This window comes from Galleria mellonella, unplaced genomic scaffold (genome assembly GCF_026898425.1).
Source record: "Galleria mellonella isolate WM207_F2 unplaced genomic scaffold, CSIRO_AGI_GalMel_v1 utg173, whole genome shotgun sequence".
Classification (NCBI taxonomy): domain Eukaryota; kingdom Metazoa; phylum Arthropoda; class Insecta; order Lepidoptera; family Pyralidae; genus Galleria; species Galleria mellonella.
This window is the reverse complement of record NW_026442016.1, coordinates 4,330,694-4,402,782: the sequence shown is the minus strand read 5'-3', so window position 1 is coordinate 4,402,782 and position 72,089 is coordinate 4,330,694. Positions and strand designations below refer to the sequence as shown.

The 72,089-nt window shown below is 32.1% G+C and overlaps 2 long non-coding RNA genes across 2 annotated transcripts in view; both read right to left on the bottom strand.

The window, feature by feature from the left end:
• Positions 1–2,762, bottom strand: part of LOC116413359 (uncharacterized) — a 9,953-nt gene extending 7,191 nt beyond the window's left edge. The window contains exon 1 of the long non-coding RNA XR_004224071.2: positions 2,674–2,762. This is a non-coding gene — a long non-coding RNA (uncharacterized LOC116413359). The remainder of the gene's footprint in view (positions 1–2,673) is intronic.
• A 14,698-nt stretch (positions 2,763–17,460) lies between these two features.
• Positions 17,461–51,989, bottom strand: LOC116413140 (uncharacterized). Its single transcript, XR_008252675.1, has 6 exons — positions 51,771–51,989; positions 50,036–50,246; positions 42,804–43,009; positions 18,796–18,868; positions 18,460–18,538; positions 17,461–17,637 (listed from the first exon to the last, which is right to left on the bottom strand). It is a non-coding gene; the product is annotated as an uncharacterized LOC116413140 (long non-coding RNA).
• Between the last annotated feature and the right edge of the window lie 20,100 nt (positions 51,990–72,089).

Sequence of the window (72,089 nt, the reverse complement as noted above, 5' to 3'; positions counted from 1 at the left end):
TAATTTCTAAATTATGACAGTGATTCCTCTATTGCAAACTGTAAGAACACCAGGTCTCTCCAGAACAAAGAATTTATGATCGGAACACGCATGTCGAATCTGCTACTATGTTGCAAATGTACATCGAAGCTGCGGTCATAAAGTAATTAAATGATATAACTTTACAAAGTCTCCACGGAAGCCAAGATAACCGTATGTTTTGGATTTTTTTTTTCTATTTTCTTACTCAAAACATATGGGTATCATACGAATGTACTGAAATATTTGTCTGGCTATTTCTGTTGTTACGTCTACTAGATACACACACATTTAAAATACGACTCTACAATGCTTTACCTATGTGGCAACACAAACTCAGAATGAATAGACCGATTAAAAAATAATTTCATTTTGTTTAAAAGCTAGTTTTATCAAGATAATCATTGACTACTTATATTCTTCTTACTTGATTATTTGAACTACACCTTTGTGTGTTATTGGCTCAAAATATTTTAAAAAGTTTTATTGTATTATTGCAAATTTTTAATTAACTCATAGTATAATTGATTACCAAACTTACTTTTCGATTTTTATTATTCAAACATCTAAATAATCTAGTCAGAATTTCTTTATTGAAGACCTTAATAGTCGTATACTTGATTATAGTTATAAATAACAAAACTATATCAAAATTTGGTATTAAAACTACTCTATATCAATTTATTTAATGATGTAAATAAAGTGCTCTTCTATTAAATATTTGAAGCCCTTCAAAGTACAAATTGAGTAAAATATAGGTTAGTTGCATATTAAGACTACGTTAAAATTTACAATGGGATTAATGTTTCCAACTCGATTTTATTTCTGTTATCCCGATATTGTAACATTGATTTATGGCACGGGATAGATTTTTCGCATTTTTCGCACTTCTTACTTTCCGATTACATTTTATTTTCATATATGTAATTATGTTTTATTTACAGACCCGTACTATTTCATTACTTGATATGGACAATGACGCTAAATATTTATTTTATTTTCATTACGAGTATTATTGTTTTAATTAAAAATAGTACTATTTATTAAATTTATTCATATCATTCTATAATCAAACTGAGTACGATATAATAAATGTTCATTCGAAATTGTTTACGCTTTGTTTGTTAGAATGAGCAATCAATATAATCCAATCACGAATCAATTTGTACTTAAACACATCGAAAAAGTATTGTAATCTTCATTAAATACGGTGAAAGCTTCCGACACTCGGTCGTAATCCGTTTCCTCGTTCTAGGTTACCACATTGTTCTTCTGGTGTACATTTGTCAAAGAATTATCATCTATGCTTCAATAAAAACAAAGCTCACTTTGTTACAACGGTTGACCCTGTTAAGGACCTTGTCAATGTAAGCGCAGAAATTATTTACGACACCCCCTCATTTAGGTGTTTCCCATCTTGTTCCACAACATGAATTTCCACGTTAAGCTATCTCTCTCTATCGTCTCGTAATAAATTTTGGGGCGACTGCAAATTAACAATACCGTAGTCATAATTCGCCAGCCTGTTGCGGCGCGTTTATCGGGATGCTTGACGAGATGATACTCATATTCCGCATTGCTCATTTATGATCATTATTTCAAACATTAAATCTTCATCGTGATTAAAACAATATATTACTTTTTTTATATTCTTACAACAGATTTTATTAACATTGATATTATCGTATCTATTCGTAACATTTGTATTGAAGTTTATATTACCATTCAAATGAGTTTAAAAAAATATCTAAACACCTATATAATAATTTTAATAAATATGTGATAGTCAATTTTATTACTACTAAGTTGTTAATCACTAAAGCTTAAAACAACTTTTCTGATAATAGCGATATCGATAAACAAACAGCGTCACAACACTATTCCCGCGATGAAGCATTCGCCACTCAATTCAGGGGTGGCACTGCTCAGACAGCAATAACGTATACCGAATAGGTGTCGACTCTCAGCTAGCGTCTTACTCGGATCAATTCTAATCTCTGTCGTCACGCCCGCCCCGCGGCGTGACACTTCGGCCAAACACGTCAAATGTGCGGGCTGGCGGTAGTTGACGTCACCTAATCATAAGCGAGCTTTTTCTTTGTCCTCAAATTAGGACCAATATGGTTTGTTCACTCAATTAATTTCTTATTGTTTCTTATTGATGCCACATCGTTGTATCGTGAAATGTTATGGCTATTTACTAAACGTTTACAGAAATAAATGGATAGAGACAGATTGGAGTATGGGTATCTCCCTGTCATCACTAAATATTTATTAAAGTATTTTATCTATTTGTATTACTAGTTATGTTTATCCTTTAAGTAGGTAATAACCTACATAAATTTATTAATCAGGGTATTATTATACTCTAATTAATAAATGATATTTCAAAATGTATATTAGCATTGTTTATAAAAATAGAAACTCGATTTTTTATTGAATCTTTTGGTACAGCAGTTTTAATCTGAACCTGAATCTGAAAATATGAATTTTTTTTGTATATAATCAACACTTTATAATAGTTAATCAAAATTTGGTACTTCAGTGGAAAAGTCAATGATACCAATATGTTACCAATATTCAATTCGATTAGGCTGTTGAGCGCGTAAACCCACCAATAAGTAAGTGTAATGCTATAGTCCCTCGGCCTATTACCTGGCAATTTCACAGAACAATCTACGTCGAATCGCGTCGACAGCACACAATGATGTGACACACACGCGCTTTGCAACTGAGAGGGACGGCACTCGCTCCCGCGATTTGTTTACACAGTGTAGCTTTCCCTTTCATCGCATGCGTGTGTGCGTGACCATCTGGCGGGCGGGCGCGGTGGCAGCCCTGAGTTTGTAGTAGTGTCGCCCCCACACCTAAGCGCACCCCGTTTCGGGGTAGTCGGATCCATTGGTGTGTGCGTGACCCAGTCGAATAAATCTAGTGTAATACACACAAACATATTGGTGGCACGGCGTGTCATTTTTACGCTTGTGTTGTCGCTACTTGGGGTTCTTTATGCGGCGCGATGATATTATTATTCTGACGATTACGACATCCTTTATGCTCACAATAAAATAATTAATAAGGGATGAAGTGTATTGTTGCTCGCCAGTTTGTGATCGGTATCAACTACTTTACCTTCATTCAACTTAATGAGGTAGCGATGTGATTTAATAATACAATTACTCTAATAACTGTTCCCTTGTTTAAAATTTAGCTAAATATTTTACTTGTTGATAGCGCAATAAATATTTTAAAATAAAATATGTATAAGAAATAGAAAGGTAAAATTAATAACAAACAAATTATTAATTCATAAATACCTTCCTTCTTACATTAAAAAAATCTGAACCGAGTTAGTAAAAAAAAGTAAGCAAAGTATTTGTAATCAGCCTTATTTCACAGTTAAATTATTATAATTAGCGATAGATTATAAATAAATAAAAGTATTTATATATTATACTTACAATTAAATAATTGGTGTCATTAACAACTGACTGATTCTTAGGTATTGTATAAATACAAAGCTTAAGAGTCAGTACTAAAAATGATATAAAAAAAAAGTTAATAATGAAATTCAACAGGCTTACTTCTGTTTACTGTAGTCTAATATAGAATGCTTGATACATATCTCAACCTATATATCTACATATCATAACCCTGTTAAAAATAAAAAATCTAAAGTATAGCTTACTTTTACTGCGCTACAGTTGGCTTCGATATTATAATTAATACCATAGACAAAAAAGATCCTTAATATCTTCATTAATACGAAACAAATTATAAAGTACAAGAATTGTGACAAGTTTGTTTTATCAGCGACGTTTTGGGTATAAAAGGCGCGAAGAATCCCAATTACTTACTCTGTGACGGAGCAGTTGACAGCGCGTTCAACCCCCGGTTTAACAATTACGCGGCATGGCTCATTGTGGCGCGACCCTACCTCTCCATCCATTGTGGACCACTGTCCCATAACCGTTTAATGTAGATCCCCCTAAATCCTATACCAACCTCTCATAAGTCTAATCTACTAGTGAAATAGACGCGCATGGGAGATCATTTGAGTTTGGACAACACTATACAAATATTATTAACCAGCCTGTTCACAAATATCAATAACGTATTACCAGCTTCGGGCCAGATTTAAAAAGTTAACGATCGAGATTTTTGAATGCCATGGTTTATTTAGTGCTGATTTGAATAGAGGTTATGACGGTGTTAACAAACTATTTAGAGGTAATACATTATCTTAAATAACTTTATTATAAATAATGCTTTGCCTAATATTATATGTCTATGTGTACTTTCCTATATTTTAGACCTTGTGTATACATGTAGAACATTTTTAATTATATGAGTAAGAAAATATGTTAACACAACTCTTTTCTCATATTGTGTTTTTATATTTAAATTGCTTATGTAATTAATTTTTTTTCTAAATTTTTAATGTTCTAAATATTACTATCACTTTTATCTTTCTCTCTTTATCTAAATTTAACCAGAACCATAAAATAAAACAGATATAGTACAATCTTAATTGAAATATTAAGAACAAATTAATTCAATTTCACGTCATAGATTTCGATAGTGTGCTCTTGTCCGTTCATTAGATACCAAATATAATAATTTAATTACAATTAATAATATATTATTATATAGTAAATAATTATTTGTCAACTGTTATTCAATTTATGTAATAAAAACTCTGAATTGAAATTTTTAGCTGCTTCCATCACAATACTAGTTCATATAAATAGATAACAAGTTTTTTTTTTTATACAACTTAGAATGGCAAACAAGCTGACGGTCTACCTGATGGAAAGTGGTAACCATCGCCTATAGACATGAGCAGTACCGTGGACATAACAGAGTATACTGTTTCGCCCATGATATCCCCGATGCGTTGCCATTCCTGAGGACTCAGGTGTTATTCCTCTGTACCCAGTAAATTCACGCCAAATTTAAGTCAAATATTACTCGAGAATATTTAATACCTTATAAAACAATATAATATATTTTGTATGATATAAGTTTGATGTTTGTGCCCAGCCTTTCAAACATAATTAAATAACAAACATCCAAACTTCCACATTTATAACATTAGTAGAATATATTAATTTACATAAAATTTTATAAAATGTAAGTGTTACTCGGTTCTCATTAGATTGTATATTTATGTAGGCAGAAGGCTTACGGAGTGGGTGCTTACTCAACTTTTTAAGAATTTGCCCCACATAAAAGATAATTAGCGTGACTAACAGCCCACTACAATATTATATTACGTGTTATTATCAACTATTAATAATTTAAGAAATAATTTTACCTGAATAAATGTCAAGCTCAATACGTGACAATAATTCTACTTAAATTATTATTATGTATTGATAAACAATTTACTTTAATTCTTCAGGTTGACAATCATCATCATCAGGACGAAATAAATTATTTTATAAATTACTTAGGTTGTCTTTATAATTCCACTATTTCAATATATTAATTAAGCATGATATTTTGTGCCACACCAGCTGGGAAAGTATTGTACTATGCTGTATGAACATTAATGCGCTATAGCAATTAAATTGCTGCAGCACATGCTGAGTGGTGATCACGTTGTAATAACAAATGTAGTTTTTTTTTTTTAAATTGATAATTTATGTAACTTTTTTGTTGTTGGCAATAAATGTTTTCCTTCTTTCTTTCTTAATTTTTACCCTGGTTTTTTGTAATGAATCTAACTTACGAGTATATTATATATATTACATATCGTATGATCCATGATTCACAGCGTACCTTCAAGTATATTACATCACATTAAGAACCGTCACACAATCTAAATGTCTTCTTTCTCTTCCTTGCAGTAGTATACTTGTAACAAGTACAAATAATTTAATTAATTCCATATTTCCACATAACATAATTATTATACAACCAATATTGTGTATATCTATTACTGGTGTGCATATATTACCATGTCTATATAATAAATAAATAAACGTACACATATGTATACTCATTGTCAGATCAGGTGAGATTATGGACAGAGTATAGAGTTTTTGCCTATAGCAAATATTCTTTTTTAGTAACACCGCTAATAATAAATCATAATACATATTTCTATCTTATACAAAATAATCTTACGTTTAAATATCGATTTAACTCAGAAACAAAGTTCATGTGAAGGTTAAAAGGAGTTAATTTCACAGATTCTGTTTAGACTGCGGCTGAATATACGTATTTATATTTTACGACTATGTGTTATGAACTGGCGGTCAACTTTAATACATGTCTAATGTTTACCAGATTTTGTCGAACATCATTTTATGATAGATGAATTGGATGATCATTCATACAAAAACATCCAATATTCACATTACCGTACACTTAATATTATCACGATTTTAATTTTAACAATTCCAATAAATGCTTTAATTTATTTATTATAGGAAAGACCGTGAGTTGAGTCGAATACTTTGTTTAAATACTTGTGTATTGTATTTAACTTTTTGTTATTTAAGAGCATTCATATCGAATTGTAATAATGTCTATAGAATCTGTTAATTTTAAATTTATTATATATTGATATTATCATCATCACATTTGTCGTATTAGTCGTTTACTGTCCACTGCTGAACGTAAGCTCCTCCATAAAAGAAGATTTGCTAGTAGTTGCCACTGTTGGCAGGCTGGTTGGCAATCGCAGATAGGCTTATGATGATATATTAAGAGGGACGCTGCTGCCCATCTCTCATTCATTAAGTTCCCTTAGTCACCTCTTAAGACACCCACACAAAAGGAAAGTGGCACACGGAACACGTCAATTTATTGATATAATAATAATAATAAATTCTTTATCCGGATCACAATTCATTTCGTGTTAATACAAGACTTAGAAAACTATGTTAGTAAAAGACAATGTTTAGTTCACATATCGCTGTCCACCTCCAGCTACACTGGACTCGTAACAATGGATAGCGTTCCAGTACCTCTGAAGTGGACAGTCTCGCTTCTCTGCAATTACCTTTAAGCTTTTGTTGGCACTCCCGCGGATCCTACGTTACGGTATAAAAGTGGCATACTTTGTTTTTGAAGTTTCCTAATACTATATTAACATCAAAATTCAAAATATCGGCGACTAATAGACTAGAGGCAGTAAATTAATTATTTTGCATATTGCCATAGTAAATATGTACATTTGTAAGCGTTTGAATTTTGACATATAGCTTGCAGTATAAATTTTAGAAAATTTTATTCGCAGCTGCCACAAGAAACTAGTTATCCCCATTGCCTCAAAGGTTTTAGAAAATTTATATTCTGTACTCATTTATGTTATAACTGAACCCTATGTAACGTTTCATATTTACAGAACCAGTAGTTTCGGCTAACTTTACAGTGATGAGTTACTCAGATTCTCCATTCATATATTTTATAGAATTAAAAAAGATTATACTCGTAGTTTTTACATCGATCAAAAAGGAGTGTTTCCCATCCCTATCCAAAATCAATATAAAATGTCAATCAATGTAACAGGTATCATTATGAACAATTTCTTCCAGACGATTTCAGGATTTTATATATATATATATATATATATATATATATATATATATATATATATTTACCAGAGGGAGACTTTGTACAAAACTTGATTGCTTGGGTACCTCTGTCCCATTCGTGTTTCAACCGTGAAGCAGCGGTGTTTGCATGGCTATGTTTCGGTTTGAAGGGTGGGATATGCTGTGAATTTACTGGGTACAGAGGAATAACACCTGAGTCCTCAGGAATGGTAACGCATGGGGGGTATCATGAAACAGTATACTCTGTTATGTCCATGGTACTGCTCATGTCTATAGGCGACGGTTACCACTTTCCATCAGGTGGACCGTCAGCTTGTTTGCCATTCTAAGTTGTATAAAAAAAAAATTCTTGATCACTCATAAATACAACTTGTGGCTTTCAATAAACAGCATAAGCCATCCTGCACCCAGTTCAATTGCTGATGTAAGTCTAGCCAAACTTTCTGTTCAGTTTCCGGCATAGGTCCAATTCGGAGTTTGCCCTAGCTTACTATACGGTTATTTAATATACATGATTAAACGTATGTCTAGATACTGATTTTTTTATTCCATCCTTTTATCATTTCGCATGAAACATTTATTTCCAAAAATGGCGTGTTAAGGGTGCCATGTTAAATTGGAAGGACAAAGTTTTCTCTGCAGACTTCAGTTATACTAGAGTAAATACAGATCTAACTAAAGAGACAATATCTCCGGCGTTAAAAGGCCAGCCCGAGTAGATTGTAGGAGGAGGGTCGGGGGCCACCCTCCCTGCGAAATTACTACATTTTGAAGGGAACAACTTTTTATGAGAATAAGCCGCTGCTATGAATCTCGAATTATAAACGAATCGGATGGTGTTCATGCATTATACTGGCTGCTTATATCTAATATAACGTGTCACTTTTCTGTGTCTTATGCATGTGTTTATGTGTGTGCGTGTGTTTGTATCTGTGTGTGTTAATATCCCACTTCTGGGCAAAGGTTTACAGATATAGACGTGATAACAATAAGTTATTACCATGTTAACCAAGGTTTAATATATATAAGGTTTATTTTGAGTTTTTCTTTTCCTACACAAGCTTAAAACATTACATTCTAGTTGTAAATATTCTATCTCCAAATGGATTTTTATTTAATGAATTTCAGGTAATAGAGTTTCATATACATGAGTTAAAGTTTTTAGTTGATGTATTATATTTGTAAAATTATACGATTATAATTGTTAATATAAAATGGAAAATTACGATGATTTTTTTAATCATCTTTTCATATCCATAGTTACAAAGTAATAACAAATGGGAAACTTCGATACCTGAGGGACTCCATAGCTTATGAAAAATAAATTAAAGTAAGTTATAAATCTAAGTAAATATTACGAAATAACATGTATTATTATAAGTAATAACATGTGTATTTTAATGGTATAACTACGGAACTTTCACATTATATTCACATATAAGTATTAATAAAATAATACATTAAATCGTATTATAATTTTAAGTCTAGATTGAACATAAAGGGTAGTATGTTCTTACTTCTAGATATTATTGTAGTAACAGTAATACCAATTAACTTTTATTTACTAACATTTTGAGAAAATGTTAACAAATTAGCTTATTTTATATTTAGTACCTATAAAAACATAGATAAAAAAGAAAATAATTTAATTAAACTGTAATCAATAACCTGAATATGTAATCGTTTTAAACTAATTAATTCATGACATTAAATGACTAAACTATTAATTTAATTAAATCCATTCAATTAATTTATTTGCTCAAATACAAAACAAAGTTTGGAAATGAGTTAATATTGTAATGAGAGAGTATTATCGTCGTAAATGTTCGGGATGGCTCGTGGGGCTTCGGGAATGGTCGGTCTCAGTCAATAAGGTGCATTGGCCGCTCTAAGTTGCTACGAACTAGAGATGCCCATGGATTTGTAAACACATTTTTTCACATAACGGGGTAGTCTGTTAATAATAAGATAATTTATTGCATTTTTTTTTTATATCATTAAGCTCTAATAAACCCAAAATTACCGGGAACCAATTTTATTTCTGTTACCGACGTCATCTTAAAAAGATTAATATTAATATGTATATGTTTAAATAAATAAATCATAAAACTTGTATAACTAAACAGAAATTTCTATCAATTCAAGCAAAATCGGAAAATGCAAAAACAAATACAGAGTGCAAATTTAATAATTAAAACTTATTTATAACTTTTAAGTTAATTTATATTGAACTGAATTTGATACTATAACATAAAATCCTATTTGTTTATTTAACGAATCTTACGTTTTCAAATTAAATAAAGCTGAAGTAGTGTATATTTTGCAAATAATAATTTTATATGTAAAACAAGCTTGTGGCGGTCAAACAGCGCCACAGATGAGAGTCTCTACGGGTCGAAGGGTATGAAGAGGCGGTCGCACAAATCCCGTTAGGGATAATTGTGTCTCTTTTATTTACACCAGTGTCGACCTTACGCTTGCGATGTAATTCCATTTTTAAAATATTTTATATCAATTTATTTAATTTTAAAAATAAGATCGAACATTTATTAATATAATTGTACTTATTATATTAAGTTTTAATGCTTTCTTATAGTGCTTGTGAAAATAGTAGCTTATTTTCTGATGTTGGTCAGTATTAAATCTAATATACAAAGGTATTTAGAAACTATAAATATAATCAACTTTTTACAGATTATGTGTAAATAATATCCATGTCTTTAAATAATACCAATATCCATGTAAATAATATAATTTCTTCAGGGTCGGCAACGCACGCGTAATACCTCTGGTATTGCAGGTGTTCATAGGCTACGATAACCACTTGCCATCAGGTGGGCCGTATGCTTGTTTGCCACCTCAGTGGTATAAAAAAAAAGTCCACCCAAATAAAGCATAGTATATTAAAAGAAATCTATACAGAAAAAAATCGTCATAGTCGTAGAATACTGACGGATCTGATAAGTATTAAAAATATACATATCCGTCAATATTCTACGACTATGACGAAATGTAAGAGAAATAAGAACGATCATAAAAACTATTTTTTCTATAAACGAATTGACAATCTCCATCTTTTTAAATTGATTAATTACATAAGCCTCTGTCTCAAAGACCAACAGAAATGTTAAACTAATTATCTAAAATATCATCATATTCTTTTGTTTAATTAGTCGAAGCAGAGTATTTGCGTAATCGACCTTCACTTTATTGGACGACGTGCTGACGAAATCTATTTGAAAGTACGTACACATCAGCTAGAAATATATCATCAGTTATGAAATCAAGTTAAGAATTATCAGTAACAAGTTAACGCACCGACAAGAGGTAAATTAAATGTGTCAATTGTAACCGAATCTTAGTAGAAATGTTACGTAACAACGTGAGATATCCCTGTGGGCGGTGGGATAGGAATGCTGGAGGAAAGCCGGCGGCCTTGACACCACAATTTGGTGTGCTTACCTGAACAACCACAGGTGAATAAGCCCCCAAACAATGTTCTCTAAAAATTGTAGTAGACCAAGTGTATGTACTGACTTTTGAGATACTATGGCCAATGATACGCCTGTTAACATTATTGAGCTTTCACGCCCATGCGCTGGCGCTTATCAATCGATTGTAATTAAGACACGTTTGTCGCACACTGTTTTAATGAAAGGGATTTTGGTACACTTCTTAAAATTTGTGTAAAAATAGAAATATAAATGTTAAATATAGAGTAAATATTAATTATGTGACTTTTAGATAATGCTCGGCTTATAGCTACAACAAACATTTTTCATTGTATGTACTAATATTACGAAAGTATTGGAGACAATACAGACTATTCACTGAACAATAAAAAATAAGAGTTTACATTTTCGTTTCAACTGAAAAAAGAAAAACAAACAGACGATTAAAAATGATCCACGTGAATGTATTCGCGCAGACAATATTTTAAAACAAAATGTCACACGCTTTCCACGAGCGTCTACACCCTCAACCCCCGTCTGGGGGTCGAGGGGTGAAGTGAGGGGGTTGAGACCGGGGTCCTCACCCCCTTTCAACTGGCAGGGTGTCATTGTGGACTGTGGTGTCGTAACTCCGCGAACTTTTTAATTTACAATTAGGTAGCTTCCCATTTCTGTGCCCTATTTAGCTCTCGTTTTTCCGGTAGCCGCGGTGGTGGTTTGTAATTAAAATTTATTTATCGCGTTACACCGCGAGCCTTAAATCTTTTGAAAGATAATATCTGATAGAGTAACGGCCTTAAATTAATACGAGACCCACGTGTAGATGAGCCGTCGAGTAATTACTATGATATTTTGTAATGAATTGCTACTTGTATGTTTACATTTGTAATCAATGTAACTTATTATTTATTTATTTACTTAACACTTTATTGCACTATTGTATTAATATTACGAGAACTATTGAAACACAGTGTAGTACAAAAGGCAGTCTTATTGCTAAGGAATTTCTTCCAGACAACCTTTGGGTAGAGAGTATAGTAACCTTTTAGTAGTTAATATACGAATACCCAAAACGAACTACGTTCTCAGTTTAGTCTTACTAAAAGATTTGTGCGTTGGGTTTTTACAAATAGATTAACTTTTACTGCTGTTGCTTTTGAATAAAAAGTATATGTATTTATATAGCCACTCTATAATCGTATAGACTACTAAAGAAAAAATATATGAGTATTAATTTATATTTCTCTAGATACTTTTCTTTATAGATACGTTTTATACAGACAATTATTAAATACTCCAGAATTATTTTAAATGAAATAATATGTACGTTCACCAAATGAAGTAGTAAATTTACCATTTACTATTTCAAACATAACTCACGTTGCCACATCATATTTTAGTTTTAAAATTGTTTTGTGAAAAAAAAAACAATCACAAAAACTGAAAGAATGGCATTATGCCTTATTTTATCGACGAACACCACCCATCATGGGGTATGGCATTGTCAATGAATACTTATTGTGACAATAGACAAGGTCTGGGTAATTAACTTGTTGGTGGAGCAAGCCCAGTGCTTTGTACACCGGTGACGCTTTATTTGTTTGAGTGCGGTTTTAGATATAAGAGGATTGACTACATTTATGCATTTTTGTGTGACTTGAATTATGTGAGGAATATCTTATAATCCAGCGTTTTATTTTAAAAAGTATTATGGAATTTGGCTTTGCATAGAAACCGCTCTACGTTTATAACCTGACCTATATACCTAAAGTATTTAAATTTCGGTAAAAATTTTAAGACGAAAGAAAAGAAAGAGCAACGAAAGAGGTTTGTTTGAATCGAAGCATTTGGCGTTCCATTGTTTCTGCCTACCCTAACAGGAGACAGGCGTGACAGATATGTATGTATGTATTTGTAAAAATTTGAAATTTTAAAATACGTAACTATTTCTAAATTACTTTCCCAGAAGGGAACATGTACCTGCGCTTTCTCAGAATTTACCCATAAATATTCTTAGTATTCCCTTTCTTCTCCTAATGTAAGTACCATAAAAATAAATAAGAAACAAAGAGCAAACAATAACAAAGAAGTTTAAACTTTATAAAACTGAGTTATTTAGCATATATGAATCGGACATTATTACTTTTAATCAGAAGGTATTAATGAATATTCATCTCTCCCACAACAAAAGAAAATAAAACAAAGGATTTTAATTTTCACACACAACTTCTTTTATATGACCGCGATAAATTAACTGACCAGGATAAGTACTTGCCTATATCCTTTTCAATACTATGTGTTGCCAAGATATAACAAACAAACTAACTTATGTAAAATATAAGTACACTTTATTTTGCTTTATTGAGTCCTTATACTAATTGAACAGAACTTTCCCCTGTACTTATACTCACTCTAATCTGTGTGGTGCAAATAAAACATATTATATCTCTAACTCTCTCTCTCTATCTATAACCTCGCTTCTACCTATAGTTTGTACCACACGTAAGTCGCAAGCATCCGTTGCGCTTACCTTGACACCCCCGGAGCTTGTTTATCCATCGCTTATTTAAGCGGCTGTCTTTACATTTTTTATCACAAGTAGTTCATTGAAACTTTTATGGAAACAATGAGATTTGGAAGTTTGGAACGCCGTTCAAACTTGTTGTACTAGTTGGATTTAATGGTTGACTGGACTTTTGCGTACTATTTCTTTATTGTTTGAGATTATTTTGTAATAAATTCACAATACAATAACCTTACTAATATAATAAAATTGCAACTAGACGATGTCTACACATGGAAGATATTTAAGATAAATTATTTAAGTTTTTTTAAAAGTTATAGAAACAAAAAAAAAACACTTTTAAAATAATTGTGTGTATGTCTGTTTATCTCTCTGTTTGTTTGTTCCAGCATTACGCAAAAGTTAAGTTTCTGAAGGTAAAGAAAAAGAAAAGGCATGTTTAATCTTAAAATGGCATTTAGAAATGTTCCATTTTATTAATTTTCCTACTTATAATATCTACGCGTTCGAAGTAGCAGGTATATAGCTAATCTACAATATGTACTCGTATTATTTCTTCATATTATTTTTTATATTAGTTTATACGGGTAGTATACCATTCAATATAAAAAATATTCCTATAGAACTCATAACATTAAAAATTTTACCATAACATATATTCTTACTTTCTATTCAGAGTAGTGTAGGGAAAATGCAATCCTATAAATTTATAGATTACTATAAAAGTTAACACCTTTTAAGAAATTAAGCAATAAAATATAAAGACAAAACAAAAGAATTAATTAAATGAACACGCATATAAATTTATTTTATTTCATGTTAAAAATCATATACAATAATTATTTAGGAAAATTTATTAAAAAAAAAAAGTACTTACAACACTAACCAATACGCAAGCAGATAGAAAAAAAAATAAACAAAACAGACTTATTCAAGAAAAACAAACAATCATTACAGAATAGGCATGCAAGCTTAACAGGAAACAATTTTTAAATAAAGCTAATGAGTTAAACAATATTAGTACAAAAATAAATAGATCAACATATGTTCATAAAACAAGAATACAGCTGAACCCCCGTAGCTATACAAAACCGTTGCCGAAGACATACAAGCTGCAGATGAGCGCTGGTCGCACGTGGCAATCGTCCTTTCCGCTATTTAACAGCAGGTAAGATTTTTTTACAACATAAATTTTGATATTGAAGAATATCTCAGACGAGTATCGGTCGCAGAGTGAATAAATAGGAAATACATTTTACCATTGCCTACCTTCTCACGCTTTGTAAAATTGTTATATCTAATATGCGTTAAATATTTTTTTATTTTAATATTACATATATATATTTCCTTAACGCAATCATTATAAACTATTTAATGTTCTTATGAAGAGTCAATCATGAACCCTGTTAAAGCACATAACAATTTATTGGTGCATTAAATTAGTTTACAATTAATTCAACTTTATATATCGTTGTTATTATTTGTCTTAGAGAAATGCATTTAGGTCCAAAATATAAAAAAATACTGGCAAAATATAAACAATAAAGAAAAATATTTAGTGCAGAAATTAAAATGGCATTAAGCTTATTTAGGCTGTGTTTTGATTAATCTGCATATTATTTATTTATTTCTTATTGGATTCCAGAATGTGGTTTGGTGGATTTCAAAACAACTCCAATTATGTCCCATTATATTAATACTTATCAGTCAGTCGGGTCATGTCGAAAAGTCAAATGTAATAAATTAAATGGATAATATGAAATAATATTTTCAAAATAATTTTAATTACACAAAATTTTTATAGAAGTGTATTTTTTTTATACAACTTAGAATGGCAAAGAAGCTGACAGTCCACCTGATGGAAAGTGATAACCGTCGCCTATAGACATGAGCAGTACCATGGACATAACAGAGTATACTGTTTTGCCCATGATACCCCCCATGCGTTGCCATGGTACTGCTCATGTCTATAGGCGACGGTTACCACTTTCCATCAGGTGGCCCGTCAGCTTGTTTGCCATTCTAAGTTGTATAAAAAAAAAAAAAAAAAAAAAAAAAATTCCTGAGGACTCGAGTGTTACTCCTCTGTACCCTGTAAATTCACGCCATATCCCACCCTTCAAATCAAACACAGCCATGCAAACACAACTGCTTCATGGTAGAAACACGAATGGGACAGAGGTACCCAAGCAATCAACTTTTGTACAAAGTCTCCCTCTGGTATGTGTATCTTTATCATTGCACAGTCGTCCAAGCACAAACAAGTTCCACTAAGTTTCCAAAGTCTATAATTTAGAGAATACTTAAATGTTCGTTTATGCATTACGGGTGCAACATTCCGATCCCGAATCCCTAATTTGTGATCCTTTCTTTCTGTTTTATATGTTTTTTGCTTGATGTCGAGGGTGGCGGTACGTTTCTGAAAAGCTTTTTTTGCTGATCCTCCGACAAAAGGCGGCCGTAACGGTATCTACAGGCATGCCTGCTCGTGTTTCCCTTAATACTACACTTTGACAAAATAATACTCCCTTGTGATGAATTGAACACGTTCAGAGAATTTAAATGAATGAAAATCGTAATAACCTATTGCCATTCTAGAAGCTAAACGTAACTACGTATCCATAGATGTATCTACGTACAGTTCGCTTGGGCACCTCTATCCCATTCGTATTTCTGCCGCGAAACAGTTTAATGAATAAACGGTTTATTTTCTATTCACAAAAACTGTAGTAAAAACTTAAAGTACAATTAAATATGTGAGACCAATTTAATGAGACTGGTGCCTACAGTAGTTGTATTTGCATGACTATGTTCCGGTTTGACGTATGGGATATAATAATATAGTAAAAATACAGGGTACAGAGACATAACACCTTAACCCTTAGGAATAGCAACGCATGAAGGATATCATGGGCGATATAGTATTACTTAGTTTATAAGGGACGGTTACCACTTTCTATCTGGTGAGCCGTCAGCTTATGTTCTAAGTAGCATTTGGTTTTATGGGTGTGGTAACCCCGCCTGAGCTAACGGGATACGCTGGCGGAGCACCAGTGAAGGGTGATAGATGAGAATAAAAACAGGCCAGTTAACCCATCATGATGAATTCATCAGGAATTAATCATGATAGTTTCCAGGGGAACCGCGAGGAGGTCAACCTGGTTGGGTATATTGCTAGCAATAGGATTCTCAGTCTCCATTACTAACAATCCCTTTCCAGGGTGAAAAGGTAAGTAGCATTTAAAATCTATACTTACTTATAAATCTATACTTACTTATAAATATAAAAAAATTACTCGTATAAATTAAAAAGATATGATTTTTTGTACATTTGTTTGTTTCTAAAAGATAAACTCAAAAACTACTCAATCGATTATAAAAATTCTTTCTCCTGTAGAAAGCTACATTATCGGCGAGTGACATAGGCTATATATTATTTAAAAAAAAGAGAAATTCCTACTACAAAAAATACAGTAACCTAAAGCCTAATTTGTGTCGATTTGAAAATTGTTGATATAAAATATTAATTTATCTTTCTATCTATCTAACCGTGCGTAGCCGGAGCGAATCGCTAGCAAATTATATGCATCTGCAATATTTCGCTTACTACGTATCCTGCATTGCGCAACTTTTAAGGCATTATTATTTCGAATAACTGTCTTTGACCCTGATCTCTTTAAATACCATTTTTGTTTTTATCCTAAATCAATCAAATTTAGAATAGTTAATAAACAGTAAATTGAAATAAAATAGTTAAAAAACTTACCAAATCTATCCAGCTGTTCTCAAGTGATGTACTTAACAACTAACAGCATTTAATATTTGTCTCAAATTCCATTGACTTGCTTGAGTTTTCATATTTGTTAAATTATAAATCAAACAACTTTAGTGACTTTGATAACTTTTATTTCCATAGAGAATATAAATCTTGTACTAATTTATTGCTTTTATTCGACTTATTAAATATTAACTTTTTTTAATATACGTAGCTAATATAAAAAAATCAGTCTGGTGCGAGCTGAGCCCATACAGCGAAGGGTCCGTGCCATGTCAGTCGTTGAACATAGGCTTCCTCCTATTGAAAGATTTTGCCAGTAATAGACACACTTGGCAGGCAAGTTGACAACCGCAGTTAGGCTTTAGTTAGTGATATTTAAAGAGAGACGCTACTACCTATTCCTCTACCATACAGTTCCCTTAGTCGCCTCTTACGACACCCACGGGAAGGGGAGAGGTGAGCCATTCTACCCTGAAATCGCACGGTAATTTATTGATGTAAAAGTGACATGCTTTGTTTTTGCAATTTCCTAATACTATTTTAACATCAAAATAAAAAATGTCGACAACTAACGGACTAGAAGCAGCCATCAAAACATTTTTATAATATACAAATGAAACTATTTCATATGATATCAACAGATATCAACAAACGACAATTATCAACAGAACTTGCAGGTCAATTTTTAAATATTCACTATCCGGTTTAGATTCCGTAGCAAAGAAAAATTTTTTTTTATTTCTATTACAATACATGCAGACTAATGATATATAAAACTATCCCAAATTTCAAATCGATAGTAGTTGCTGAGATATATTATAACAGACAGACAGACAGTGACAGAGGAACTGTGACGGGTGGTCGGACGGACAAAGTTGCACCATAAGGAATCCTTTGTACCTTTTTGGTGCAAAACCCTTAAAATGTATTTATTCAGATTAATGTGCCCCCGTCCTTTGATCCGCATGTATTTTTAAATTGTTCCTTATTAACCTTTTAAAAAAAACATTGATTACATTGCATTACACGAAAATAATGTAATTTTCGTCCTAAAACAAATTCTATACCCAATTACTCAACGTTATCTAAAAATAAATCGATTTGGATTAATTTATTTACCTCGGGGAGATCGCCTCGTATCGAATAGGGTCCGCCAGGATTTACCACGAGTCTAGACGGCGGAACGACGTGTGTATTTCTGTATACATATATACGTGTATGTATTTATATTATGTACATCCAATGTACACAATTAAAATTAAAAATCTTAAATATCACACAATGAAATAAGGATAGACAATAAAAATTAACATTAAGGAAAAATATAAAAGTATTGGAAAAAACTCGATTGGGTATAGAAGAATTATTCAGACGTTATATTTAGCGAAAATTTGTTCCCGAGGTATTAGAAAATATATCCAACAAGAAAGATGGCATATTTTAAAATAAACTTACCAACGTTTTTTCTTTTAGATTAATATAAGACCATTGATCGCTACCTGCTTCTGTTCTGACAAATTTCCTACATCTGAAAGAAGAAAAGCAGTGTAAAATTATGTAAATACTCTATGTCAGTCAGTAAAAATCTATTAGTCTTTATTATTGTCATCTTGTTAATATTTTTATTGGTATAAGTCTAGTTTTCCTATTATAAATAGATAAATGTACTGTTTTTTAAGTAATTACTTTCGAGTGAAAGCAAACCTGACTTTACAATATATTTATGTACATATAAATATAATATTATCTTCAAAGACGTCTTCTGTGGAGTCGCGGGGTAATCTATTATCAAATATATTGCAATTTTTAATTTCTTAGCTATTCTATTTAACATTGCGTATGTTCCACCCCCACTCTTACTTGTCTAACTTGTTTTAGACTTATAATTTTCGTTTATATAATTAAAATTAATTATTGTTGTATTTATAAGAGATGTATGTAGGTTAGTATTTTTTAAGAGCTGTGGATTTCTGTATTAAATAAATATATAATATTTTTTATAATTTTCACATTATATTACTAACATTAAATATTCAATATATTGTACATGTTAAGTACATTAATACTAAAAATATAATAATATTATTCGTAAATATCACTTCCTCTTATATGTCCTGTATTGGTAACATCAGTATCATCATCAATATTTACGTTGTCTTGTCTAATCAGTATTTTATTTTCGGTTTAGTACACCATCGGTGTATTGGAACAGCCAAAATAGCTTTATTAGTTCACGAATAGATGGCGAGTGATCGCCCCCCAATACTATTTTCAGATTTAGGATGAAAAGGCTACTAAAAATAAATTTACGGCGGTGAAACATGTTATTCAATTTCATAAAATAATAATCAATAGATGACTTTGATGTAAGAGTAAACAAAAGCGGTACTCTTTAATTTTCAGTCAAATTACATTTAGAGGTATTTTTATCTATTGCCTATCAACGAAAAAATGTTACGTATTTTTATAATAGTGTAAGTAATTTACAAGCTGTATATTTACGAGTAAAAGATATTCCTTATTATTTTTCTTAACACTGAGTTGATATTGTATGTAATAAAATATACTAGAATAAACATACACACACACATGCACGCACGCGCACACACACTCGCACACACACATACACTCACGCACACACACTCGTGCGCACTCACACACGCACCTCTTTATATTAATATTAAGCCATATTTATTTTTACTTCACGCAACTATCTTTTACTTTTGGATGATCACTACTTTATTGAGGAGGACCTGGTATCCAAGATACAGGTTAGGGTTTACTTCAGGCTCCAGATACCCCCACAAATTACGATACTTATATTTTGTATAAAAGTAAATAATCTGTGCGTATACTGTAATTTGTGGGCATGAAATAAACTCATTATTATATCTGCTTTACGACTTAAAACATATAAACATATTTAAAAAATATATTAGAACATCTGTACCGGAATCACTTAATCAACTTGGTTAGAACGAATCATGGTTAATGGTCAATTATGGTAACTTTGACTAACCTATCCTTATTTGTAACAATAGACGTGAGAACGAAAATTTCGATTGTTTTGTTATAAACAATTAATGTAACGAAGAAATTCACTTTGCCAATTTACCTAGTTCATTTTACTACCTATAGGCAATTTCTTTTGGCAATAGCATTACAAAGAAAAATATCTTGGAACGTAGATAGTACTGAACGATGAAATGAGTTGCCCTTACCCAGAGAGGGTGTGAGGAGTTCGAGATTGGCTCGTGGACTAAGTTAGGGCCGGAGGCGAAATAACTGATAACGCATCCTTTTCGTAAATACATGGTGGTCATGTTGGGGCTAAAAGATTGTAACCTCTATACGAGGAGCCTCACATGCTGTATCTAAGTTTACAAGATATGGAATGATTTGGAATATATGAATTTTCCATCTATAAATAACGACAATACATAATTTTACTTTTTATTAAGGAAAACTATTTTTAACAGGTTGTAGACAAAAAAAATTACTAAAACACTATTGCGAGTTCAATTATTGACTAATAAACAGTTTCGTTTTAAACTACGCGTGCTATTTGAAAAAGATCTTAAGAGTCTTCGAAATCGTGAGTATGCATAAGTCGAGTTATGGAATTTAATGGAAAAATTAATACTTATATATTGTATGTAAGGTTTTATATCCTATTGATATAGAATATATAAGTCTCGGTTTGTTTTATCTCTCACTCAAGAAACTTGAATAAATAAATAAAACCCTGCAAGTTTACTTACGCGGGATACCTTAATACACTTTTCTGTAAATTTTCAATAAATCCATCCGTATTGGATGCTGCAATTACATGAGCAACGTATGTGTAATATTATATTCTTTTCTATATCTACATAAATCATTCGTACAGGGATCAAACCAGATCCGAAGTGCCACTATTAAATTTTAACTGCATTAAATTTTAAAATTTAATTGCCCTTTATTTAATTGCATTGAATATGTTGCTTCTTTTTATGTGTGGATTATTTATCATTTATTAATAATTTCCTTTTTCAACTCAACATTTTAATAAATTTATGTTTTTATCAAGATAAATAAGTAGATATAACTTCATTTTCATAAATTAATCCATTAAAAATATTTACTTATAAAATACTTTTAATTCTCTCGTCTTCATATAAAAAATATCTAATTAAAACCGTTCCATTCTCGCCTCAGCTTGAATATTGGGACACTTACTTAGAGCCCTGTTGGATGGGACTCTCCCGCTCTGCCATAAATCTTGGGACCCTCGGCCGCCACCCGGATTCTAACCGAAAATATCTATAAATACCCTCTCTGCCTACATATTTCAAATATTAACAGTGAGGCCACAGCGCACAGCGACAAAGTCAGACATTTGCACTGAAATGAATCGACTAGTTTAGCACATTGCACATTCTGTTGCACTAAATAATAACAATTTCTTTATTTCAGATTATAATTTCTATTTATATCTATGTTTATATGTATGTAGTTGATGATAACAAACAAATAAATGCATTCACATTTATTATAAAATATAGGATGTATATAATAATTGATCGACCACTACGAGATCTTTTTTTTAATGGATGATAAATGGTAATCCCGCCTGCACTATCGATATATACTGGCGCAGCAATAATGAGTGATGAAAAGTGAACATAAATAGGCCAGTTGGCCCATCGTGATGAATTTCACAAAGAGTTAATCACTACGATTTCTAGGGGGAATCACGTGGAGGTCAACCTGATACAATATACCGTATCAGGCTAGCAATGTGACTGATAGTTCTCATTACTAACAATCCTTTCCCCTTATGATATTGGATTAAACCATAAAAGTACTTTATTTTTAGTCCAGATTAAGAGGTAAGGTATTTTATTACGAGTATCATTAGTAAAAGTGGTATGTTTATATTAATTGTTAAATTTAATAAATGTTGTAAATAATCATCATACCAGCCATTCACTGCTGAACATAAGCCTCCCCCATAGACTGCCATAAGGAACGGTTCTGAGCCACCTGCATCCATTGACTTCCTGCAATGCATTTCAGGTCGTCACTCCATTTAGTGGGGCGGTCGTCCTGCACTGCGTACAAGGTCGCCACTCACGAACCTTGTTGAACCAACAAATGTTGTTATATATCTTCTCACTATCTAGTTTTGTATTAGAACGATTAGGTATAAATGATTAAGCCTAAATCTTCAATAATAGCGCCCAAAATAGATTTTGAATACAAAACGAGACAACACGTCCAACCGTCCGTAATTGCAGGAGGCGTTATGCAGATTCCATTTTCGACTCCGTATCGATTGGATATTACATGATATTAGAATGGACTGCATGTTTATTGTCTATAGAAGAGCGATGTTAATAATTAAGTCTAGCATCCCATTGCTAGCAAAATACCCAGTTAGACCAATTTCCACGGGGAACCCTGAAACCCACCGTACGAATTCATCAGAAATTACCTGATGAATTCGACTCTCCTAATTTCTACTTCAGTTATCTCCCGCTTACTTTATTAGTTTAAGCACACTTTACAAACTACTATTACATTTTTATCCATTTAAATAATGGGTATACTAATTATTTTATTGTGGAGAATTTTTATTAGCTATACCTCCTTCATACGTACAACGACTTTTGGAGTATAGTAGTAGCTACAATTCTCTGCATAAATAAGGTCCCGAGTTTAAATCTCAGTCTGGCTAATTTAGGAAACGATTTTCTCTAAATTGGCTCGGATCTGGGTGTCTGGTTGTACCCCCAAATGCTCGTCATCTGTTTCAGAACACATGACATGCTAGCTTGAAAACCAGACGATTGATGTGATTCTGTGGCATCTATTATTATTGTACCATCCTTAGCAAGAGCTTTTTTAAATTATGCTAATGAAATGGTAACCCCGCCTGTGCTATCAGTATATGCTAGTGGGACACCAACCAAGGAAGGATGAAAGCAAGTCATATAGCTCGTTGTGATATATACAACAAAAATTAACGATGATGGTTTCCAGCAAGAACCGGGTGAAGGCCGACCTGAAATAGTGTATTGCTAGCAATGTAGCTTTTAAATCTCATCACTAACAATCCCCCCCCCCCCGTGCCCGAGAGCAGTTAAAACTTCTCAAATATAGCAGACTCAGGTGTTTTACGCTGCAACGATCCATATCGCGTAGCCTTGATTCTATTCCGCGACGGCCGCACTGACACGATTACTACGAACTCTGTACAACACAATGACTCAATCGTTCGTGTGCGTCCGCGCACCGAACGTGACGAAAGTGCCATCCTCCGTGTGGCCACAACTTACTTAATACAATGCCATGGATTTCAGTGAAACCTGGTATTTAATTTGGTATTTTGTAAATCTGTATATATCTACTATAAGAGAGTCGAACAATTATGTTAAAAAGTGTTAGGTTTATTCTCAAACATTAGCTAGAGAAAGTAGAAATAATATGTAATGTCATTTTTGAAATGGTATTACGAATTTCAATTACAAAGACCAATGATTAACTGAAGCATGTTTTCTTAGAATCAGTCAAGCAAATTATATGTTAAGTCACAACTTAACTCTTCCAGTATATAAAAATTACGTATAGTGATATATTAAAACTGTCCAAAGTGTTGGTATAAAATGTAGCTAACAATTCTCAAATTTATTTATATTAAATTATTTATTCATATTATTTATCTATTAATCCTTACTAATATTATAAATGTGAAAGTGAGTTTGATCGTTTGTTTGTTACCTTATAGCGCCATAACGGCTTAACAAACAAATCGCTATGAAATTTACCAGAGGGAGACTTTGTACAAAAGTCGATTGCTTCTGTCCCATTCGTGTTTCAACCGTGAAGCAGTTGTGTTTACATGGCTGTGTTTCGGTTTGAAGGGTGGGATATGGCGTGAATTTACTGGGTAGAAAGTATAACACCTGAGTCCTCAGGAATGGCAACGCATGGGGGGTATCATGGGCGAAACAGTATACTCTGTTATGTCCATGGTACTGCTCATGCCTATAAGCGACGGTCACCACTTTCCATCAGGTGGACCGTCAGCTTGTTTGCCATTCTAAGTTGTATAAAAAAAAAAACGTAATATACGGGATAGGAAAAGATATAAACTACTTTTTATCCCAGTCAGTAAACATGTACCAGTCACGCGGACGAAATCGCAGGTAAAAACTTTCTTCAGAAAAGTATTAAGAAATAAATGAGCGATCCGGCCTGGCTTCGCATGAATAGATAGATTTTGGAAAATTAATATATAGTTTATGTTACTCGCTGATAACATAGTTTTCTTTATAGAAAACACCTACCTTAAATCGCACCTACATACAAGAATTTTTAAAATCTTTATACTACATTTTTTTATATTTATGAGATTTATTATCTATGAGAGTTTATTATTACAAACAAACAATCAAATCTTTCATATTTTTAATATAAGTATACATATTACAGACATCATGTCAAAATCTTCCAAAAACAAACTTTTTGGAAATCCTTGACTTGATGAACTTGAACTTTCCGAAAACACCTGTTCTGTCTACTCCAACTATAGATGTAGTTACTTACATACTCTTACATTTTCAAGTCTATTTAATGGTAATATTTGATTACCCAGTTAGTAAAAGACAATTTTATTTCACTAATCACTTATATATTTAATTCATCATCATCATTTCAGCCATTATCCGTCCACTGCTGGGCACAGGCCTTCCCCATTGACTGTCATAAAGAACGGTCGTGAGCCACCTGCATCCACTGACTCCCTACAATACATTTAAGGTCGTCACACTATCTAATGGGAAGTCATTCTATAATAGCGTTTGCCTGTACGGGGTTGAGATATATACATATTTCCTTATGAACGTATGGTGATAATTAGGCACTATTACCAGCGTCCTTTAAAAAAGAATACTTCCCACAAATTATATTACTACTATTCATTTCTCATAAATAATTGATGAAGATGTACTGTAATATTGTCAAATGTACACCATCAGTATGAAATGCCTATTAAACTTGACTGGTTATACAAAGTGAATCGTGTTACGATTCGTGTAAAATAGTCGTTTTAAGCCATCTGATCAATTTAAAAGTGTTACACAATTCATATAAAAAGTATTCATCGAGGTACCTATCGTAAATGTAATAATATTACTAATTCAATCAATTTATAAAGAATAGTTGCGTACGTACCGTAATGTGAATCATATAAGCATACACATTGACGGTTTCATGTCAAGGAAAAATCAATTATATTGTACCACTACTTGTTGACTGCAAGGGTATAAAATATTATCCTTATGCAAATGTATATAAAAATTGTATCTTACATAATGGATATTTATCGGAAAATCTAAATGTATTCATGGGTACATCATAGGAAATGTTTATTCGTCAGTAATATTCGCGGTATAAGCATGGCGTCAACATACGAGGATGTTGGAACGAATGTGTGACGTCATCGGTGACTATCAAGTCATAATAGGATGTAGCAACGAAATGTACGTGTATCATGAACGTCATATATAAAACATATTAGTATAAGTCCTTTTAGTAGTATTTATGAGAAATTATTATAAATAATAATATTTTAATTTGACTAAAAAAAAGTAATATATCGATATTATGAAAATATTTTTTGATACATACAAAAGCCAAAAGGAAAATATGATATGCATATAAACATCCAGTTATTCCAAAAATTCGAGAAATTGTATTGCTTACGATTGTAATCCCTGATGGAGAATGCAGACAATTTGTCGATTGCCTTTACCATACCATAACATACCATACCATACCATATCAGCTGTTAACTGTCCACTGCTGAACATAGACCTTCTCATATTGAAAAGTTTTACCAGTACTTGCCACGATTGGTAGGCAGTTTGGCAAACACACTTAGGCTTTAGTGATGTTTTAAAAGGGACGCTGCTGCCCATCCCTCGGGAATGAAAGGGCTGGTTCATTTTATGCCGGAACAACACGACAAGATTACCTTTATTAGAACTAATATATGTATAATAGCTACAAACGTATCTCAGATTATTTTTCCTTAAAGGATTGGAAATTAAATATAACAATAGACAAATAATTGGCCAATGTTATTTGATAGCAGCATTAAAGCTGAACAGAACAAAAGAATGAGCTTATAGTAAACTAATATTAAAACGTCTAAAAGGTTCAATAGCTTTTTACATTAGAAATAATTATTTCTGTAGCTTAATTAAATTTTCACTGTTTTCTATTGTACCTGACTATTTATCTATAGGTTGCCTTTGCTTTGTTTTGTGTTGGACTACAATATTCTTACAATAAACGATTCCACGTCGTAAACATGATAGTAAATGGAGCTATTAGAAACAATAGAAACATGGGCGGATCTACTGGCCTTGCTGTAACTGTTAATAGATAACCTAAATTGGAATATTAAAACTACGAAAGTATTTCATATTTACACCTCTTTACCTCAGACGTCATCAAGTGTTGATGACGTCAAAAATGATGAGGTAAAAGGGGTAAACGGTGTGAAAATTTAATGATAATTGTAATATTATTATTACTATATTATAGTATTATATATAGTACTATACCTACTACTATACTATACTAAACATACTACATATAAACACCGTTATGTTTTAAACAGGAAAAATAGAAGTAAAGTGCTATATTTTATCGTTTTCTTTTTTTATGCCATTTGTTGGGTCAACATAATATTTTTTTTTATTTTTCTTTAGTAGGTGATCATCACTATTCTTTTATAGTTCTCTTAATACTAACTCCCTTAGACTAAATAATCTTTAAGACTGTGGAAAATTATTTAATCTCTGTCTTTATAACTCTTAATTTAAATCTTGTATTAATACAGAAAAGCAAATGTTACTTCCATATGATAATATTACATCTACAAATATTATGGTCTCTCTACGATGAAAACAAGAAAAGTTTTATGTAAAACTGGCAATTGATCGTATTTCTTTAGTTCTGTTTACCATAATAAATAAGAATAAAGACTTGTAAAATATTCATTTTCCAATGGTAGATAACGAATGACAAATTGTAGATAATAGCGGTAATACTATCTAATAAATGTGAGAAAAACTTGTTCTGTTGATTGTCATACTTGAACAAGTCGAATAAAAATTGACAGGAAGGTTATTATGAAAGTAGAAGTTCACCTTTTATGAGTTTATGGTATTTGTTTTTTTTTTTTTTTTTGTTTTTACTGACTAATAATCGGTATATAAATAAATATTATCATGTATATTACAGAATACAAGTTATGTCGCCTAATAGAGCACGTTTTTATAGATGAAAAAGAAGTGATGACCTCGCCTGCGCTACAGGTATAAACTGGCGGTGCACCCATGATGTGAATGATAGGTGAAGATGAAAGCAACAGTCCATTGAAACATCGTGATGAGTTCAACGAGAATTAACCACGACGGTTTTTAGGGGAAACCTCGTGGAGGTCAATATGATGGGGTATATTGCTAGCAATAGGTTTATACTATATAGGTGCTATAGCACCCTTCAAATCGAAATGGAGGGCTGCATTTCGGTTTGAAGGGTGGGATATAGCAATGAATTTACAGGGTACAGAAGAATAACACCTGAATCCTCAGGAATGGCAACGCATGGGGGATATCACGGACGAAACAGAATACTCTGTTATGTCCATGATACTGCTCATATCTATACGCGACGGTTACCACTTTTCATCAGGTGAGCCGTCAGCTTGTTTGCCATTCTAAGTGGCATAAAAAAAACTTCTTCAAACTCAGTTTAAGTTTGCGAGGAATGTCTAATCTAACACACAATTTTATTCGGGCTTACATTTAAATATTCTTAAACTCGTTTCCCAAATTTTCTAGAAATTATAATTTTTAGGCAAGAGTCACCACTCCTCTTTAGAGGGGACTTCAGCTTGTTTTTTATTCCAACAAGCAAGGAAACAATCATAGCATTTTCTGATGGTGGAACCGATGCTGAAGGGCTATTTATATTAATTTGTCACATATTCTTATACTTTAAGTTAATAATTTTACACAATTACTGTTTTATGGACCATTGTAAGCTAAAATAATAATAATTTATACGTACATCTATAAGAAAATTAATGCATATTGGTCCTTACAATAAAGATTTTGGTTTGATATTAAATTGAAATGTTAATTTTAGAGATAGGTATTTATTTTATATTGTTTATGTATACATTATTTATTGTATACAGATATATATTATTAACTGTTTTTATGTTTACCTATACCAATAATGAAGTATTACATTCGTGATTAATTGTTCATCTTAAAGGTGGAGATTGCTACTAGCATTAAATCCGCCTTTCGTAGCAAATTTTCGTTTGGTCAATAAAGTTATTTAAAATATAAAAAGAAATAGGTTTAAAAAAATATCACCACAGAATCAACACCAGTATACATATACAATATAGTACTATTAATATTAATATTATTATATATATATACAGTATAGTACTATTAAATAAAATTATAGGCTATATTTAATCTACAGTTTAATTTTCACATTTTTTAATATATGTAGATATTTGAGCTACAAACAGCGTAGCCTGGCAGCTGTAAGAAGTCTGGTAACTTTCATTAATATATTCGCAGGTCACTTATCATTGAAACATTTATTTATTTTATTTAACAAAGGGATTAACCATCGCATATTTCAAGTTAATGCGAAACGATAGCTGTTATTGTCGCGTTTTCATAACTGTTCTTATCAGCGTTTCCGATAAAATAAATTAAAACGACCGATAGCTGAACAATCAATATGCACGCATCTGTTATTAACTACTTAAATAAGCGAGTTATTTCCATAAAATGTGTACCAACTGTTTTTCTATATTATTTATTTTTATATTACCTACATTCATCGTCATCATTATATCAGGTTTTAACTAAACATAAGCCTCCCCTTGGGGGGTTTGGCCAGTAATTGCCACGCTTAGCAGGCAGATTCACAACCGCAGTTGGACTTTAGGGATGTTTTAAGATGGACACTACTGTCCATCTCTCGTCCTCCCTTATTTGCCTCTTACGACACCCACGGGAAAGGAAGGGTTGGCCTATTCTATGTCAGGACCATACGGGCCCGGCATAGAATAGGCCATAATATGATGGTGAAAGTATGTATCAAAAAAATTATCGCTGAGTACAAATTAGCGAAAGTCCTACATAACATACTTTAATTTTTAAAATAACGACATAAGAATGTGTCATCACACTTTCTTAAGCACACAAAATTGACGTGTTTTAAAGAAATATACGATGTACAAATTTGGCCTTTCTACTATTTTATCACATGTACCTATAGTTATAGATAGATGCAGTAATTGAAGATTACAATATGACCTAAATAATGAAATCAACAAAATTACAGTTAAAGCGAAAAACACCGAAGTCGCAAAGGCGTCCCACTTTCTTATCATTATCAGTTGCGTGTACGCAACTACGAGAACGGAAGAGATCTCGTCGTGTCAGGGTTGTCACTAAAAAATTCTATGAGTTATTCGCTTATTTATTACTGTTTCGCACGATTCTCCTCACAAGCATCAGTGTACATATGAAGTATACTATGTATCACATAAGTTAGGATATAGATCTATACATCTACCAAATTTCGTTCAAATCCGTTGAGTAGTTTATGTACAAACGTACAAATAACTAAACATCAACTTTCAACATCTTTACAAGCTCTCAGATTTATAATATTAATAGGAATGTAATGTTTTTGTAAGCTAAGATTTAGAAAAATTAAAACTATCACTGTTTCTATTTGTGTCTATTTGTATTAGGAATTTATTAAATTTTAATAAAGCTACTAATTTGTAAATTAAAAGTACCTCGCTATATAAATACTTTGTCTCCTAAAAATACTCTACTACGCTACTTATGTATTATTATTAGTAGGATTATGATTATGGTGACGTAGGATACGGTGTATCTGCGTACTAAACTTTATTTAAATTATTCAATTATGTTTAACCGACTGAACAAGCCGTTCCAACATAATTGAATAGGTAACAAATATCTTAACAATCTTTATTATTATAATTAATAAGATATTTAGATGAGAGTTTTGAAATCATCAATTGAAATTTTGTATATTATTCGTTAAGATCCACAGTTTTTAAAAATGAAGTCAAACAGTAATACCAATAATATAAACCACTATTACCAATAAAGGATATCGTTTTCTATTATTTATTCAGTTTTTCGATGGACTTCAAAAAGAAGAAGGTCCTTAGTTCGTTTGTATGTATCTTTTTAATGCTATTACTTCATAACTCCATCAGTAGTAAACCGATTTGGAAAATTATTTTTTTATTTATAAGGATAACTTACAGTTTAATCCTATTGGACATGGTTTTGCCACAATTCAAGTTTTTTTTAACATAATTTAAATATTTGCCTAATAGTTTTGTTTTTTAACAATGTGTTCTCCAAAATAAAGTCGTCAACCCTATTATAGACTCAAGCGCAATACGCCAGGAAGTGGGTAGACACATACAGGTCATGGACCCTATCCAATGATTACGAAGATGTCATTTGCAAGTTGTTGCAATACAAACTGAATAACAATGGTTGGTCACGCCTTGTATTGAATTTGTAAGTAGTCGTTTGTTCTCTAAAGATACACTATTACGTATGTTATCTAACTGGATTATTGAATTTTGCAAACAACGACAATTAATTAATAGAGGTTTATCAAATTGTTGTATCAACCATTAAATGTCCACTGCTGAACATAGCCTACCCCATAAGGGGGATTAGGCCAGTTTGCCAAGTTTTGCCACGTTTGGCAGGTGGATTGGCAACCGCGATTTGGATTATGGTGACGTTTTAAAAGGGACGCTACTGCCAATCCCTCCCCATAAGCTCCCTTAGACGCCTCTTACAACACCCATGGGAAAGGAAGTTGTGGTCTATTCTATGCCGGGACCTACACTGCTAAAGTCAATTTGTCAACTTCAAATATTCGTCTTTGTCGTTATATTATACTAGCTGTCTTCTATAGCTTCCATGGTATGAATACGTATAAAATGAAGGATATACTCGTATAGGTATATTACCTATCTGTATGCCATTAAATTTCATTCGAATCCACTTCCATGTATACATACATTATTCCAAATTTTCCATTCCAATTCCAATTCTTATTCCATTTCTTTATAACATTCGTAACATAATACATAGGATTAACTATTGTATTGTTACTATCATATTCAAAAGACCAGTAAATAATGATGGATGAGAATAAAGTCAGTCATCCAAAGGTTGCCTGGAAGAGATCGCTCTTAGCGATAAGGTCGCCCATTGTTTTCTCATTGTGATTATTTCATGTAATTATTTATATTTATAATAAGTTTACTATTGTAATCTTTTGTAGGAAACGATAAAGAGTATCTATCTATCTATCAGGTCAGTCAGGAATTGACCATGACCGTTTAAAGTACCTATACAATTGTACTTGTAAAACACGTATATCTATTTTATATATTGCTAATATTATTTTATATGGAGTAAAAGAAAATGTTGTAAATGCATAAAAAAGTATATTATTTATATATTCATGACGATTTCCAGAAGGGTTCGAGTTAATGTTGACCTGATAGGGTGCCTATAATGTTAGAGAGGAACATAGGCATGCTAAAAAATCCCTTTGCTAAAAATCCTCTTCACTCCCAAGCGAAGTCGTCGCCCCAGTGATATATACAGCAAAGAAGTGGATCGCTATGGGGTTTTAACTGGTAAAAAGAGCCTAGTAATACCCATCGTCTTCGTGTCATACTTCCCCATGTTAAATGAAAAACCCCATTGTTATGATGTATTTCTACTTAGTGAATATACAAATGATTTTTCCAATACGTCTATTATCGGAAAAATTATTCATATAATTATGAATGAACTCTATGTAATGATAAGTTCATATAATCATTGATTTGTTGCATAAACGTGAAATTGGTTGATGGGGAAAAAAAACCGTCTACTTACTGTCAAACACGCTCACATACCAACTAATAAATGATTAATTTTAATCGCTATGTATATACAGTAAATGAGATGTTTAAAGTTCTGTGTAAGTAGAAATTTTGAAAGTTGTCCTTATGGAGTCTCTTTTCTTAGGGGTGGCAGTTAGCACCCTACTATGATTCTAAATCACGATCGTATCTACAACCATACGTAAAACAAAGATTTAATAGAATGTAATATGCATTTATTAAACCAAACTCCTCTACATACGCTGTTGTAATTATTTATTAAACTCAAGGATTTCCAACCAGTTTCGAAATCGATAGACGCCATTACTCATAAGCGTGGTTCATGGCTCAAAAATTAAAAAGTGAAAAAATTTTATATAAATTATTACAAAAGTGTCACATTTCAGTTAAAAAAAAAATAGTTTCATGCAAAAACAAATCCATGCGAAGGATGTCACAGTTAGTATAATATGTTTATAGGCCACGGTAATTGCTTGCCATTAGGCAAATCATACGTTTGTTGCCGTTAGTAAACGTATTTATTGGACATAATACTTTTGTTTTGGTTTGTACAAGTGGGAAAATCCTCATAACAGTATATAACTGAACAAAACAGATCTTTTACTAAATCTGTTGAAATTGGGCGCTTTTAATTTGCCGTCATAATAAATAAGGAGAACAAAATATAAAAACCCTTTTAATTTTTACCAACAATATTCTATATGTGCATGAAAATGTATAAGAATTTCCGCACAATTACATATATTTTACTCTTCAATTATGTAGTGACGGTAAAATCGTACGATATCGTACCCCACTTCCATAAATTATAAACGCCACCTCAACCCTATATTTAACTAACTGTATCTCGCGGCTTCACCTGCGTGAATTACTACATAAAGTATTCTATGTGCTAAGGTAGGATATAACCTATACGTGTACCAAACATTTAAATCTATTCACTAGATTTATCGTGACAGAATCCATCCATCCTCACAAACTTTCGCATTTATATGATTCCTATAGTTACTATTTTAGTTTCTATTTTTTATTCTAAATTATGACATTAAATTAGAATTAAATTAATACATTTATTCTATTATATCTAAATTAGAGCCACATTATCTAAATTAGAGAAAAAAGTCACACTACACGGGAGACCCTAAGAGATGCCTGTTTTCTGCATAACTAACTCCAATTTTATGAGAGAGAAAAGATGTTAGTAACAAAAACTATCTGCTTCAACGTTAGCAAGTAGACTTACTCGCTGCCCTCTTAGAAACCATCAAGATTAATTCCTGATGAATTCGTTTCACCAAGAATAAATTATTATTAATAATAATAATTAAATTTATTGCCATTCTTCATAAATTATAATGTACATATATTAATTAATCAATGTATTGCGCAGTAATCGTCGTATTATCCTGGCAATAGGTACAAACTCAGCTTTTGCTGGACTGATGTTCGTTCAGCGCTGATTTCACCAGAACCTCGATAGTGTAAACTAATAGTACAAGTAATATTTTCAGTTTAAACATACGTCCTAATCCGCAAATACTGAGGGGAAAGAGATTGTTAGTAATGGAGACTGAGAATCCTATCATCTCTATGGAAACTATCATGGTTAATTCCTGACGAATTCATCATGATGGGCTAACTGGCCCGTTTTCATTCTCATCTATCACCCTTCACTGTTGTTCCGCCAGCGTATCCCGTTAGCGCAGGCGGGGTTACCATACCAATTTCACTCATTAAAAAAAAATCCGCAAATACTGTGTATAATTTATCAGCATTGTTAGAAAGAAAGATGCTAAATACACAAGTGCATAGAAACATGAAAAATAGCACGGGATTCTCGTCAATAATATCATAGAATAAGTATTAAGCAATGTAATATATAAGTGAGTAGGTAAAGGGGCGTCGACCGGCGCCTCGGCGACGCGTCCGCGGCCTTATTACGCCGCGCCGTTTCTTGTTTGCCGTTCGGGCCCACGGCGCGTAACCTCATTGTCCATCCATTCCTTCCATAATCCACGCAACTCTCTATTTACAAGGCATTGGCATTAAATGAAAATGTACACTATATAAATATACATACAGATTAAAATCTGATTTTTACCCTAAAAATATGTTTAGACTCTAAAAGGAATTTTGAGATCCTAAAAACAGCGAAAAATTCTAAATCTCTCATACCTACAAATACTGTGCGACCTGCTATTAAGTTAGTATGGGGAACATCATGGGTTTTCATCGTTTTACGACTTAAGTTTTTTTGGTAAAATATTTTGTTACACTGGCAAAATACTCTCTTAAAAGAATGCTAATGATTCCATTTGAACTCTGAATACAACCGAACTTGATAAAGATTAGTATGCAAGACTAGTTCTTCTCGCTAGCTTATTAGCCAGCAACGTCATTGGCGTGAAGTTTTGGAAAAAAATCTTTTATTTTACAGAATATAAAGTATTCTTAATTAAACCCGACAACAAATTGTTATTTACAATGCAAAGTTTTATTAAAATACACTCAAGAATCATTATATCTATTTTATTTATTTTATTTTTATTTATATCTATGTAAGTCAATTAAGTTAAACATTTTATTTGATGACAAAGTAATAAAATTTATTTACCTATACGAGTGATATGATTTTATATATTATCATGGTATACAACTTACTTACATTCATTGTAATCGATGTTTTTTTTTTTATTTAAGTATATATATTCATTATTATATATTTTAATTACTAGATAATTCAACCAAAAATTATTTGTTAATCATCTTCTTATCAGCCTTTAACTACCCACAGCTTAATCTTCTCCTTGGGGAGTTTTGCCAGTAGTTGCCACGCTTACCAGATAGATTGGCAACCGCAATCAGGCTTTGGAGATGTTATAAAAGGGACGCTGCTACCCATCCTTCACCCTCCCTTAACCGCCTCTTACGACATCCATGGGAAAGGAAGGGTGGGCCTATTCTATGCCGGAACCACATAGTAACTTGTTAAAATTAGTATATAATTACTAATATTAATCAATTGTATAGCGGTTTTATTACTAAAATATGGTTTAGCGCAATGATAGCTGACTCATCTGTCATTTTTTTTTATAATGCAGAGGATAAACGAGCATGCGGCTCACCTGATGGTAAGTGATTTCCGCCGCCCTTGATCACACGCTAAACCAGAGACATTGGAAGTGTGCTGCCGGCCGTCATACTTATGAACGGGTGCTATTTGCAGGGACTGATCTGCTTTGCTCACAGCGATTGATTTATTTTATTGGTATGTCTTGATTATATACTATATATTTAAAATTTTATGATCTAATACTGTTAAGTAGTTTGTATTCATACAAATTCGTTATATAAATACTAATGATATAAATAATTAAACTTTTTGAAAAAAACAACAGCTGAATTTCTTGTCCGTTATTTTTGGCTGAAATTGCGTTTCGAATGGTCAGAAATGAAAAAAAAAAGGTAATTATTAAAAATAAAGACTATACATAAATGCTGAAATCTAAGTTTACTTGAATAAAAATATTTCGTAGATTCTTTCTTTCAATTCCTAAATTATTTATTCCTTAATTCTACAACGAAGACGAAACTGCACTTGTAACTAGTCCAAACTAACTTGTATTTAAATACTAACATCATACTGTCGTACATCTATATAAATAACCGTTATTTATTATCTATTGATATATCTAGATGCACATAATTATCAATACATCGATCATGATGCAAGATTTGTTCTTACGGTAAAGATTATATTGTCATTACTAATACTAGTAAACTTCCACTGCATTATGTATAGGTAAACAACAAACACGATGTAAATATATCCAATTAACATAGATAAGAACATTCATTCCGGTAAATGTTGCGAAATAGGAATAACCTAGATAAACGGTAACAAACACGGGGCATCTATGTAGAGTAATTGTAAACTAATATTTTGACTCATTATTTCAACAGTTACATTTTGCACCACGATGAACAATAAGATGTTTTATAGACAGATTAGATTGATAACATTTTAATTTAGAACGCGGTATCGCGTGTTTTTTACGTGAATTTTCCTATCCTAATAATATTTATTAATGTGAAAAATTGTGAGAGTGTTTGTATGGATAAATATTTCACGCAAAAACTACTGAATGGATTTGAATGAAATTTCGCCCAGGAATAGCTTATATCTTAACTTAAAAAACAGGATATTTTGTGTACTGATTCATGCGGGTTAAGCCGCGGGATACAGCTAGTATCTACTATATGAATTAACATTCATCATATCTATTTTGAAAATACTGAGCAAGGCGTCACAAATTCGCGATGCGATAAATATAACAAATAAATACCTACCTATTCGCTCTCAATAAACATTGACGTATATCGTCAAGATGACGCTTTTGTATGAAATGTCTGCCAAACACCAGCTCTATAATTACAAACGAGCTATCAAAAAAATATAGTTCACGCTCACCGCACGAACTCACATGCTGCAAATCAACATCTGATCAAAAACGAAGTGGCGATCGCCCAACTTCGTCAGCGACATCAAATCGCCACGACCAGGTAAATATTTAGTGCAACTGACGTACTTGAACACTTGCCAGTGATTGTTGGACGTTGCGAGACCTCAGTTTCACCGATTTATTAACAACATATTTAACACATCAACAGTTATTCAATCTTTATTTAATATTCACTCGACTTTCTTGCTCTCAATAGTCCATTTGAAGTCTAATTAAAATACAAGTCATACAAGTGAAAATAGCAACACGATTTCTTGAGAAACTAGAATTAGTATAGCGTTTTCTAAAACCAATGGTCGATTTAAATTAGTGGGTTAACAATCGAACAATTAACGATGCTGCGGACAAGAGCCAAGAAAGTGACAATACATTAACCCACAGTGTTGTAGGGAAAACCGTCACACGAGTTTTGCTTGATTATAGTAAATGCCAAAGATACGCGATGGCTAGAAGTGACGTTATAAAGCAACCTACTTACTACAGGATGTTCTACGGTATATATATATAATAAAGACGATCAAAAAATTTTTTGTAGGTAAAAGGAAAAAACAGAACCTTATAAGATCACTTCGTCCACTGTCCGTCCATCTGTCAAGACCTTTTTTTTTTAGGAACCCGTGGAAGTATCAAGTTGAGATTAATATCATATACGCAGGTCTGCAATATCTTAAAGCAGTGAAAAAATCAAGCTTCCAAATCAACGTAATCAAAAGATATACATAAACGGCAGGTTTATATTCTATTTATATCGCATATTTTGACATTCCCAAAGGGAATCAAAACCTAAAGGTTACTTCCCGCTGACCAAGTATCATGAAATTTTGCAAGAAGCAATGGTATGTAGCACAAGTAAAGGAAAAAATCCGAAAATCGTAAATTTGTAGTTCTTTTACATAAAAATAGAATTGAACTAGATTTTTTTGTACGGAACCCTCATTGCGCGAGTCCGCCACGCACTTGACCGGCATTCGCTATATTAATAAGTATTTATTTGTGATAAAAATATAGCAACATTTTTCAATCGTGGAATTATGCCAAAGTTAATAGAAAAATGTACGAAAAATTATTTTTATTGTTTGCAAATGCTGGCTGGGAAATGTCATTTCTAGAAGAATATGATCATTTTCACACAACAGCAGAAACAAGGTGATAGGAAAGTAAACTTTCACTTTGTAAGTTGATGCCTGCTCCTTTATAGTCTATCACACCTCATTTGATTATAAGGGCTTGTTTTATAGAACTGTTTTATTGAAAATTACGTCTTTTCAACCGACTTCAAAAGCAGGAAATTCTCAGTTTAGTTATATTTTTTTAATGTTTGTTATTTCATAACTACGTCAGTTGTGAACCGATTAGGAAAATTCTTTTTTATCTGAAAAGATATCCTTACAGACTGGCACCACAGAATCTGTATCAAAATCGGTTCAATAGTTTAGTTTTTGAATAAAAGTATATATATATATTAAGGCAGTCAATTATACTTCAGATTACAGATTTGTGCGGGTTCTGATCAACAATTCGAACAAATTATCCTTTCCATTAAATATACTAAATATATGTTATATATTAAATATATGTTGATGGAAGTTTTACTGCGCTTATCACAATAAGGAAGTCCTAAATATCATGTAGTTAAATCTAATTCTATGTACGTCAGTTATATATAAGTTTTACTAGGTTTATCACAAACGTGAATATAGAATATAATTATAAAATCAGAAAAACTAAAATATCACATAGTTAGATCTAATCCTATATATGGTAGTTTGCTTAAAGAATATTAAAACAATTACGCATGGTTTGAATATTAATTCACGTAACAACGGAAAAAACCTAATTGACAATAATGTATATTACATACGGACATAAAACAATATCTAGATGTTTTTAAGCGGGCATTTTAATTAGTTTTAATCCTTTTAAAAACTTTTTCGACTCTTGAACATAAATCACAACAAATTGATGAATTCACACAAAATATTCTCACATTTGTTGTGTTGAAGTAAATAAATGTGATGTAGATAGAATTAATGGTTCAATTAACATTCGTTTGTTAAAGTCAAGGATTGTAATTATAAGTTAATGCATTTTTCTCATTACAATGAAAATACACCTACCTATTTGATGCTATATTGGACACTACACGTCAAAACAATTAATACTCGAGAGAGAATGCAATCAACATATCACATCAACTTAATTGTTTACGAACTGTATCTATAATTGAAATAAAAAAAAGTATACCACATATTTAGACTTCTTTTTATGGATGAAAATGGTATGGTAACCCCGCCTGCGCTAATGGGATACACTGGCGGAGCACCAGTGAAGGGTGATAGATGAGAATGAAAACAGGCCAATTAGCCCATCATGATGAATTCATCATCAGGATTTAACCATGATAGTTTCCAGGGAGAATCGCGAGGAGGTCGACCTGGTTGGTTATATTGCTAGCAATGGAATTCTCAGTCTCCATTACTAACAATCCCTTTCCCCCCTGCATCATTGTTGGAAAATAATCAAAAAACACAAAATTCTCTAAAGAGCGTAAAAGAGGATCTTATCGCTAAAGCAATTTCTTCCAGACAGCTTAGTTTATTTTACAACAATTTGTAGAATTTAACTTTTATTTTAAATTAATTTTATACTATATATATTAGTGACAGTTAAGCTACCTTTATTTATCATCATAAAGATCTTTGCATTTTAGCATATCAGATTTTATCAGATACTCTCTTCTTTACAATTATTCTAAAGTAATATTATCCAGAGACAAGATTTGATTATGCGTATATATATATATATATATATATATATATATATATATATATATATATATATATATATATATATATATATACGTATAGATCTATCTATCTATGTTTAGAGAGAATTAGAGATGCCTACATGCGAAGCCAGAGTGGGTCACAAATTAGTGATAGAACATAGCAATTTAAACCTATTTTATGCCTCTTTTATTTTTGTTAATATTTCAGCTGTTAACTGTCCACTGCTGAACATAAGCCTTTCAGTTTTGCCAGTAGTTGCCACGCTTAGCAGGCGGGTTGGCAATCGCAGTTAGTGTTTTAGAGATATTTTAATAAGAACGCTACTGCCCATCCCTCGCGCTCCCTTCGTCGCTTCTTACGACACCAACGGGAAAGGAAGGGGTGGTCCATTCTATGCCGGGGCATACACGGCAAACGAAACGAAATTTGAAACGTAATTTATGCCTGTGTGACAGGTTAATACTATGTACATGTGATTGGCATCGGTCCTCATATCAATGTTTCGACCTCGTTAACCGATTTCCATAACAATAACCACCCACGCAAATTTTCATAAACTCCTCTTATTTAGTAACAACAATGTGTGACATTAATGACAAAGTAAAGTACAAATGACACTACGTTTATTTAAAAAAATATATATGCTACTTTAGAATGGTAAACAAGCAGATAGCCCACCTGATGGAAACTGGTAACTGTCGCCTATAGACAGGAACAGTACCATGTACATAACAGAGTATACTATGTCGCCCATGATACCTTTCATGTTTAGACATGAAAGGTATCATTAGCGACATAGTCCTTAAGGACTAGTGTTGGGACTTTGTGCCTTGTAATTTTATTGCCATACCCTGCAAACTGAAACACATACAAACAATAGTATCCAAGCAGACGATTTATGTGTAAAATTTCCCTCTGGTTACACAAAAATATTACCATATATCTATTTTTGTATGAATTCTTAGCATTACTAGTATTTGGCCTTAAGAACTAAGACTCTCGATTTATACTATTATCATCCTTACTACTGTTGTAAACAAAATATTGTGACTATGTCTGTATGAACTGGTGTTTATTAATCTTTTATGCAAAAACTACCGAACAGGTTTCATTGAAATTGAATGAAAGCACGCGGATAGATTATATAAATTAGAACAGGGGATAATTTCCATATCGATAGACGCTAGCAAAGCCGCAGGATGTAGTTAGTTTAGCTTTATTTAAAAAATAAACAAGAATAATTAAAACTACAACATTAAAAAACAAAAGTTTTTAGTTAAACAGTCAGCAACCCGAGGCCGAGCAGTCTTCAACCATGTTTGATTAAAACTTTTAACTGATAACGCACGTTGGATTTGCTTTATAAAACACTAATTAGGAGGCCGACCACATACTCATTTGTTGCAGTGTCTAGACGTCCACCCATTTTCCTCGTGCTCCTTAAATATCGCTCAAACTGTTTAATAATAGGCTATGTGCCCACTATTATAGTCATCAAACCAACTATATCCAATAGTGAGGACAAAATGCCTAAAATACTGTACTGCAAAGTACAAAAAAATAAACAGCCCAATTAAATTTTAAAATTGAAAATTACTGGTAATGCATATTTCTTTTCTATCTCCTCTTCCTACACAACGGACTACGACTTCTAAATGGTACTTAGTTTCATCTCATAGATATACAAACTCAAATAAAGACAATGCGTCGGATGTCGCACATCTATTTGATTTGCGCATTGAGCATAACGCACAGTACACCAGTGGTCGGGAGGTGAAAGGCGTATCGCTTTCGAATTAGATCGCGTTTTATTGACAACGGAGAAATGCGCGGTCGGCGCAGACGCTCTCCAATGTTTATATGTACTTAAACAGCATCGGATTTGCATCTGTTTTGTTTATATTCTTATTTAATAGAATAATTACGACTGTTTCTGCATTAGGTACTAATAATAAAGTAACAATAGTTATATAATAAAAGTTAATGAGTCTTTTTACTTTTTTTAATGGAAATAAAAATGGAATAGTAATTTCGTATGCGCTATCAGTATACATTGATAGGGTACAAGATAAAATTATATACTGAAATATTTCTATATCACTTTGAAATTTGTAACAATCTAGTAATAAGTTCTAATTATAATTAAATATTTAATACCAAAATGATATTATTACAAGAATCGAAAATATATTAACATAATAAATAGGTCAATCCATCTTAACTCATATTGCAGAGATTTTCCATCTCGATTATCTAACGACGCAGTTACATTCAATGTCAGTCATCGTATTAAAATAATCATCTGTTTTATATTAACTATAAATAAAAAGGCTGGCATATGTAAACAAGATATTATTATTCAGAAACTGCGAACAGTACCATAATTATTTGCAACTAGATAGATATATTTATTAAGGAATCACAAATAAAATGAATTATGGCCTCTTTTCATCACCATCTTCGTTCGCATAGCTATCGTTTATTGCAAAACAAAGATACCTTCATACTTTTCCACAAAATGCGATGTTACGCCACTTACATCCATTAATGCAATACTTTTGAGATCATCGTTACATTTCACAGGGGATCACCCACACTATGCTTGCTTTTTTAGATCGCTACTAGATAACCTTTATTATCTCTATCGATTGTTTGTTACTCATGAATAATGACCGGCCCTTTGCAATTTCCGCTTGCAGATTCTTCAAACTTTAACTTCGATATCTTTAGCTTCTTCGGCAGAAACCTATTTTTTTTTTGTTATTTGTAAAAACTTTATAAAATTAAGCTACGTAGAATGTTAAAAAGAATTTTCAAAAAGTGTAAGTAATGCACTCGGCGTTGATCGATATTGCTGCAAAAACAAAAAAAAAGAAAATACAAGAAATTGAGGGTATTCTCCTTTTTAAAATCGTTCAAAAATACGGATCTACTTACAATGTAGAACTCAAAACCTTATGATCAATAAGCTAGTTATAGATACTACGAATCCACGGCTTAGTAAGAAATGTTTTCTATTGTCGCTAAATACTGTATAAATATCGGTTACTCCACTTGTCACTTACCGTAATAATAGTCCGAGAATTGGTTACGTACCTATAGAAATGTTGACGAGGTGAACGTATGCGACGGCACACGCCTGCTTCAGTTGTAGAATGTGATTATCACCAAATTGTTGATTCCGGATTCTGTTGTGAGTTAGGAAGTATGTATTTGTATTTGTGGAACCTCTCTTCGTAACGATTTCAAAAGAGGAAGAGCTTTCACGTCAACTGTATTTTCCATTCGATTTTAAATGTTATCTGTTTAATAAATGAATTATAATTAACTAGTTAATTAACTAATTATTTGATAAAAATGGGAATTATGTTTGAAAAAGTTTACTAATCTAAAAAGATGCTAAATTTGGTATTTTTTAGATTCAATAATAAAAAAGACGAGATGAATTATTTTTGTTAATTTTATACGCTACATGGCGAGTCCATATATAGTATAAAACAATGTCGCATCCCACCGTCTGAATGCTTAGATCTTTTAAGCTACGCTACGGATTTTAATGTAGATTTAATCAATAGATAGATTAATTAAAGATAAAGGTTTATACGTATAGTTTAAGATTATTCTGTATTAATTTAATAAACGATAATTGTTTGAGATATCAAAAATAAAGTCGACAGAAAGCTTACGTCGAAAATGCTATCTTATTTTTTGAAATATAACAAAATAATATGTGATGGAATTGTTCCGCTTTATTAAAACTACAAAAAAATCAGCGATAACATGTGCCTATATTACATGGATAGAAAATAATAGAGATAATTTATTCAAATAGACTTGTTTACAAGCTCTTTTAAATCATCTATTTTTATGAAAGCTTTCTATAGCCATTTTATTAATTAAAAATTAATTTAGAAGGATACAATAGTAATATTATATTAATCACTCCACACTGACACTGCATTAGTTTCTATATTGCACCCGTGCGAAGTCAAGGATCGTTAGTAATGAATAAATTCAGAAAAAGTTAAGTTTTCAAATACCTGATTGATTAGCAATCGTTTAATTAATAATTTAATTGAATGTTCAAATCCAATATTCTTTGTAATCACTGTAAACTTTTTTTTCATAATATCAGTCTTTAATTGTCCACTACTGAACATAAGCCTCCATCCTCAGGAGGGGAATTTCGCCAGTAGTTGCCACGCATTGCAGGCGAATTGGCAACAGCACTTAAACCTTAGACATATTTCAAGAGGCACGTTGCTGCCCATCTCTCGCCCTCGATTAGTCGCCTCTTACGACATTTACAGGAAAGAAAAAGGTGGCCCATTCTATGCCGGAATTACACGGCCAAATCTTTTTGTTAATACCAATTAAATACCAAAATTTTTATCGCTCGCTTCCCAAGACAGGAGGGTCGGTTTAGCGCAATTATAAGAGCAAATTTTCCGAGAAGACGCTGAGAAATATAATAGTGATCAGCATAAACAATTTAGCCTGGATGTACTAACTTGTTTACAGAAGTTTTAGATCTTTTTAATATAATAAAATTGTAACTAAACGATGTCTGTATATAGGAGATATTTAAGAAATATCAATATTAGGGAGTTTAATAAGAGCAACAGAAACAAAAACGGTTTTTACTGTTCTCTTCCTGAAGGTCTAACTTAAAAAGTACTGCACGTTTTAGTTTGATATGCCTTCCAGAAGTGGTATATTTAGTTGATTTTCCTATTTTTGAAACAGCAGGCAAAAATTTAGTTTATTTTAAAATTATTGACAGCACTAAAAAGAATTTTCCAAAAGAGTACTTCCATGAAAGTAAGAAAACTATTACCTACTAAAGTAGCAATGGAGAATACTAGTAAAAAATTTTTTTAATGACATACTGACTATTTCAACAATACATAATAACAAACTTAAATAATAATTTAACAGCTACTTTGCACAAATGTATAATACAAGTGAAGGAAAGACACAAAATTAAACAATACCATTGAAAACTACAACAACATTGTCAATAATATTTATCAATAAAATATATACTTAATCATAGATTAAAATCTTACGCTAGTTCATACCAGTAGTCACTCGATAAATAAATATTATTATAATTTTTCTTTTGAACATTAGTATTACACATCATATTATCTCGTAAGGTAAAACAAGCTCATATGTGTATGATAGCTGTAAACCTTAGCCTACTTCGGCCGTACAATCTCGGTCTAGTACGAGCAACCTTTTATTTGCATAAAGTAAACGTTTCGAATATCTAAGGTACGCCATTATCGTATAGAGATTAGAAATCATTACTTTCTATATTGCTGTGAAAAATTATTGTTACATAATGTTTGTGTTTGAATGGTTGCGCGCCGCGGTAAAAGGGAAGTATTTTTATGGTATGCAAACGTAATGGTAACCCCACCTGCGCTATTGCTGTGCACTGGCAAGATATCATTGAGTGATGACAAGTAAAAATGATGTGAAGTCAATTGGTCTAATGTAATGAATTAAACAGGAATTAGCGTTGGTTTCCACGTGAATAGTATGGAGCTCAACCTGATACAGTATATTACCAGCGACAGAGCCGCAAGTCCCCATTTTAGACAATCTTTTTATGTATGTACATATATAATGACAAAAATGTGTACTCTCTCTTCCATTGTATATGTGCTATTAAATACATGTTTGTATATATTAATACCTATATAATAGTGCGTCAACTATCCTTTGTTTTTTTCTCAATGTCCTCTACCCTAAGATTGTCTGAAAGAGATTGCTTAGCAATAAGGCGTCTTTTTTATCACTTCTCATTAAAATTTACTGTATTTATTGCTTTGAATTGGTGCAATTAATAAATTATAAATAATCTTCATTGTTAAATAAATAAATAATAATAATGCGCTATGTATGTATCCAAATTTTTCCTAACAAGTCCAGTACATGCGGTAGTCAATCGTATTGTACAGAGAAATGTCAGCATCGTCGTTAAACTATAACAGAACGCCGTCTCGTCAACTACACGCAAGTAAGAAACAAGTATTTAACGTTATATACTTGGAGGAGGCAAATTATACGTAATTATTTATACATGTACTAAAATATATTCATATTTTAATATGAATACCCAGATTAGGTAGGTTCACGTCAACTTACATATTTAGAATTGATAAGAATTATTGATAACAAAATAAATAACGTAATATATAATTTAATTAATTTAATTTCACTGTCAAATAAACATATTATGTAAGAAGGATTGTATGCAAGAATAAAAATATATTTAACTATCCCTATATACAGTTTATTAAACCAAGTAGAAAGTAGTTTTAACCGTGAAATCTCGGCAAAAAATCTATTGTTGTTCATCTTTTAAAACAATTTTTTTATTATATAAAGCAATGAAAAATTTAATATCAGTTCGATCGTCAATACGAACACAACAAAAAATGGTAATAAAACAATAACCTCTATCTATATATACATAAGTATATAAAAGATTTATTTATATTTTCAGTACATACTTATATGCGCAAATACAATATGCTTACACTGTTAAAATTACACAGTTTAATTAAAGTAGGAACACAGACGTTATCTGAAGTACTGGCATATGTATTACGCAGCAATACAAAATCGCTCATAACTCACTGCAGAATACTCGTATTTTTAAAAAAAACAAACACTGATAAAAAAGGGGTACTAGAATAAAAAGAATCGACAACTAAAAAGATTTCAACAGTTCAAGTTCCACATCCACAGCGATTTTCACTGTTGATTCTTCTCTCGATGTTTCTCATCCTTCTGTGAACGATTAGTTGGCACTGTGCTTCAAAATAATCGTAAATTTATTTAAAGTACTCCGGCAACTAGTTGCATATTTGCTCAATAACATCATAAGCGAAACACGTGTTATTTGCATTTATTGATATATAACATATTGGTAAAGCTAATGTTAGCCCCGCAATATTTCCTGCTAACACACATTTTGATTGAAATTGTATAATATATTCTTGTTTTATAATTCTACTTTTGCGGGAAATATGTATATGCCTACATTAATGTACTTCATTCATTTTTATAATACATGTATATATGTACATGTTATTTAATTAATCAATTAATAATATACAAGATTACTTATACAGATAATCTTAAATAAACAAACATAAAACTGAAAAGATGTAATTAATATTTCAGATCAACTTTTTCCTAGTGAGTCTAATTTATTCGAGTGGTTTTAATAATAACATTCTTCAGATTACAATTTCACAGTAGCAACGAAATCAAGGCATTAATTTCTATTTTATTTTCATAGAGAAAAAGTAATAGCAGTGTTTTTATACAACTTAAAATGACAAACAACCTGACGGTCCACATTGTATAAAAAGGTAATCGTCGCTTTAGTACGTTTAATGACAATTTATAATAAATTGTTAAATTCATTATAAATTGTCTACAATGAACCACAGACATTGTTCTGAATATACGTAAAACAAAGCGAAGAAAACATACGTGCACCTACGCACGTAACCATATTAGGTGCAAAATTTGTATCAGTTACAATGAGTCATTCCAAATAGAAAACATTAATATCAGAGATAATAATCTAAAAAAGTATCACACTGCAATGTTTGAATTGTCGGTAATCACAATCCCTAACTTGTAAAGCAGCAAAGTGTACACATTTCTACAAAAATATGTTAATAGAATATAGATATAAATATAGTTTCTTTTACTTGCTTGTTTACTTAGTTTCTTGTAATAGCAATCGAGCTGATAACTCACCTGATGTAAAGTGGTAACCGTCATAAAAAATAAAATATATGCAGCCCTTGGTATCCCTCATGGTATCATCCCATATTACTTTTAAAATTGAGAATTATGCATCCGTACGCGTAAATATCACAACTTGAAATATTTGAAAATTCGACTTCTATACTGATCGAACTATATATAACATAGCGATTCACAGTAGCGTGTATGGCTGACATTAAATTAAGTATCGATCAAATTAATACCATTTTAATGATAACATACAGTCATAATTTTTTAATAATAAAATTAACGTGTAATAATTATCATGTACTAGTGACATTTACGTCGTTGACGTTACATAAGTATGGGTACAGGACTTTTATCATCTAATTAAACACAATTAAACACTAATGTGTTTAACCCTTAAACATACTCTGTACTAAAATTCAAAACAAATTCGCAAAAGACAATGTCATGCGAGGTCAATGACTTTGTGATAAGCAATTTTTTATTACCAATTAAAGAAACCTTAGGTAATATGGATAAAAATATATTATGCCGACACCAAAATTTATATAATTGCGATAAGGGTAGGAAGATAATGAGAAAGAGAAAGTTCGACATTTTTCATTCATTTTCTAAAGGATTGAAAATGTGCCCGTAACTTATATGAGGAAACAAATTTTTAAAAACAATAAACAAACTTGGCTTTTATTAATACAGATTGAGCTAAAATTATTTTAATTAAAATAATATTCTTAAGAATACAATATTTTAAATGTGATCTTAAAATGTGAAAATGTATTGGCACCAGTTAGGGATGTCGTGACGAATTCCACTAGAATTAACCACGATGGTTTCCAGGGGGGACCGCGTGGAGGTCGACCTGATAGAGTGTATTGCTAGCAATGGGTCAATTAGACATCATTACTAACAATCCCTTTCCTTCCGCCACATATCGTATTAGGTCAACCTCCTCGCGATTCCTCATCGAAATCATCGCAATTAATTCTTGCGGAATTCATGTTGAACTAACTAACCTGCTTTGTCATCTCTCACTAATATCTCACCAGATAGATCGATACACCAGTGTATCAGTAGCGCAGACAGGGTTAACATTCCATTTTCACTCATCAAAAAACCGATTATACTATAGGTAAGTTAATAACAACACACTAGTAAAAAATACACATTAGTATTGTTTTGTACGTTTGTTCATTTGGAGTTTAAATATAAATTTACCGCACAGGACGAGTGCGGTTCCACTATCAGAGTCCTTGCCCGACTTACCATCGATAGCGACCCGAGTTGATAACGTTACACTAATATTGCTTACTAGCTGTAACCTGCGGCTTTATTCGCAACAATTACGATAAAACATAACATACATGAATTAAGGATATAGTATTTGTACCAAATTTCATTAAATTCTCCTTAGCAGTTTATGGTCCACGTAATAAATTCTATACAATTGCATAAATAATACCGCGTGGTCCCGGCTTACAATGAGCTACCCCTTCTTTTGCTGTCGGTATCTTAAAGAAACTTGATGGTCGAGGAATGGATAGCAGCGTCCCTCTTTAAACATAACCAAAATCTAACTGCAGTTACCAACCTACATGCCAAGCGTGGTAACTACTGGCAAAACGATCCTATAAGGGAGATTTATATTCAGCAGTGGATAGTTTACGGCTGATATGATGGTGATGATGATGATAATGATGATTAATTGCATAAACTTGGTTTCCTGTCGTGTTCTCATATTTTTCATCATTTCGGGTCAGTAAAATCGTATGATACTATGACGTGCTACTGTTACAATAGTGCCGAAGAGTAACAAGTGAAGACGACATCAGGTCGTTTGGCATATCGTGACGAATCCATCAAAAATTAAAAAAAAATGACATTGTAGTTTGTCTTTACCGGTATTAATTTCTATGTAGTACATTACAGTCACCCGTAAACAGTAGCCAAGTCAACCCACGGAACGTTACAGCCGCGCCATAATCGATTTTCTTCCTACGCAATGTTGATTACCCAAACCAAACGATATTGATGTACTCGAGTAACTTGAAGCTAGTCATGCTCACTATAAGGTCCTGACTGGTGGTGACGTGGTAACCCCGTATATTGAGGCGATTGTTAGCAATGGAGTTTGATAGAACATTGGTAGGAGTATTAGGTCGACCTCCATGTGCTTCCCTCTGGAAACCATTGTGAACAATTATTGTTGAATTCGTCACGATGGGCTAACTAACCTGCTTCAATCTCATCTATCATTCTTCAATGGTGCCCCACTGGTGTATACCGATAGCGCGAATGGGGTAACCATTCCATTATCACCTATAAAAAAAACCGAGTTATCGAGTTTCCAGAAATAGTTGAGCGCAGTGAAGGCTACTTCATCCGTCATACTCGCGAACGAGTGCTGCTTGTGAGGACTAGTCGCTCATGTTTAATTTTTTATTTTCTATTTAATAATACATATAAATAGAACTTAATTCTAATTATAATCACAGTACCCATGCTAATGTAAAATTATCGTATATATAAAATTTGAAAAAAGTTACCATTGAGTTTCTTACGGTTTCTTCTCAGCAGATAAGAACACCTCGAACCCAGTAGTCAAATCAAGAAAAAATTATGATTTAAAAAAGCTTGTAAACAAATCTATTTTAATAAAAATTGTTTCTATTCTGCTCTATCCCATTCTATTCCATTTTAATCCATTTCATTCCATTCTATTGATCAGTGTGTAGATAAAACTGTAGTATTTTTACCCTGTTGATGAAATCAAGAAGATTTTAGGAAAGCAAAACAAATTATGTCGCTCAAGAGGAGATTGTTACTAATGAGGACTCGTGGCCATCAATATGCCTTGTCAAATGGACCACAGATACACAGACGGTCAGACACCGTCGTTCTTTATTAATTCCTATTGTTGATATTGCTTAGTACAAATGGTTTGTATTCACATAATTTATATAATTTAAGACTTTGTTCTAGAAAAAAAGCCGACCAAAAACTGTGACACAATCAGTTATTTTGATTTAAAAACTAAACTAATTAACTAATTTCAATAAAACCTTAGTAAATCTATAAGTATTAAAAAAGAACTTTCCAAATCGGTTTGTAACTAATGGGGTTATGAGGCAACAAACGTAAAAGAAATACAACCGAATTGAGAAACTCCTTTTTGAAGTCGTATTAAAATTCAAGTTTTTGAGGGAAAAGCAATAGCTGAATTTCCAGCCCATTCTTTTTAGTGAAAATTGCATTTTGAATGGATGGTAAAATCGTAAAAATTACAATTCCAAAATTCTTAAATCTAAGTTTAGTTATATAAATACATTTCTTTATTTCTTTATGTGTATTTCTTACAAAAGCCTACTGACATTACATCATCTTCACTTATTACCTCTCCAATCTAAATCAACAGCACAACCGAGATCATCATCTTTATAAATTAAAAAAAAAAACTAATAATGTAGTTTAAAAGTAAGTCAAAAAGGTAGATCGCTCTCTACCTGAGAGAAAATCAAGTTTCTTCAGAACAAGTTACGATAGATCCGAAGCTGAAGGATAAATGATTGATAGAATATGTAATAATAAAGTAGATTGACACTACTTTCTTTCTACTAAATCCCGCAAGGGACTTAACGTGAAGTTAATATATGAAATGGCCAAATTAAGATATAACTTACCTATCTAAAACATGAAAATAATTTTATTCAGTAAACTATTTTTATTTGATGACTGTCTACATTTTATAAGAAAAATAACACCGAGTTGTGATAACAATAATATGAAACAATGAAAACTCTTTATTGTTCCTCACAAAGAAAGATACAGTTAAAATAGTTTCAATAATTATAGGTGTGGACTTATCCGCACAATAGAAATTTATTGTTCTAAATTCAAATTTAAACGGCCACGAGATGAACAGCGAGCTCAGGCGCGTGGCGCAAAGACAGCCGGACACTCCGCACGCCAATTAACGCGGCGCGTTCACACGGCCGTCCTCACCGTCGATTCCGTAACCGCGCGCCACCCGCAACACCCGAGTTAACTCGATAAACCACTACCATTAAACACAGCCAGCGTAACGTAAACAAACACGTTACACTCGTTATACCTTGCCGACTCAGAGTCACTCGATTTGAAAATAGAGAAACTCAAACATTCGCCCGATTATCGGGATGGCTGTCGATGGTCGGTCAGTGCGCCGCGCCGTACTCGCCTCGCCTCGCACTATTTATATCGGAAAGAGAGAACTGCGTTTCGACACGTTATGTATGTATGTACCTTTATTTTATTACCATTTGTAGCCGGTTTTAACCTGTAACGATTAGTAAACGCGGTTTATTTTACTGTGCCTTATGTACGATGATGCGCCTCGCCGAGGAATTTAGATTTATATATTGCATTCATGCTTCATTGCATTTCTTGTTAACTGCAATCTAAAAATTAAAAACAACTAAATTAAGTAAATAGGTACTTTTATATTCATGTAATATAAAAATGTATTAAAAGTAGCGACATAAAACGTATCGATTGAGATAATAAATGTGTGAATACAGGATGTACTGTATCAGATTTAATTCAGATTTATTCATATGTTTAAACATAAGGAATACATTTTATATATCCTACTAATACTTATACTATATTGTTCAACGTATCATACTATTTTTTTTATTTGATTATTAAATTTGAAAAATTTTATATATATTTCTATATTTATTTACTTACTTCAGGTAACATATTGTATAAATATTAGTAAATCTCTACAAATACTTTACAGACTAACATACATATCAAAAATTAAACATTAACTTAATTAGAAACAAATAATTTAGTACTGTAATGATTTATATTTATTATTCAACCATATATAAACAGCTGAATTCAATTTGTTTACTATTTACTACAATTCATACAAAACTACGAAATACAATATTTAAAGGATTTAAAAAATTAAATAAATGCCAAACATACACGGTTATACCGATTTTCGTTAAATATATTGTAGTTAAACACAATCACGGCCAAACAGTTTTTATCTGAATTATATAAAAATACATTAAAATTGATTTGAGAAATAAACAAATGAAGGGACTTATAAGTCCGTTGCTTTCCTTTTTGCGATGGAGTTGCAAAAAATGTGACTTTATCGAAAAATAATATTAAGAAAATAGCTCCGAACAACTAGTACATTTATGAAACGAATAAATCTTTTTTATAGAAAAAGGTAACTTCTTAGAAAACTAGTAAAGTAACATTCGTAAACAGGAAATTATTGAACGTGCACAGACAAATAGTTGAAGACACAAAAAACAAAGTCTGTACGAAGTACCAAAAGAGTTGCATAGAATAAAAAGGATATTCATTGGTCGCTTCGTGGGAGTATGTTATGTTGACTTTGATGCTGCCGACGTGGATGGTTGGTAAAACATTTTTTATCACAACCTACCTGCTCCTTTATAAAAATTATGTCTTTATGTGTGATTCACCGAAGCGGCTTCAAGGAGGCTCACATTTGCTCTTCGATTGTCAAGTTCTATTTTTAAACAATCTTACAATTTCAAACCCACGTATTTTGTTTACGATGTTAAGGTAATGTTGAACATTTCACAAATTACGTAACTTATTTCGACCTACTTTGAGAAAGACCTAAAGTACACAGTTTATAAGAAAAAATATCGGCACTTTTTAAAAAATATGTTATTTTCTACCCGTAAATGGCTACGATCAGTATGACTAACAGAGGTGAAAAAATTCGATAGGTTACCCACATAAATATACAAGCATGTTTCTATATTTGAGTATTAAAAACTCCTTTCGGAAGTTGTTTAAAAAGCGAAGCAATTATCGCTCTCTTTGTTGTTATGTGAGAAATATGTGAGAAATATGTGTTATGTGAGGAACAATCATAACTTACATATATTAAACACCACATGAGTGTGATAATGGAGTAAGAGTACACTATGTTATCGTTACTACTCATCCCTAGAATTTCATCATATCATCATATCAGTCTTCAACTTTCCACTGCTGAATATAAACCTGTCCCTTGGGGGGTTTTGCCAGTAGTTGCCACGCTTGGCAGAAGAATTGGCAACCACAGTCAAGGCTTTAGAGATGTTTTCAGAGAGATGCCCATCCCTCGCCCTCCCTTAGTCAGCCATTACGACACCCACGAGAAAGTAGGGGGTGGCCTATTCTATGCTGGGACCACACGGCAAATCCAATTCCAAGAATTTAGTAACAGATAATTAAGAAAATACAGCACATCATACAGAAGAAGGAAAACTCTCTATATAAATGCTAATTGCGCAATAACATAGGGCTTATTATGTTCTATTTACAGTGGAAAATATGTGAAAGATTTCGACTATGCATGTTAATAGATTTTTGTGCCTATGTTGATGATACTTTTACAGTTAAATATAATAATTACGAATCTATTGAATTAAAATTATAAATTTCATTAAATTAAGATTAAATTGAAAAAACCCTTACAACTATTATTAGTCGAAAATATTTCTGTCTATCTATCTTCTTTCCAATATATAGCATATGAATACATTTCTATGCTTTTTCGTAAGTTATTTCAAGTTTTAAATTAATTTTTAAATATTAGTTAGATATCATTCTTTTACATGTTGGGGAAAAAGTACAAAAAAAAGTCACAAAAAAAAATGATCCTATAAGCAATATCGTATTTATTATTATTATTCTTTTATTTTTAATCTACAAAAACTATTCAGATTACGAATAGCTTATTTGTTGGGCTAATTTATTTCGAATAGCAGCCATCGAATTAATTAATTAAATATTTGACCCATCAAGATTTCTGTCGGCGCATAAAGGGGCGCTTACCTGCGCATGCGCGCCTTGTGTGGTCTACCTTGTAAAACGTACGTACTTCAAGCTAAAGTCGACAACATTCAAAGATAGATGTTTTATCGATTCGATTGTTTAATAGTGTTGTCTACAAGATATTCAATAGAACAAGATTGGTTTAAATGATTGTTTTATATCCAGATCAATCGATTGATATGTTTGATGTGAAAAATTTTCAATCATAGATCAATTGCCTTTCTTTTCTTACTCTCTCTCTCTTTCTCTCTCTCTTTCCTTCTCTCTCTTTCCTTTGCATTTTTCAGTGCAGAATATATTTTTTTTTGTTTTAACAAGAAGAATATTAAATGTAATATGGTTACTAACAAAGGCATTATTCAAATGTTTCACAAGAAAATATATAAAGAGATTTTCTTTTTCATATAATTTTAGAAATTTCACTTTAAATAAGAAGAACTTGACCTCATAGATTCGGTGCAGCAATGATTGGCAAGAGAAGTTTTTTTTTTTAAACACAGGGGACAAAGGAGCATTTGGTTTACTATTACAATTATTGTTTCTTTTATGCTATCACTATTACCTTTGACACTACTAACAATATTTTCATTATTTATAGCATTTAAATTAGTAGTACTAACTTCTGTAATAATTTATTCTCTAACCCATCATTACTGTCAATGTAATTTACATTATCATTAATCTAGTTCAGAATTACGTTGCCTATTTCTTCTCTAATTAAATTAAGTAATATAATAAATTATTTATAAGAAACTGAAAATATATAAATTCTCGATTTTCAAATTAATTCTTATTGCGTGCAGAAACGATCTCATTATTCGTATCTTAAAATATCGCAGTACATACGTTTAAATGATAATGTACACATGTAGCACAAAGGAGATTTTAAAATAGTTTTTTTAGTTGGATGATAATTCAGTGGTTACACCACCTGCGCTATTGATGTTCACCGGCGGAGTACCAGTGAGGGATGATAGGTAATGATCAAGCAGGTCAATTGGCTCATCGTGATGAATTCGGCAATAAATTAATCACAATAGTTTCCAAGGGGAACCGCGTGGAGGTCGACCTATTAGGTTTTTTTATTGCTAGCAATGGGACTAATAAGTATTTATTAGAGTATCGAAGTATCAAACATGACAATTTATCGGATAGCTCATATGTTGAGCCATCGGTAGCTTTATAATAATAGTATCAAATAGTAAGTATTAGAAATTGCAAAGTGCTAACTAAAACAAACTAGGTGCGTGGTAACAACGATGGCTCAAAGTATGAATGATTGTATGGCTATATTTAGAGTAGTACTAGTTACGTATTCGTCGCGCGTCACAGGATGTTGATAACATTTGCATACCTTTATGTAGCGTTAAAACGAACTACATACTGTTAAAACCCCAGAATTAAATTAACAAGCACCTAAAACTGCTTAACAGTGCGAAAACAGTAAATGTCATATTCCTCACAATATTTCATTCGGGAGGGAAAAGCACTGCTAGTAATGGAGACTGAGAATCCTATTGCTAGCAATATAACCAACCAGGTCGACCTCCTCGCGGTTCTCCCTGGAAACTATCATGGTTAATTCCTGATAAATTCATCATGATGGGCTAACTGGCCTGTGTTCATTCTCATCGATCACCCTTCATTGGTGCTCCGCCAGCATATCCCGTTAGCGCAGGCGGGGTTACCATACCATTTTCACACATAAAAAAAAATTAATTCGACTACTATGTTAAAACCAGTTATATCCCGCGGCTTCGCACACGTGAATCGTTATATAAATAATGTAACCTGTCTTCATATTAACTTTCATTTAATTCTGTTAAATACTTTTTGCGTAATTTAGTAACAAACATCATAAAATCCATATATATGTTCTCAAAAATTTTCGCATTTATAATAGTAATAAGATTTGATTCGATTAAATAATTGAATAGTGATCACTATTATTACATTTAATTATTCGAAAACTATATTCAATACAGGATTATTCCTGTATTGATTATTTTCCGTACGAATATCTATACATTTGTATCAAAAAGCCTTGAAAATTCGCAAATAATTCAATTATTAAATTAAAACTTCTATTATTTACACATTTTATTTACGTACAATGTCCGATCCGTCAGGCATCAGAAAATCAAAGAATCAAAATTAAATCCCTATGAGTTAACATGGTCATCTATTCTAATATAGAGCGGAAGACTTTGTTTATTAGTTTGGTAGCGCTAATCTGCGAAACTATCAGTCACATTTGAAAAATACTTTCTGGATTTAATAGCACATTTTTTAGTAAAGCTATTTAATATCACGACACGACAACGGGCAAAGCCCCGGGATATAACTAGTTAATAATAAATAACTACATTTACTAGTATCGTAAATAGGTCCTGTTACCTTTTTTTCAGTAATATAATACAATCAGCACAATATAACACAATCTTAATTGTGTTTCACGGAACAAAAACTGGCTTCAATTGTGGAATAACCAGTTATTTAAATTTAAGAACTAATCTACTGTTTTGTAAGTATATCCTTTCAAGTTAAAAAAAGAATTTTCCAAATCGGTTTACAACTTTTTTTTATACAACTTAGAATGGCAAACAAGCTGACGGCCCACCTGATGGAAAGTGGTAACCGTCGCCTATAGACATGAGCAGTACCATGGACATAACTATTTCGCCCATAATACCCCCCATGCGTTGCCATTCCTGAGGACTCAGGTGCTATTCCTCCGTACCCAGTAAATTCACGCCATATCCCACCCTTCAAACCGAAACACAGCCATGCAAACACAACTTCTTTACGGTTGAATCACTGTCGGACTTAAGAAAATACAACTGAATTGAATGAACCAAAAAAATACCTCCTTTTTGAAATCGGTTGAAATAATCTTTCAATTTGACGAGCAACTCAAAAAATAAATAAACTGTATTTTGAACTTTGTCACATTAGGCCACACCACACCTGATATACACACATACATAATATGAAATCTCGCTTCTTATAATATTATTAAGGAGTCATAAAAATTGATGAGGTTCTAAATAAGCTTTACATTTCCAACGCTATACCATGTAATGCGGAAACATAATGCTTTATGAAACAATTTTTTTAATTAAGCAATTCTAACACCAACCCAAGATGTTTAGCGGATGTGAGATCTTATTTTGGATCTTAATTTTTATGTCTTTTTTATGGCTAATCATTTGAGGTTTCTGTATTTTTCTTTGTCTTTTTTTACTGTTAATACCAAAATTCCGTCTATTTTTAATTGCTTCCGTAATGAAACAACCTCTAACCTTCACTGTTTGGCCGTAACATTGTTTTGATCTGTAATTGAATTAGTTTTGATTCTAACAAGATGCTTGTTCTTTTCCGGTGTATTTCTATGTCAGAGATATCATTACTAATAAATAAGGATGACAGTTATATGTCGTCACCGTAGGTGGAAAACTAGATAGATTGTTTATCGTAATTAATAACTGTAAGATAATTTCATTCGATATAGATTGACAGTAAAATTATCTTAATAATTATTACGAAAGAAAAAGCAGTGAATTACGATTGTTACAAAATTAAATCATCATCATTATCATCATATCAGCCGTTAACTGTCTACTGTTGAACATAAGCCTTCCCCGTAAGGAAAGTTTTGCCAGTAGTTGCCACGCTGGGTAGGCGGGTTGGCAACCGCAGATAGGCTTTTAAGTGAGACGCTGCTGCCCATCCCTCTACCATTATGTTCCTTTAGTCGCCTTCTATGGCACTCGCTAGAAAACAAGGAGTAGCCTATCCTATGCTGAGTCCACTAGAGACAAAATAACACAAATCGTATTATTTAATATACATACAGATATAATATTTATTTAAAAAACTTAAAGCAACAATTTAAAGTTTTAAAAGGTAATTAAGTCAAAGGTCTTTATTTAGTTGTGGATGATGCATAGTTTGGTTTAAAAATAATACTTAAAGAAAAACAAAATTATTAATAGAGTAATTAAATGCCGTAAAAAAAACTTTTTTCAGTATTTAAGTTCTCAGTAAACATCAAAACAAGTGTACAACCTTGATGATACATTTGATACCTCAGTACGACCGCGACGCTTAACAAATGATATCATGGTAGCACCAGACGATTACGTAGTAATCAAATCCACTACCTCGAGATTACATCATTCCAAATACTACAGACTACCCAAATATGTATAGACCATTACGCGTTTATAAAGACAAGCTGAAATTTTGAAAGCTTTATAAGAAGCAATGTAATAGAAATATTACGAATTCAACGAAAAGTAAAGATGCAGAGACTGTTATTATGGGATAGCGGTCTACTGATAATTGTTCTCTAAATATTTACCGTTCCGCGAATACGTTGTAGCTCATTCCGCTGTCTTTGGAAGTAATTTCGGGTTCAAATCAAAAAGAATTCCAAGAAATATTTCCGTCACAACCTTTCAAGCCTTTTTTAATATTTTTAATGTTCCTATTACCACTTTATTCATTTTGTGTGTCTATTTAGTTACATATGAAATATATAAAACCGCGTAAATAATAATCATAATTTTGATCCATATAAAAAACAATTGCTTTAAATGCGACAAAATTAATACATATGCAGTCAATACGGCAGTTTTATCAAAATCCTTTCTGAATGCGCAGATATCGCGTGACATGCAAAAAAGGCGAATTTTGAACCTTATTTTTTGTTCATTTAATAATCATTTTAATGTATCACAAAATGTTATATTTTATGAATAAAATTGCCATTTCCTAACATACGCCATAGCACTTTTATACATCTTATATGCATCAGTTCCAAGTATTCTTAATTTAGTATCTCTGAATATCAGAACTAATCCCATATAGTATTAACATGAGAATAAATACTATCTAACGATTTTTAAACGTTTTACGTACCTACATGTATTTATTATTATTATATTTGATTTTAATCTTCAATTATAATCACGCATTGTATTCTGTAATAAATATGTGAAAACCGAGCCAATATAAGTAAAAAGCCAGCCAGCTTTCTAACGTCTTTCTAGAATGTAAAACTGCATTGTAAATTATAAATATATATATATATATATATATATATATATATATATATATATATATATATATATATATATATATATATATATATATATATATATATATATATATACAAAAAAAAACACTTATTAATATTGGTTCAAAACAGGTGAAGATATTTCGTATCAAAACAATGCAAACGAAATTCTTATTTTGGAAATTATTTAATTTATTCGTCTAATCGATATTCTCGATATTCATTCTGCATAAACGCCTTCGACCAACTCTGAAATACGAAATAAATCAATTCCTAGTTCCTAATATAGTAAGTGCGCGTCAAAATATATATAAACACCGAATCGAGTGTAATAAGTGACTGACAAGGCCATTGCGATGTCTAAATAAGTTACCTAGTAACAACTAACACGTTTCTTAGATCAAGTTATATAAAACAATCTTTGTGTTGTATAAAATTAAATTTTGTGATGTAAATAATACAATAATAATACTTTATAGAATTGAAATTCTGTTTTAAACATTTTGTCAGTCGCCATGTGGTCTCGGCATAGAATGGGCCATCCCTTTCTTTCCGGCGAGTGTCGTAAGAGGCAAGTAAGGGAACTTAATAGTCGAGGGATGGGCAGCAGCGTCGCTCATTAAACATCACCAAAGCTTAACTACGGTTACCAATCCACCTACCAAGAGTGGCAACTATTGGCAAAAGCCCCCCATAAGAGAAGGTCAATGTTCAGCACCGGATAGTTAACGGTTGATGTGATCATGATGATTTAATCAGTATTGTACATATTCGTAATTTCATGATGACAAAATATTTCAAACTCCTAATGATAATATAATATTAGGACACAATTCTTAATATTACATTGTCACTGGGTTCATGCTGTAGTCGTAGTCGTACATAATTAGATAAAGTTTCAATAAAATTTAATAAAAGAAAATTTATTCAAAAGTTACTTGCAAAATTAACATAAATATATTAACAAGTAAAGTTTATTTAAAAGTTTATAAATAAATTAAAATATTGCTCCACGAAAAACAGACTATTTCAAAATGATTTTTCTGACAAAATTAATAAAAACTCAAATAAAAACGCGACAACTGATCATTTCAATATGTTTTTTTATAAATCAATATCTAGATCCTATATGAATCAATTCTGTGGATACGTTACTAAAATATTCGCAAATATATGCATATGACATCAAAGATCGGTAATGTACAATAACATCTAGTTACTCGCAGTTTAACGATGTTAGTATCGATAAATTTACGCGCACGTGCGCAAATCACGTGGCGTCTGCGCATGTCACATAGTCATAACGTTATGCCATGCTTCAGGTAATTGAAGGTAAAAAAAAAACTGAATAGTAGATCGCCATTATATTTGCTATTGTATTCTTCATATTATGTATATTTAAATATCTATTATCTACACTAATATTATAAACAGGAAAGATTTGTTTGTTTGTTTGTAATGGATATACTCAAAAACTACTCAACTGATTTTAAAAATTCTTTCACGCATAGAAAGCTTCATTATTAGCGACAGTTAATCACACAATAAACATCTACTCTTAATCAATATTAGAAAATTATAAAATATCATTTTCAAAATTTTCTAATGTAAAATATTAGAAAATTTAGAAAATGATTTTAAATACATTAATGGTTAATAGACAAAAACAGACGGTATATACGGTATATTATTAGCAAGATACAGTAAGACCCCCAACCTCCACGCGGTTCTCCCTGAATACCATCGTAGTTATTTCTTATGGATTTCTGTCACGAAGGACTAATTTACCTGCTTTCATTCTCGTCTGTCACCTACAATTCTAATTCTACCCATTAAAAAAATAGACAAGTACATTTTTTTCCGCAAAAACATAATAAAATCAGTTTGATCACTAGAATTATTATAATCTACAACGTAGAGTCATGTGTCTACAAGTCTACAGAAATATATGTCGCAAGATGCAGGTTTTTACTTTGCATAGAGAACGGCAGCTTTATTCGCTATTAAATTAATATAGAGCCAATAAGAGAATACACTACTGAATGTAAAAATAATTGTCAAAATCACTTCAAAATTATCACTAAACAATCACGTAATATATCAACAACAAAAAAAAAAACGGTCAAATTGAATCTTCCGCCTTTGGAAGTCCATTAAAAATAATGAGCAAATCATATGTTATTAAACGGTACTAACATAGAAACAGTGTTTTAAAATATCTTTCGAATTCATGTAATATGTTTGTATTGTCCACATTGCGCCCGTTGTACAACGATGTCGTGACAGGTTGTTAGGCACAACATGTCACGACGGGCACACAGCACTATTGTTTCATATAGTCTTAATCACTCATCATTGTGAATTCTTATTTCATAATGAATCATTATTTGTACTACATGTATATGCGTCAAACGGAAAACTGTAAGGCTGAAAAGCTTTGAAGTTTGTTGACAATTTGCGAACCTATTTAGATAAACCATAATATCTTCTAGATAAACCATGTGATATTTTTAAATTCACGAATTTCATGCGACACGATTACAGGTAAATAATACTAACATACCAAATTTTTCTTGCCGAGGGTTCGACATGGAAAGCGCCACTTCGAGGTCACGGCAGGACTGAAGTGAATGGCGTCTTTTCTGGCAGCCCGTGCTATAAAAATATTAGATATGCAAGTACTACTTACCTGTAATGGCTTCGCGTTAACTCCCATCTATGTTAATGATAAAATTTGTCGGACTATCATTGAGTTTAGCAGGAACTCTGTGTGCGCTTTTTTCCACATAAAACACAACGTCTATTAAGCTGACTGCATATTCTCACTATACTTGTAATTCTGCCACTAAGCAACTGTTTTTGCAAGGCTGTTAATTTTAACAGATATAGCTGTGTAAAACATGACATCTTAGTCCTCAAGTATGGGAACACATGATGTCGGTAATACTATTCATATTTATAAACGGTTACTACGTTCCATCAGGTGGAAAGTCAACTTGCAGTCAATGCATAATTTTTTTTTTTACAACACAGGGGCAAACGAGCATGCGACATATTAGCACAATCTGAAATAATTTCTGACAATACGACCAGTGATGTTGTCGTACATATAAAATTGACCCATTATTTCTTGGTTTTCATAGAAATCTCACATTGTTTTTTGGTTGGTTTGGTAGGTTTTTTTTTATTCTTTCTTAAAGATGTCAGTAGGCAAAGTCCGAAAAGATGAAGGTTCTCTCTTGAGGTCACATACATACAACGCGCACTGTGTCGGTCACGGTCGTTGCAAGACCTCATATCCGATGAGCTGTGGAGTAAATTGTAAACTCATTGCGATAGAAATTTCTAGAAGATTATTTGGTAATTCTCAGGAATTTCCACTTCTGTAATATTTGTTTACGTTAGGTTAAAACGGCTTAAGTACTCGTTCATAATCTCAAGTCATCATCGACATGAAAATGTCTCAAAAATATCATTATAAATAATTATGAGAGAATGAAAAAAATAATTATATTAAAACCTAGGCTGCTTTTTAGTCCAACCAACCAATAAGTCCCAGCCACATGAACAAATTCACGAGTATAGCTAGTATGAAAAATAATATGAAAATTAATATAATATAATCTGAAACAATTTGATGGAACGTTATCTCATTAGTATCATTTCATTGTCAGTGATGACTTATGGAACCGAAACATGGTCCTGCACGATAGCCCGTATGCAAAATTTTTAAGTTACTCAGCGGGCTATAGAGAGGGCTCTCTCACGCAAAGACACGGAATCTCTTTGCATGATAGAATCCGAAACGAGGATATCCACAAAAGAACCAAAATAACCGACATAGCTCAAAGGATAAGCAAGCTGAAGTGGCAATGAGCTAGTCATATAGCTCAAAGAACCGGCAACCGATGGAGAAGAAAGGTTCTTGAGTAGCGACCGCGTACGAGTAAATACAGTGTAAGACGACCAGTGTAGGTGGAGTAACGACCTGAAATGCATTGCAGGGTGATAATGGATGCAAGTTGCTAGTAAGTTGTTGATAATGGATGGATGCAGAACCATTCTTTATGGCAGTCTATGGGGAGACTTATGTGCAGCAGTGAACGGATAATGACTGAAATGATGATGATTTAATCATATCAGCCGTTGACTGTCCATTGCTGAACATGGGCTTCTCCAAACAGGGGAGTTTTTCCAGTAGTTGCCACGCTTGAGCAGTTAGGCTTTAGTGACGTTTTAGGTGGGACGCTGCTATTCTTTCCTCGACTATTGGGAATTTAATGGCTTGGTTTGAAATTAATCGCCTCTTACGATACCCACAAGATAGGAAGAGGTGATCCTTTCTATGTCTGGAATACACGGAAAATATATTAAATAAAGTAGGGGTAGGTAATGTGTAGCAATATCTATATATTTTAGTTACAATATCTATACACTGGTCCAATAATGTATATGCTAAAAGACTGTTGTCCAAAAAATAATATTAGTTAACAAACTTTTAAAATATTCAAACATAGGTATCCGACCGATATATATATCTGTGCCTCTAGTGAGAAAGGGTATAACTCAAGTTATAGCCTTTTTCTTTTTTAGGCTACTTTAAATAAGCAAATTTTTCTCTTTCGAATGGTATAAGAATCGTAACGATATCTTTAAAAACAATAGAGATAGTAAACATGTAAAAGGCTACAATTAACAAAATATTTGTGGTAAAAAAGTCATAATTAGAAATAAAACTACAATATTTTACAAAAATTATTTTTGTAAAATGAATCAGTTCGATTTGAACCCTTTTACACCATTTAATAGCGATTATTTTTTATAGCGTAAAATACTTAACATTGTTTTTCTTCAATACTTCAATAAAATCGTTTTAATTCAACTTAAAACTATTTTCACATCATAATTTTAATATTTTTCTTAAGTGTGATTAGGTATAATAGAATTATTTTTAAAACTATAGGTTTTACACAAAAACCGACAATTTCATAAGAAAGAGGAGAAAAAATTACTATAAATACAATCACTGACTTGTTCAATTAGCAAATAATAAAAGCAGCAGAATTTTTTTTCTTTATTTAAAATAGATTTTTGGCTCTCCTGAAAAGTGGCCATTTTGAATTGAACCTTTTCTCACTAGAGGCACAGATATATGATATCGAAATGGGATCTTTTTCCACCATCAATGACCATAGGAACCTAATACATAGATATCAAATCGGTATCCATATATTTTGTTATTTTTTTTTGTCGAGGAGAAATGCTCATGCAAACCCGCATACCTCGGGGGAGATATGCAGGTACTGCCGCACTCTTACCGGCTAAAACCCCCCGGTGCTCCTTCTCAGCGCTTTCTTCAAGACGTGGGTGTGCGTGAGCAATCGTCCCGTCCCAAACGCATTGGTCCGCCACACAAGACGGACCTCTTCACTAGGTGACCTGTAGGTGTTTCCTCACAGAGGGGCGCGCGGGAGCACGCGCGTGCCTCCTCCAGGCCGTGTTGATGATGGGGTGACAGCTGCCCTCGCAGCTGCCGCCCCTGGCTCATGCGATGAAGTAAGATCTCCTCCTCGGTCCTGCCTTCTTCGTCTATGTCGCCGGCGCTCGATTTGTGAGGCGAAGGGATCGATCTCTCGCTCCCTTTTCGCCGTTTCCTTCGTTGACATGGCGGCCTCGCAAAAGCCGAGGACCGCCATCCATGCGCTCTTACTGGACACCATCTGTCCGACAACTGAAGAGAGCGAGAGATTATCTTCTATTACTGCGACCAAGGCACGGCGCTCTTCCGCAATCCATATTAGCCATGCTTAAATCCAATAAAAATACTCATTATTAGAGATTGAACATGTCAACCATCGGATAGTAATTCACTTAAACTCTGCACCCAAGATCGTCATTAAGAGTTGGTAGGAGAAGGGAAGAATTGGGATTAGTAATCCCATAAATCCAAAATATTTAAAAGAGCATCACGCAAGTTTCTTGCTCGTTCTTCTTGTGATGAGACAGCTTTCCGAACGAGCGGTAAATTAAAAAAAATGTAATGACTTTTCAAAAGTGCTTCAATGTAAGTTTATTTGAATAAATGATTTCTATTCTATTCTATTCTATTCATTGTTAGCAATACACCCAGTCAAATCGACCTCCTCGCGGTTCCCCCTGGACACTATCGTTTTCTATTCCAGGTGAATTTATCACGATAGGCTGACTGACCTGCTTTTTCATTCTCACCTATCATCCCTCACTGGTGCCCCACCAGTGTATACCGTTGACGCAGGCGAAATTACCATTCCATTATTATCCATTAAAAGAAATCGTCATTAAGATACTATAACTTGTTACTTACACCACCTTTTTAAAATAAGGTTTACTGACGATAACCAAGATGTACTGTAAACAAGTAATAAAGCAAATAGACGTAAACCACAGAATATCAGCTCGTAAAAATAAGTACGTACCTCTATTATCCTCATTACTTAACTATAGAAGTATGTGTACACAAATCTAATATCCGTGACTTACATATTTCTTTACAACTAATTAAACAGGTAACTAAGAATTTACTCTAACTCGATACATTAACAAAAACTATGAACTAGTTCCACTATTTAGTTTTAAAACGTCATCCTCAATTGTATTTATACAAACTAATTATAATTTTATAAAATTATTATAAATGTATATAATACACGAAACATATAAACCTTTTATTACATAAACATTCTTTAATACATATTAAAATTATCTATATTATATATAAAAGAAGTTAAATATGCCGAAACATTTATAAATAAAATTTAGTTATAATTGAAATAAAAACATTTTAATTAATTACTATATATATATTATATATATAATAATTAATATTATATAATAGTAATTAATAATATATAAATAGATATGTGTATTTTAATAATATAAAATAATTAGTATAATGAAGTTTCATCAAGAAGACACAATACATACAGCGTTTTACTTTGACGGGAACTCAAACTTGGGTCTCGCAACACACTTATTCAAACATAATTATTTATAACATTTGTGCTAATACCATTATGAATTAACAATTAGATAATATACCTACAATTACAAAGTAAAAGTTAAGGCTTGGTTATCTATAAAAAACTATTAGTTTTAAAATCCAATGTAGTTCATCCCAATTTCTATTTGTAAAATTTAAACCTTTTTTTTATTTTTAAATAACATTTAATTTTAAATAACATTCAATTTCTAAATAAATATGTTTAGCAAAATGGGCCACCTCTTTTATTTTCGTGGATGGAACTTAACAGTCGAGAAATGCTCAGCAGCGACCCTTTTTAAACATGACCGAAGCCAACGGCAACTACGGACAAAACGCCCCCTTATGGGGAAGGCCTATGTTCAGTAGTAAACATTAACGACTGATATAATAAAATAATATTGCGAGCAAAATTCACGCAAAGTTATTTGGAAAAACATACTCGTATAAGGCGTAAGGAACGTATCCTTACGCCTACTACTACGCCACTAGTTTACCTAGCAGAAACTGCATGTTAAAAAGCATACGGATAGTGTATACGCTAACACATTGTACAAATATAGGTGTCAAAGACCGATACGTTTAATTAGTAAGCAAGGAGGCGTCACGCCAAAATTGGCGTAGGCGAGAAGAAGATGACCACAGCTAAGAGACCTCTGTATTTGTTTTGGCTAACAATATTATATGCAGTGTAAGTAGCGTGCGGGGTCAAGCTTATTGGACAGGAGGTAGCGTAGGCGACTTCAGTCGCAACGGTCACGGTCACAGCCGATAGAATGACCACAACGATACGTGCGCGCTAAAATGTTCACATCCAATCGTTTTAAACGTTTTATGATCATTGAGTGAGCATTGTTGTCGCACGTGCAATCAACGTATCTATTAGATTTCAATTAAATCTATCGTAAAACTAATAAATTTAGATGAAGTTACGAATACGTGCGTTAGTTTATACGCTATGTATTTGTATATATCTAGTTTACGAAATAAATAGTGTACATATTTACGTATGTAAATTAACATAGGCTTTCATTTGGACATTAACAGAAGTCATGCAGTGCACATGTATAGACTGAAATAATGAATCGAAAAAGTTTCAAAGTATTTATCATCACAATTCACGTCATTTATTTCACATATCGATTTTAAATTAAATAACAACCCTATTTTTTTATTATTTTATAGACTTTATAAATATTATCCGAATTTATCTTTTCCAAATTGAATAATCGACTGTTTAACTTTTAATAAAAAAATCTTTGAGTTGCGTTTCATCTGCTCATTATATATAACTCATATTATTTGAATAAATTTATAATGTATATAAAATATAATTTGTAAAATTATATTAAGGCATAAATTAATACAAAAATAGAAAAGCACAATTTTAGCCGCCTCCTGCATGTTTCTGTCGCGTGAACGGTAAGACCCTGACGTTTTCCGGATGCAGAACTCAGTGAAGTTTGCTCTTTATGTACTCGTATGTATATGATATTATAATTAATACTATATATATTATAAATATCTTGATCCTACTGAATTAATAGATCCCCTTTATAACGACTAATCATGTCATATTCACAAATACCAGAATGCAACATTTGTTTTATAGAATTATCATATAACCATACGAGATTTCTATAATACATACGAAAATTTGTCTCAGTGAATAAGAAATTTGATGCTCAACTCTCTCTGACTATCCATTAAAAATCTTGGTGTGACGTTAAATATATATCGATATTATTAAATAAAAAAATAATAAATGAACCTGTACCTTTATAATCATGCATGAACCATATTTATGTATATATTGCATATAGAGAATTATTCAGTTAGTAGTCTCTATTTCTAAGAATTTTATTTCATACACCATATAATATTTCTAGCGAGAATACTCTTCATATTTATGATAAAGATAGACAGTGTCAATGATTTTTTATGACAACAAAATGTTACATTTTCACAAAAGAATGGCATATACATAATCTATCAATATTTGATCTATATAAAAAATAAATCACAGTTAGTAGTTATTAATTTCCTATCATTAATCATATGTATATGATTAGTTTTATTTCATAAATTTTATACTTAGTTCCTTCGTCCCTTTCATCATAATTCATTTTTAAAATTAACGTTAATTTCTGATATTTAAGAACATTCGTAATTATGACTTACAAAATATGGCAACGTCTGTCTATTTTCTAAGACAATTAATTAATTTTCAATGTATCTAACTATTTAAAAAGTTATGTTTTTTTTTTTATGCAACTTAGAATGACAAACAAGCTGACGGCCCACCTGATGGAAAGTGGTAACCGTCGCCTATAGACATGAGCAGTACCATGGAGATAGCAGACTATACTGTTTCACCCATGATACCCCCCATGCGTTGCCATTCCTGAGGACTCAGGTGTTATTCCTCTGTACCCTGTAAATTCACGCCATATCCCACCCTTCAAACCGAAACACAGTCATGCAAACACAACTGCTTCAGGGTTGAAACACGAATGGGACCAAGCAAACGACTTTTGTACAAAGTCTCCCTCTGGTATTAACCATTAAAATAAGATTAATAATTACAAACGTTTATAATTAGTTTCAGGCTCAGAAAATTACGTTATGCAGCCGTGAATCATTGCTACGCTATGGCTATTGACCTCATAAACCAAACCACAAACTGCCAATATAACAACATAAGGGAACAAAAGCCGAGGCGACTTGTCCGTTCCTGAAGTAACAAGGTTCCGGTCGATTACGGATCGCAAATCACAGAGTACTGCTTCACGGTTGAAACACGAATGGGACAGAGGTACCCAAGCAATCGACTTTTGTACATAGTCTCCCTCTGGTATGTTCTTGTAAACCAAAACTTTAATTGCTCAATAATATTCTTATAAAACTGTCACTGAAAATTGGGGTTTAATGGCAAAAATATATTTGAAAAATTCTAAACGAAATATGAAGTAGGTACTAAGTTTTTAATGGTAGATTTATATGCAACGCATTAATGATTAACGTTTCAGTTCACTAGCACTGCACTTTTTAAATAATCATTTAGAAATGGCGAAAATTGTGAAATTGTTTTTGTAATTGACAAATAATTACAACGTCACTACACTTGGAGAAACTGAAATTATAAACGCTTTTCATTTTACCTTCACAGGTACCTAACGATCTATTTCATCATAACAGATAACGTTAGATATTCACAATACTCGCCTGATAATATTGAACCAAAAAGCATATAATACCAACTATATAAATAGATCGCATTGTAAAAATGTTAAAAGTCAAATAGATAACAACAATGGTTAATGCAATAAAACTGACTCTATTAAATCAGTGCAGTGCACTACAATTGATACAACAATCAATGTGTATGACCTCATCTTGCAGCCATTAGAATGGTTTGTATGTTTGTTACTTATCAAATAAAATGCCTACACTTTTTCCAATATTTATTTCTAGTTGAAACCAAAAGATTTTGTAATATCCAGATTATCTAAACGGGTATTATAATTTCGTGATATTTAAAGTGAAAATTATAAAAAAAAAAAAAAACAGTTTTGCGAATAACATTTGTCATATTTATTTTAAAGAGTTTATTTATTACTAGCTACCCGTCTCGGCTTCGCACGGATGTACTTTTCCCTTACAATGTCTCAAACATTCCCTTTTATACGAAACTTGTCCTAACAATTACAAGTATGAACAAAAAAAGAATTAGCCAAATAGGTGCAAGTGCCAAATATTCTGAATTGATGCACTTACATACATTCGGCAAGTGACTTTTATTTATATAATAACATAGATATGTGTATACAGTATAAATGAGTTTTGTATGACTTGCCTGACTGGTACCACCGTCTTACTACATATTATTATCTATCGTGAAACAACACTGCATGTCAGTACAATGTTGATATTGTTTACATCCGTTAGCACGCAATCGATCTATGGTCAGATTAATTCTAGGTTTATATCATTTTCATGCATTTTGCACTATTTTTAATTAAATTTTTGGAGGATATTTATACAGTGATTTTTAAGTAACTCAGGTGTAGTAAAAGGCGACTAAAGCAACTTATTGGTAAAGTGATAAACAGCAGCGTCCTTCTTAAAACATCTCTTAAAGCCTAACTACGGTCGCCAACCTGCCTGCCAAGCATGGCAACTACTGGTAAAACTCCCCTTATGGGATAGGCTTATAATTAGTAGTGGACAGTTAATGGATGAAATGATGACGATTTATACAGTAATTAGCTCTCCATTCCAGTTTCGTAATTCCAGTTTCTCATTTTCCCGTATGATTTTCCAGACATTATCTATCATAGAAACCTTGTCTTGATAATGAGGTACATAACAAAAGAATTTAGAAAAATAATTATGTTGTAGTTTTGTATTATTATCAATTTTATACGCCGCAAAAATATAAATTTATTAATATATATTTAAATAAAAACCGTTGTATCTAAAGACTGATAGACTTAACTTTATTATCCTCATCATAATCAGCCTCTTAATTTCTCAAAAACTTTAAATACAGCTTTTTCCACAACTCTGTGAGCAAGTCTTCATTGGTGGGCTAATCTTATCGTGTCTACGTTTTGACACTGTAGGTAGGATGCATTGATCTTTTTATTGATCATATATAAATTAAAAAAGAAAATTTAGAACATCCAAAATAATCTCGTCCCATTAAACAAATAAATAGTGACAAATTACTGCATCAGGGCAACCTATTAAATCGGCAGAGGGCAGTGGAATTGATTTAACAATCAAAGCATGTGACCTCATCAGAGTGCGGGCTAGCAGAAACAATGCACGGTTCTCACGCACCGTCTCGTCCGCTCCCACACTGTTTAGTACCACTGATTGATCATAACGGGCCCTACATTTATACCAAATTGTTTAATGCAATTGTAACCCTTACCTGGTCAATTGTCCTTGAAACAATTTAACTTTGTAAGTTGTTAGTTAATAAATACATTTTCTTATTTTAAATATAATATATAACCACAGCTCCTGTATTTTAGATTACTTCATTATTATTTAATACCATTTCTAGCCGCTTTACTCGCATGGAACTTGTTGTCTTTCATTTCTGTAAACCCGTGGGAATTACCGAAAACCTTTCTAATAAAATCTTAACCGTATAAAGAATTAATATAAATTAAATATTTCTTAAAGTTCCAGTAATATTAAGGTTGAGTTAGTCAGTAAGTGGAATTTCGCTGTTATTATAGATAAACAGTTTCCCGCAGCTTCACCCACGCGAACTTGTTATTCTGTTCTCGTGAAGTCCCAAAAATCGTTTATTAGTGTTCTCTAAGGTTATATATAGAAATTCTGTATATAATGTTTCTATAACCCGTAGTTTCGACTATGCATTGATCAGACAATGATGTATTATGATAATACACATCGTCATATAATTGAATAATCTATACATATATGTATGATATGACATCTATACCTTAAAGCCTGGATGGTCGCGGTTTCAAAGATGTTTTTTTCCATAAACGCTCTGGTTATCGAATAAACTCCCTGTCGAGATTTTTTCAAGAGATTACATCATAGGATTATTCAAAAAAGAGGCAAAGAGGTTTCTTTAGGCAATGCGTACGTAATTCTCTAG